General features: G+C 40.5%; 3 protein-coding genes across 5 annotated transcripts in view; 2 read left to right on the top strand and 1 right to left on the bottom strand.

Annotated features, from left to right (window-relative positions):
• Window positions 1-2,306: 2,306 nt before the first annotated feature.
• LOC310956585 (serine/threonine-protein kinase PAK 3) lies at window positions 2,307-26,670 on the bottom strand. 2 transcript variants are annotated; one of them, XM_083926865.1, is made up of 16 exons: window positions 26,537-26,670; window positions 13,774-13,967; window positions 13,553-13,653; window positions 12,352-12,505; window positions 12,174-12,211; window positions 8,770-8,832; window positions 7,318-7,473; window positions 7,050-7,221; window positions 6,590-6,653; window positions 5,176-5,224; window positions 4,942-5,054; window positions 4,005-4,122; window positions 3,700-3,799; window positions 3,328-3,524; window positions 3,074-3,211; window positions 2,307-2,440 (listed from the first exon to the last, which is right to left on the bottom strand). In XM_083926865.1, exons 2-16 carry the CDS (start codon window positions 13,943-13,945, stop codon window positions 2,351-2,353), a joined length of 1,725 nt encoding a protein of 574 aa, XP_083782991.1. In that variant the 5' UTR covers window positions 13,946-13,967; window positions 26,537-26,670; the 3' UTR covers window positions 2,307-2,350. The 2 variants fall into 2 exon arrangements, with proteins under 2 accessions (XP_083782991.1, XP_083782992.1); XM_083926866.1 differs by lacking the exon at window positions 8,770-8,832.
• A 12,838-nt stretch (window positions 26,671-39,508) lies between these two features.
• Window positions 39,509-47,230, top strand: mepcea (methylphosphate capping enzyme a). Of its 2 annotated transcripts, none has more exons than XM_083926526.1 (5): window positions 39,509-39,771; window positions 40,714-42,572; window positions 44,109-44,327; window positions 44,480-44,603; window positions 44,701-47,230. In XM_083926526.1, the coding sequence occupies exons 2-5, from the start codon at window positions 40,761-40,763 to the stop codon at window positions 44,733-44,735; spliced, it is 2,190 nt and encodes a 729-aa protein (XP_083782652.1). In that variant the 5' UTR covers window positions 39,509-39,771; window positions 40,714-40,760; the 3' UTR covers window positions 44,736-47,230. The 2 variants fall into 2 exon arrangements, with proteins under 2 accessions (XP_083782652.1, XP_083782653.1); XM_083926527.1 differs by lacking the exon at window positions 39,509-39,771 and adding an exon at window positions 39,822-39,890.
• A 10,717-nt stretch (window positions 47,231-57,947) lies between these two features.
• spag7 (sperm associated antigen 7) overlaps window positions 57,948-60,948 on the top strand; it is a 6,859-nt gene continuing 3,858 nt past the window's right edge. The window contains exons 1-2 of the mRNA XM_083926815.1: window positions 57,948-58,051; window positions 59,844-59,911. Of these exons, the coding sequence (XP_083782941.1) occupies window positions 57,967-58,051; window positions 59,844-59,911 (153 nt within the window). The 5' untranslated portion in view covers window positions 57,948-57,966. The remainder of the gene's footprint in view (window positions 58,052-59,843; window positions 59,912-60,948) is intronic.

Below are 60,948 nucleotides of genomic sequence, written 5' to 3'. Positions count from 1 at the left end.
AGATAACTTCTGTACAGGATTGAGTTTAGACGCAAACCAGCTATGGAAGGAATGTTAGCAAACCAGATGAACCTCTACAATGTTTTCTGTTTTCAGTGCTCATTAGGACAAGGTACAATCGTAGCATGGCACCCACTCCACTACTTCGCTCAGTGGATAACATTCCCCCTCTCCGATCTTCCGCGCGTTCCAACAACTCAATACGAGACGTACAGATCATATAAAAAAAGGACACATAAGACACCAATAAAAAGACAAAAGGACACAGATGCATTAATGAAATGAGTAGCAGTTTAAATACCAGAAGGAGAAGATGGGGGAGAGGCAGGTGGGCGACGATCGCCCAGTGTCTCATTAGATTCACCTGAACAGTTGAGTCAGGTTTCTGTTTGTATTCAATCCAAACATTTATAGTCACAGTCACATAGTTTTTCTGCAATATACCGTAAGATAGTAAGACCCCAAGAGTTATTAATGTTCATCTCTCTGGGAAAAAAGAGGAATCATTTTCCAGATTGGAGAATATCCGCATTTTACATTTGTCAACACAAATTATGGATTAAACTAGAAGTGCACTTAGAGAGCGCATACATCTGTATTTTATCTTTTCTTTTTTATGGGTCAAGGATCATCATTCCTGCTTTTTAAGGTTTAAGGTCACAGGGATGCTTTGGGGCACAATGGGAAACTGTGACAGTGTGCGGCACTAGACCTTCAAGTCACAGTAGGTAATAAACACGACCTTCTGTTTGCCACTGTTGTAGAATAAAAACGTATTTGAAAGGATGAAATGTTGATCCACTGTGTGCTAGCACCTGAAAAAAAGGAAAATCCATCACTAAATATAGACTTTTCAGTGAAAGCATTTATATTCCTGTTCAGTCTATCCTTGGTTTTCATCTGTAATTGTCAGATAATCAAAATGATTGAGAGGGATATTGAATTCTCTTAGTGAATATCTATGAAGAACCCTATTTGAGATGCTTGTACACAATGAATGCTACAGGTCATGTGCAGTACGCATGCGTTCCAATTATCTGTGGAATTTGCAGATACATTGCTTGCAATAATAAAGAAGCTCACATTATTTTATGGATCATTTTTGCCACGAGGAATACGGAGTGTTCAGAACCAAATGTTGATTTAAATGTGCGACACATCATCCAGCTGTGCAATAAAGTGTCTCTAACACTTTCCTCTTGAAAGTGATAAGAAAGTACGTATAATATTTATTTCAAATGAAATATTTGCACGTGTGATGTACAGTTGAGTCACACATGTTCCGGTTACATTTTTTTTCCTGGATAAAGTTTTACGGGGGCAAACTGCGCACCAGCAGTGTTTCAATATTTTTGAAGTATCCGAACATTAAATCTGATAATATGCCATCAGTTTTAAAGAGAAAATAGGCAAGTTGACTGCAGGTAACCTGAACTCAAGTGACTCGATGACGGAGGTTTGTCTGAAAGAAGTTGGCTTGAAATGAAATACGGGATCCGTATCTCTGCACAGATATGTGGCGGATTGATGACAGATGTTTAAGGCTGGCATGATGTTTTAAAGCCAGCAGGTCATGTTAAATTATTCCTGGCTGTAGCTGCACCCCTACACGCATTAACACACACGCACACACGCACACACACACACAAATATGCCACCTTCACCAACCACAGAGGAGTAGCAATGTTTCTCTACAGAGCCATAGTCATGCAGGCAAAGGTTGGTTCCAGAGTTCCAGAGTCACTCTTTCACATCAGCTTGTCACTACAGGTGCAGGTGCAGCCTGATTGTGCTCCGTGGAGGGACGAGAGGGAAGAAAAACCCGAAAGCTGTGTAGGGAAGGAATCACAGGCTCTTTAGTTTTGTCAGTTTCTCCTCTTTACTCCTGATGTTTCTTCACAGAGATGAGCACATGTTCTTTTGGATTTTTTTCACCGTATTTTCTTGCTTTGGGGAGCGACTGCTGCCAAACAAGACATATGACACAAAGAGATGTGCACAGTTGGCACACACACACACACACACACACGCACACACGCGCCCCTTATACACACGCACACACACTTGTGATGGACTGCTCTACATGTACAGAGTGCTGGAGAAGTAAACAAGGAGGCATGGTCTTTTCAGCAGCGTTGGCCGAGAGGCTGCAAGGCCAGATGTCCGTCCTACATGTGAGGCCTGGGGGTCTTTTGTCCTTGTGCTGTCACGGTAAGTCACAAAAACCCCCCTCCCCTCCTTGTGCTGTCATTGTTACATCACCCACCACCCTACACCCAAGCCCCTGCCCCCATGAACGCACAAATCCACCGGCAGGGCTCCAGCCTCGGATGGGGACAGAGGGCAGACCCTAGCGACTGCTGTTCTTTATGGCTTCCTTCGCAGCTACAATCAGAGGCGTCAGGCTGGATAGAGGCTTCGCCAGCTTGAGGAAGGAATGCTGCAGAGGACAGAAAGAAAAATGGAGATACAGATCACATCTAGAATGATTTGTTGGCATGTAATGATGATTTGGTGACCCCTGCAGGACATGAAAGTAGGGCTGGGTGATTAGTGCTGTCCTTGATTAAAGCAATTCTTAGTCGACTAACACTCATATGATTTTGTTGACCAATCGTTTAGTTGATTTAATCAACAGATCTGTAAAACTGATTTGCTCCACTAAGAATCATTCAAAAGCACCATTTTAAATCTTGTGTTTAACAGAGATGTGCTCTTAAGTTTCTTGAAAACAAGTAATTCTGCATGAAGAAAGCATTAAAAATGACTAATCACCTAAAGAAATCTTGGTCCACTAAAACCAAAACAACAGATTAGGTTAGGTAATTGACTAGGGGCAGCTCTATGGGAGGTATGACAATATATACTATCAAAACGATTTAATAATGTCTCTGGTATACATTTTTCTATTGTTTTTATTTATTAAATTGACATAAAACATGCTACAAATATAATTATCAAGATGTGAAATGACATATAAATGGATTAAAGATTGGGGCCATATCACCCAGCCCTAAATGAAAGTGTGTGCATATGTATGTACGTTTATACACAATCTAGTCCTTGGTTTTACCTGGAGCAGCTCCTTGGCAGAGCCTCTGCGGTCCACATCCATCTCCAGGCATCGGTTGAGGAAGTCTCTGAACACAGATGACAGCCTCTCTGGGTTCTGCAGCTCTGGGGTCCCATTGGTAGCTATCAGGTACAGCGCCTGGAAAGATGGATGAGGTCGAACAGACCATCAAATGAAGACAGCGTAAAAAAAAATCTGAATATTTCATCTCCATGCATACTGTATGACCACTAAGGCTGCATTTTGTGCCTTACCCTGAGTGGATTCTCATTCAGGTAGGGTGGTTCTCCCTCCACCATCTCTATCGCCATGATCCCCAGGGACCAGATATCCACCTTTGGGCCATAAGCCTTCCGAGTCACCACCTCTGGTGCCATCCAGTAGGGCGTTCCCACCATCGTGCTGCGCTTGTTCTGCTCTGGAGTGATCTGGGCGCAGAAGCCAAAGTCCGCTGCAGAGAGAGGCGCGGTGGTTTGTTATAGTCTTTGTTTGCATTCTCCTTTAAACATCCAGTTTTACTTTGCACTTATCAATATTTAATTTAAGTGGTCTTTCATTTAACACACTACCAACTCTCTTAACATAAAACTCAAGCACTTTTATATGTTTCAACAAACAAGACTTACTGAGCTTGACGGATCCGTCCATACCCAAGAGGATGTTGTCACTTTTTATATCTCTATGAATCACCTGGTTGGAGTGTAGGAAGTCAAGGGCTTGAAGACACTGAAGAGAGAGAAAAGAAGCTTTAAACTATATCTAATTGACACCCACACATACAAAGGTATGTGTACTGCACGCGCATTTTTATCTCCTGGCTGGGTAAAGTGTTCAGATGTTTGCATGTTACTATTTTTAAATGTAAGGGCCTGCACGTTATAGACACATAAGCAGTGGGTGGTATTGCTAATGTCTGAACTTAGCTTCTTACCTCTCTGCAGACTGCAGCAATCTGACCCTCGTCCATGCAGGTCTCAGTCACTACATCTGTTAGCGAGCCACCGGCCAAATACTCCATCACCACCCATAGCTCGTCTCCTACCAAGTAACTGAAATGAGCCAGAAAATACAGTTTCACCGTGACGTACATGTCATAATGGGGTTTTCAGCTCAGTCGTTGACAAATGAATAATCTAGGCACACTGGTTGGCACATATGCAGAAAATGACAGCAAAACGTCTTGAGAAAGAGAGCACAGAGCAACATTTCTTCAACGTAACATGTATTGTGAGTTAATTACAACAAACGGTAGGTGCTCAAGCATGTTACTGACAGCTGTGAACAGCAGTGGAAGGACCAATGTAATGAATCAGAGCAGAGAGAAACAGATGCTAACAAATTTTAATAGAGAGTGAATGATTGTGTTGTGAAATTCTTGTCTATGTTTTAAAACAGTAGGTGGCAGTCATGTACTGGGTGATGAATGCTGACCACCATTAAACGGCAAAAGTAGGAAGTAGGAGGAGATGAGGAAGAAGAAAAGGGATCCGAAGGCTCAGAGGATTCTTCAATGTCATTATGGTAACAACATGCACTGACCTTGTCCAAGTTCAGATCAGTTGCTGTATGCAAATTAACAATTTTTTATTTATACTGCTGCATGAGATCAAAAACAAGGAATGCAAAAATGATTTACATGTGCTACGGCAGCTATATTAACTAAATAATAAATTAAAATGTATACATGTCAATTAACTATCCTTTTAACAGGCAAAGAAGACAAAGCTGTTTTTCTCTCTGTTATATAATATAAAATTGAATAGCTTCAGTGTGTGGACTTTTGGTTGAACAAAACAAGCCATTTGAAGATGTTGCCTTGGACTCTGTGTGATGGTGTGATGGCAAAATAGGCAAAAAAATAAACTTACCTGTCCAGGTAATTCACTATATTGGAGTTTTTGTTTTCCCTCATCACCAAGATCTCATTGATGATCAGCTCCTTCTTGGGCTGCTGCTGCAGGTTCATCTGCTTGATGGCCACCTGATAAGACAGACAGGGAATATGTGGCTCAGAAGAAGAGAAAACTTTATGGTGCAGTAAGGAGAAAGAAATCATATACAGTGTGTGAATGTTGTATGATCAACATTAGAATCTGACTTACCTCTTGGCCAGTTGCTATGTCGATGGCGGTGTACACAGTGCCTGACGCTCTGTTGAAACAAGATCAAAAACAAACGAATGATACGCCATTTTAGTGTTTTAAAATCACTCATCGACACTGACAAACATAAAAAAAAGTATTTTATTTTGCCTGAAGTCTAAAAGATTCACAATTCAACAACTCTGTTTTTAACGAAAACTAAGTAAGGGGTCATGTAGAGTCTGCAGGTCGTTCTTGCGAATTAAAATCCTGAAGGGGTTGAATTCGCAACCATGACCCGTTGCTCTACTACCTGCTTATTACACGGCTACTTGTTAAAAATAAAGATAAAAATGATTTTGTTGACTTAAAAATGGTCCTCCAGGGTCTATAATTAGAACTGTGGTCATAGCAGACCACAGAATGCCATTACTGACCAAAACGGAGTATTCAACAAAGCCGTTTAATAAATGGTGTTACTATTTTATAAGGTAGCTCTGGAAATTAAGTAATTTATTGAAAAGATTTAAGAGATTTAAAGCACGCACTTCAACAAAGACCAATTCTAAATGACATGCATTAGCACCACAGGCTGCTGGCCTAACTTGATTTAGCTTAAAACCGAACTGCTGGTATTACATTATAGTTAGATTCAGGGGACAATTTAGCATGCTGGCACAGCAACAGCTTTAATCCTTTGATATTAACATACCACTAGCTGAAATTAGGTTGGTAATGATGTCATAAAATAATAAACTACACTTGATGCCAGAGGCCTGGAAAGTATTTTTTTTATTTGGATCTACATTAACAAATTGTATGTGCTCATTTTTACCACAGAAAGTGAACTGCTATTAAATGACCTTGCGATGAGCACAAAGATCCAATAGCTGGTCAAAGGAATGGTATGCAGCCATTCTGTCCTTATTTGGAAGTGTAACTCGTGTTACTAAAAACCTTCAGCTGTGAATTTAGCCTTCTGGTCTTTCCTCTTTCTCTTGCTGCCGGCTACACCTGTGTACTGTCAGACGCTATGAATAATGACGCACAGTTCCTGGTACTAATAAGTTAAAGATAACCCGGCACGAGTAAATAGAAGGTTATCTAGTGTTTGAGATGGGAGCTTCCTGATCAAATATGGAAATAGTGAGCATGTCAGAGCAGATAACAACCACATAGCTTTTATCTGTGGAGATGCGTAAAACACAGAAGAAGAGAGAGAGAGACAGAGAGAGAGAGATAATCTGGCCCTTGGCCATTTCAGGATACAGTTCTCATTTCCTCTCTTCTTATTTTTTTCCCAGTCATTCAACCTAACCCTCCCTCTGTCTCAGAGGCCACCACAGCTCCATCTCTCCTGGTGAGACTGACTGCTGCTGAAATCGCTCTATTTTAATAAATGTGACCACTAGTTTAAGATTGCAGATTTACTCACCCTTGTCCTATTTTCTCGAAGCGAGTGTACTTCTTTTTGGGATCCCCCACGCTCACAATACTCCCTGAGTCAGAGAGAAAGCAGATATGTAAAGATTGAGCGTGTGTGAGCGTACACAGACATGGTGGCTTTCACACAAACAAACAGAAAACATCAATTAGAACTTTTCTGCCCTTCTACTTTGAAGTTACATTGCAGAGAGAGGAGAGGTCAAGGGAAGGCCACAATTCAAATGTTATTACATTAGTGCTCCCTCTTCTTTTGCATAATGCTTCTAAATACACAGGGTTGGTGCAGTAGAAGTAAGTAGAAAACAGCCACTGGAAACCAAATTTCCAGCATGTCTTTTGACATTTTTGCAAATAAAGATATCTTTTATAGATCCGTAAAAAAGATCAATGAACTTTTAAGATTTCATAAACAGTTTTGGTTGCTGATAAAAAATGTTTTAGACACGTACTGAGTCTCTCCAGAATCTCCTCATCCGTCATTTTGGACTTCTTTCTCTGGCGGTCAGTGTGGCGGTACATTGTGTTGGACGTGTTATCCGGCTGGACCTGCGACTCCGGTGGAGTCACCACTTCTTTCACAGGGGTTGGGGGCTTTGGCTCCATGACAGAGCGTGTGTAGATCTGCAAGGAGAAAGAAAAAAGTTAAAGAAATGCATTTGGGGGGAGTTTGCATTTCGCGGCAACAATAAATTCACCCACTGCGCTGTATGAACTCACAGATTTGGTGTGCTCGGGCCGAGGTGCGATGACCGGGGGAAGTTCGTCGTCATCGTCCTCTTCCTCCTCCTCCTCCTCTTCTTCTTCTTCTTCCTCATCCTCCTCTTCTGACACCGGCGGAGCGATTGGGGGCTCTGACGATGATGTTTTGGCAGCCTGGAGGGTAGAGATGTCAGTGAGTCTGGATGCATGTGCCATGAAGCAGCATGGAATTAAAGGTGCAGATCTCCACTTCCTCAGATTAAACACACAAACAGTTTACCAAAGTAAACAGCCTGCAAACCCCAAAATCAGCCATGAAAATAGTTTGCATTTCAAACGAAACTTTGTCTATCATACAAGCTGCAGTGATGGGGAATCATATGAACCATATAACAGATCATATCACGTGTTCAAAAGTTGTGACATATATTAGCACATGTGAGCAACAGAAACAAAATAAAGTTGTGATACAGCTGACATTTTGTGTAAAAGAAATGGAGCAGCTGGGTTAATAGTGAAGGGAAGTATTATGAGTCCAGTGAGAGCTAAAGTGATAAGCAGGTGCCATTCAGTGCAGTTCGGTGCAGTTTTTACGTTGAGGGGTTGGGTCAGGTGTGCCATGAGCCAACGATAAGAATGGATTTTAAAGGAACAAACTATATTGAGCTGTGCTTTAGGGGAAAACATGCTGCCACATTGCAGTAATGCGCAATATGGTGACGATGAGCTTTAGACATCCTCTTGATATGGAAGATACCCTTTAACAAGTCTGATTAATACGCCTCAGGCATATTTATTATGCCTAATGCTCAGCCTTTATTTCCATCATCCAAAACTCTGCTAGCCTTGGATCATCTTCCTCTTATGGAGTGGAAACATTTCATCCATTTCCAGTCTTGTCATGCATAAATGAAGCAGTGCAGCTTAGTTGTAGTGATTAAAGGGAAAGGGTCTGGCTGAAGGAATGTCCCAGTCCTTCATTCAGGCATACTGGGCCTCTAACCAACTCCAAGGAGGGCTGGGCCAAGACTGCAGTGCAGAAGCTAACTGTAAGCAGTGCCATGTGTTTTTTTTGTTTGTTTTTTTGTTTCTTTAAAGAGCCATGCGGTTAGGTCTACAATGGTGATGAAGGCACATCATTGAGATCGAGAATATGAGCTCATACATGCAGTTTGACAGTCATCGCAACCCTCTGTGGCATGCGCCCCTGCCCTGCCATTTTAGAGACGGTCCATTTGAGAAAAGATAAGAGGTGCTATTGTGGAAGATAATAAATACATCAGTAACATCACAGACTACCAGATTAAATCAACCCCCCATTTCAATACAGAGAGTGATGATGCGTCTAAAAATCAGATATTTATATGCATTTTGCATCAGCCAGTTGGAATAATCAGAATGATGAGATCAAATTTGGCTTCAAAGCCAATGCAGAGATACATCATGTGGAAAGTAATATGGAGGAGTTACCTTGTCAAATAATGCGCTGCAGGTTCTAAGGCTGACAGGAGGCCCAGATGACAGCAGTCGGTTCTGAATGTGAAGGTTGAAAATGGGAGGATTTACTCAAAACAAACCCACACAATGTTTACGAGTAAGTTGACTTGAGGGGGGAGGGGGGAGGGCAGGGGTACGCTACTGAGGGATGGACATTAGATCCGTAAATTGTCCTCTTGATACCCAGCGTGAGGAGAGGACGTGATGGAGACAAATTATGTCACCTGACGACTGTCCTTTCCCAAGTTTAGCACATACTTTCATATTTTTTCTATAAATTATGTTACGTATGTTATGTATGTCATGTACATGTTATGTTATTTTAATCAGCTTTTGTATGAATGCTACTTTATTAATGATAACTTCCACTTCTGTTCATGCACCCATCATGTTCTTATATATAGATTTGAAATTTCCTGATAACGTGTTAAAGATGCAATCCATTATACACCTCAGTTATTGTCCAGTACTGTCGTGCAGACAGGATTAACTCTCCTTTTCACTTTATTTATTGTTCACTTTTCAGCACACGTTTAGTTAGAAACCTGACATACTGACAGCCTTCCATTTTTTCCCATACATTAGCTGGCAGGGGAGCATAGTAATTCAAACCAATGTTGTGGCATTGACTTTGACAACAAGATATAAAATATAAGTTTGCGTTTTATTACTGCAGCATTGCTTTGGATACTTGAGCATAATTGTTACTCAGACAGGAGAATGGTTTCACCGTAGATCAAAGAGACCTGTCTCTGTTACGCTATGGCAGAGATAATGTGGCTGCACTCATTGATCTGAGTGGACAAATGCTGTTTACAATTATACCATTAAACATTTATGATCATCATAATTATGACCATGTAGTGAATAAATGTCCTTGCAATTGTTGTCGACTTCTGAATATCAACTAATTTCCAATGATCTGTCTATGTGGGGATTAAACTGTTGCTTTTTGGAAGCTGTTGCACTTTGAAGCCTATAAATGACAGATTGTCTCAGGGCTCACAATGACAGAGCTATGAAGCTGACTGAACTAACAACTATTTAATCTGACAAATCATGCTTCGACAGCATAATACTGACTTGATCATTCCAATGCTATTGTTAAAGATACATATTATTATTCAGCTGCTCCTCTGTTTACTAAAGCACATAACATGACTGCATGTTTCTTAAAAACCCATCACAAGGAATTATAAATCTTCAAACGGTAAAATTATTGCCTCTGTGCACAACCATGCTGGATTCTAACATTCTTGTAAAGTTGAACAGTTAGGTCAACCCACAACAATGAAATGTCAAGTGCAATGTGAGGTGAAGCTCACACTCGCTGATAAACAAACTCTTAATGCTGTGAACATAGTTATGTGAACAATGGTTGTGCTGTCTGCGTCGGTTGACAGACGAGTCCTGCGGTCTGTCACTCAGGACTTCCTGTTTAGTCGGACGACTACGTAATGAAAGATATGACTTAACTGATGGCTTAAAAGGGAAAACTCCTTACATGGAACACAGGGACCAAGTTAAAGCAGCAACATAAGAGGCAACAAAAATGATCCTGAAACACTGACAATGTATTTTAAGTTTCATCTTCATTTCTGTGCATAATAAAAGCAAATGTGTTTTTTGCATTATAAGAAGCAAAATGTACACTAAGCTAAGGTCAAGGTGAGGCACTTGATTAACCTACAACTGGCTCAAACATATCCTGAAAGAAGTTAAATAAAACCCAGAGATCTTACAATATGATCAGTGGATAGTAGTCTCTTTTGTGACCGAAATAAGCTCTATTTCTTCGTTAATCCTGGGGCTGGGTATCAAAATAACTCAGTACCAAGTAGTATCGAAACTTCCCCTATCAAACGATACCTGCATTTGAACTTTCATCCCAACAATCGTTATTCGATTTAATTTGACGTATGATTGGTCCACTACCACAGCAGCTACAACCCATACATGGAAGTGGTATCATAAGTTTTTAAACGATACCCAACCCTAACGAGAAGATAAGAACACTGCAGAGTAGACATGGACTGTAGCAGGCGATAGGAAGAGAAAGCAGGTTGCTTGAGGAAAACAACACACCAGCTCTCAAATATTTACCTGCATTGCAGGTTTGTGTTCAGAAAAATCTGACAAAGAGCATCAAGTAGCTCATGACGTGTTACTGTTAGACGCAGTTTGCTCCTACAGATCAAATATTGGCATATCTCCTGTGGTTCTGCTTGCCTGAGAGAGTGCGGACGAAAACTAGGATGAAATCTGTGGCACTGCCAACAGCTGAGTCACCTCTGCAGGCCGAGGACCACGGTGACAGTCCAAGGCTGAGATGCTCTCAAATACCCTCACTGGGCTTGCACAACCTTTTAGACTCACTGCCACACCCACTTGCCCTTCACTGGCAAATAACTCTTTCAAGAAATAGCCCTGCATTAAGTGATCCTATTGTATTTTGCCTGGGGCAGCGAATCCTACTACACAGACTTGTATTCCACTTCTTCACCCGGCTAAGCGAGTACAGGCCAAGGCATTCAAAGCATAGATTACTCTGGTCAAAGCCAGGAATGAGGTCAGCACAGCGGGAGTCCTTCTAGATGCAGTTGAGCCTCCAGTGAAGCTTGTCTATGGGTATTTCAAAATCCGGTTGAGTAGATTGGAAAAATAAACAATGAGCAGCAGTGGCTCTCACAGCAGCCAGCATTTCCAGGAGCTGTAGACAGATCGGCATATATGTAAAAATCAGGACACTGTGCCCATACTGAGGGCAGTAAGCCTCTACAGGGAAGCCCACACATTTTGCCCATTAGAGACAGAGTTCTGTGCCGCGAATGCTAGAGAGTAACAGTCTATCCCAGAAGTCCCCAGACAGAGTCAGTAGGAGTAATGCAAGGAAGATTTACTGTAGTGTAGTCACAGAGGCATAATTGCTCTCAGGCAGGTTCAAGGCGATGAAATAAAGCCACATAATGTTGCAACTTACCTGTCACATTATTACACTGTTAGATGTACATTATATAAATCATGAAGTAATACATCTTTGAGTTGAGTAATTTTCCAATGAAATATGGCAGAGATCGTGCATGACTAAGATGTTGATGTGTACTAATATTTAGTGTAGCGAGGTCAAGATATGCAGTGCAGCAATAAAATCCCTCCATAAAACAGACAGGGGAGCAATCGCCGACAAAAAGGTTAATGTTTAATTAACAACATCACAATTCATTAAAAATTGAGCATTAAATAGCAATTAGGTGTTTTAAAATGACATATATTTTGTCAGCTTGATCACAATGATTGTGTTTGCCATATGCTTAATAACAAAATGTATTAATTAGGCTTATGACCAACAAAGTGAGCTTAGATATAAACAAACTCACCAGAGTGTTTGCTGCTATGTACCCATGTGCCGACTTGTCTGAAACAGAAACAAATATTTATTCATATTAGACATAAGAATAAATATAATACATATGAATAAAAAAAAAAAAATAAAAAAAAAAATATATATATATATATATTGATGATTGTTTTTATCATTGTTTTGGTGTTGCTTACCTCCCGAGGTAAAGCTCATGTATTTCTGGTTGTTGACAGTCTCTTTGGAGTCGTAGAACTTTAAGACGTCCAACACGGCCTGCGGGTTCTTCTTCTGCTCCAGCTTGGTGATGTTCGAGGTCTGTAGGAGCCGTGCCCATTGCTCCGGGATACCCTACACAAATAGACAGAGGTTAGATGTTAAGAATTCTAACATTTCAGCTACAGTATTCAAGCTTTGTCCTGAGGAAAGAGTGTGGGTTGTTAATAGTCTTAAATTGCAGCCAGAAATATAGATGTACAGTAGTTTTCCTGTTGTGATACACAGGCTTATAGGAGCCTGGATACTACGGACAGGAGGTCACTACAGCTGTCAATCAACCCAACATACCACCAAACCTACCTCTCTTTAACCCTTAAAAACTTACATAGAGAAATAATTCTTAATATTGCTACTCATTAGAAGATGTATTTGTCGCAGACATGTTCTGGAAAATATTATTTGTTATCTTTCTATAATTTTACATTTTTTTCTGTACTTTCTGTCTGAGTTTTATAGGAGTTACTATCTCAAAGCTATTAGCAGAACTTCATCATAATGGCATGCTCAGTCCTTTAGCTTAGCATAAAGATTTTAAGAGCAGTGAGAAACAGCTAGCCTAATCATGACTTATTGTTTTCAGATTCTGTATAGGTTTTAAACAAACGAGATATAACACACGTAGGGCAAACTCACACTTGCTACTCGTGCCCAAACCAAAGTCTAGTTTGTTGACCGGTGTGAGTACAGGAGCGTTCCTAACTGTTGAGGTTTGGTATATAAGTATAAAAATAAGGAAAGAAAAAAAAAAGATTCAATTCAGTGTAAAGAACATTAATCAAAGAAAAAGGAAATGCTGTGTAGTGGTATTATATATCTGGGCATGTGTAAGAATAAAACATCTTCTGCCAACAGAAACTGCAGCTAAAATGCCAAAAAACGCTGAAGGATTCCAGTGCAGGTTTCATCTGATAGTGGAGATGTGCTGTGATTGTCATTCATGTCTTTTTTTATTAGCAACTTTATGTGGAAGAAATCATATCATCGGTTGACTCTGTCACTTCAGGGAACTGTAATTTTAGAAATGTTTGCCTGGAACTCTGCCTTCAGATGGGAGGTGGATTTTAGGAGCACATTAGTCCTAGTTTATATGCCTGATTGTCAGGTGAAAGAGATACTCACTGTGAATTCTCCTGTTACAGCATCAAAGCCAACATGAATGGTGTGTTCAAAGTCTGAGGGTAGGGATATCTCAGGACGTTCCTTCTCCTTCTTCTTGTTTGCTACAGGAGATGAACAAAAAACGAATTACAGGCTGATCTGTAGTAGTTTTACACACCGATAAATTACGTGAATCAATGTGGGGCAGAGCGTGAGGGTGACCTGTGGGGGAGGATACTCACTCTTGTCTCCCCCGGGAAAGATGGAGCGCAGGCGGACTTTTTTGTTTTTCTCTTCAGGAGCCATTGGAAGTGGTTTAGAGGCGTGATTCAGTGATGAAGAGTCTCGGGAACTACTGTTCATTCTCAAGGGGGGGGCTGGTGGTTTCTCTTCAATATCAACACTATCAGACATCTTTAGTGGCACTCACAATGTCCTGTAAAAAGAGGGAAAGGCAGAATAAAAAAATCAATCAGTAGGGACTCATGAAGATCGTAAAAACTCTGGATTTTGTCAATGTCAAGGTTGGTGGCAAAAAATAGCGAGAAGACTTGTTGGATGCTGTTTGGCATTGGAGAGCACACATTAAACAGTCATCTTTCTTTGGTGAAATGCATATTCTATAAAAATAGCGTCAAATTGGCCACTGGAATTGGAGCCCAACGTAATGTTAGAAGCTTCTTTTGTTCAAAACCCAAAGATGTTGCAGGTTGAGGTGCTGCTGTGAAAGTATCACAACGCTCAATCAACGGAGAAACGCACGCAGCTTGTAATTAGAAACTGGGCCTTTAAACAAGCAACCGGGTCTTTTGTATACTTGTGATGTCTACCAGCTTAACTACACTATAAACTGGTAGAAAGTGCTGTTACAATGCACATCAAGAGTGCAGATGCGAAAGACCTAGAACTGCTGACCAATCAGAGCAGACTCGACTTTTTTGGTAGGGGGACTTAAAAAGACAGGCACAATGCCAGAGTTTCAGAAAAAAGCTGAATAGAGGTATATGCAGACAGACAGTATGAGAAAAACAATGTGTTATTAAAACATTAAAGCACATAAACATGTTCTATTAGAAACACAAAATAGAAGTATGAACCTGAAAATTAGCGTAATGTGGGACCTTTGAATCTATAATGATGTAATACAGAGAAAACACTCAATAAAAGCCTTCAATTTCATAAAAGTATGACATTGTTAGCTTTGTACACAGATTAGGCCTACTGATAAGTGTGGTCTAGGTAGATGTCTTATCTCACTGGTTGCTGAAGCAGCAGAACTTGGGTAATATGAATGTGACAAAGCCACATCAAGACTTGTTAGCTACTTTCAGACAGATTTAACGCTTACAGAAGACGCCTAGTTACAGTTTCAATGTATTGTAGTTTTAGAGCTTTGGCCTATTTAACATTGTAACATGATGAATCTGTTACAGCAACATTGACTGCTCTACAGATTTAGATATTTTTTTAGATTTAGAAGACACACAAACGACTCCTGAAACTGTTATTTGGATGCAGTATATAACACCATATATATGCCATACATGCCACCATATATATATCAGCTGGGTCTACTCAGCTGTGAAAACAGGAGTTGATTCCAAGAGAAACTGGCAAGAGTGAACGTTCCTATCATTCATCCTCTCATCCTCCATCTACCCATCCCACTACCATCTTAAACTCCTTGACTGCCTCACCCGAGGCCAAGCCCATCATGTGATGTGCAGCACAACCGTCCCAGAAAGCGTGCCATCCATCCAGGCCGCCCCCTTAGTGGAGACCTACATTAGCAAACAAAGACCACTCCTCGGCTCTTACACAGTGCTCTCTTCCTCTGACAAATTACACATGTGCCTTCAAAGTGGCATTTACCATTTTATGTAACCATCTTTCTACGCAGGGCAAAATCTGGTTGTTTACACCTTAATCTTAACTTCCCTAACTGGTTATGGATGAAGGAATTAGAATCTCAGAAAAAACAGTAAATAAACAGATAAGTCTACAGTAACAGCATTATTACATTAGATTCTTGTCACCTCGTGAAACATATTTGTCAGTAATGTGTCATTTCCTATCCAAACAGGAAATGATACTACTGACTATAAAATATATAAGATAAAAGAATCAAAAGAATAAAAATAAAATCTAAGTCATTTGGCTTGATACAAGTTTATAAACTGATAACATTTTTTCTGGTCAAGTTTTTAACCTAGCTCCCTTCATTTCCTTATTACCTACTATATAACCAATGGTTTATGTACACGCTGAACTTGATTAAGTCAGTGTATTCCAATCTCCTTTCCTTGAAAACAGAACAGTCTCTCATCTAGTGCTTTATTCATGTAAACTAGACAAAGTATCCTCCAATACTTACCGATACTTATTAGCGAAAAGGATCAAACGCTAAGGATCCAACTACACAGTAAACTGGCAAGAGGATCTTACACAGAAACTGCATTGTGATCACTTTCATTGGTTAAGATATATTGAGATAGACGGAATGGGAAAAATAATGTGTTTTTTTTCAACATTCATCATCAGTATGAAACTAAAAATGAGCATAAAATGGGACCTTTAAGATTATTTTCCTGATGGATTTCCAGGATCTTGTGAGATACACTGGTGGCGGGGTTGACTCTGCTGGCAGTTTCTACCGTGTTGGGTGAGTTTCCAGGCGAGAGTCCAGACAACAGCAGCAAACAGGTTCTCTTAGAATGAAGGTTAGGCGTGTCAGTAAAAACAAAACCCTGTTAAACTCTGCTGTTTACAAAGTAATGTCACAATGTTGACAGGGAGCAACAGCAGTTGGTGACAACGTGGTTATCATGACAAAAAAAAGCTACAGGAAGTTGCCAAGAATAAGGACATAATTAAGAAGAAATTCCGGTATGTGCCACATGACACATGAGCCTAAATTTAGAAATAAACTGTCGTAGGGACAAGGCAAAATACTACATATATATTATTATATATGCATTTACCACCAGAGTAATGTGAGGAAATACTGTATACAACTGTCCAAAACTGTTTGAGCGAAATCAGCATAATCCCTTACACATATTCACCTTGTCTAGAGTTGTTTTCCATTACAATAAGTGTTTCCCGCCTGAATGCAGCTATGACTGATGCTCCTGTTAATCCACCAACATAATCTTTTGAACAAAGTTTGGTCAGTTATATCACAGCACCTGCAGTATATCGTAGTACCGGACCTGACAACAGCAACTGTGATCTAATCAATCAGGTCATTATGTGGTCAGCATACACAGAGGAAAAAATCAATGGCTGCGACATCAAATAATGACGAGGTTAGGGGAGGTTCTGATACGATTGTATGTTTTCTTGAGGTTAACTGGGTGAATCATACTGTGCACCTTTGCTTCATCAATACCCAGGTTCTCCTTGGGAATATGCAATGCAGAATACACTTACATAAAACAGTGAAGGTAAAGCGCATACTCATAAATATGATAATTTCAGTAAATGTTGGAGAGCAGGGTGGATGAATTATGTAGCTGAAAAACTCTTTAGTGTCTGACTGCGGACATTTCCAGGAGGAAAACACAGGACATCGAATGATTGTATATGCTTCAAACTGTGGTTGTCACTGCTGTGTGGCTATTTGGCTAATCGCCTGCAGCAGCAGCTCTGCGGAGCAGTCAGACGGCTAAAGATGGCAGATTCATGGAGGCCCAGACATTACTTGATTCTTCACTCACATAAAACACTGACCTATTTACTGTGCAGACTGACAGGCAGGCAAGCAGTCAGTCAGTGAGTGAGTGCATAGTCCCTGAAACAAGCATCTCCTATTTCTTAAACACACATAGGCTAGTCTCTCAACATTATAAATCAACTCTACAACATCTGAGGCTGAACTATTTCAGCAGACAAAAGAGATCATAAAGAGAACAATTTCTGCCAAAAACACATCTGTTAACACTGATCCACAATCAGAAATTATAACTCCTGAACCTTATTCTGCTTGCTTTGCTTTGGCTTTGACAATTTGACAGGGATATACGGTATGAATGCACGAGTGTCTAAAACAGACACCCACACACACACACACACACACACACACACACACACACACACACACACACACACACACACACACACACACACACACACACACACACACACACACACACACACACACACACACACACACACACACACACACACACACACACACACACACACACACACCAGCTCAAATATTACTGAAGATTTTTTCACATTTCTCTTCCATAAAATATTAATCTACCCTTGAAGAGCAGGCATTTTCTCTGCTCTTTCAAACATTAATGCAGAATTTGAATGGCTAACACACAGGAAGAGGCTCTAATCTTGAGTCCATGGCGGCCCAGTAATGGCTCCGCAGTGGGGGGAGGGCACCATAAGCCCGGCTCTCCATGCCCCTGATTAGGACACGCTCCCTGTTTGACTTGGCTTTAGATCTGCTGTGCTTCTTTGAAGGATGCTGCCGATTACTTGGATGGGATGGACAGCTAGAGGACAATCAAAGGATAAGGAGGAAAGAGGGGGATGCAGTTTACCATTGTTATCTCCTTTATCTGGGTGCTTACCATACAGTACTTTTATTGGTCACTGAGTTGCAAAGTCAGAAAAGTCTGAACACTCTACTGTCAGTAAGAGCAAAGAAAGACGAGGCAGTTTCACTTGACAACCTTCATATAGAACACACACTTCACACAGACATTAGAGCACTGGAGGTCGACAACACACATATGTCAACATGTTGCCGCACAAATGCTCCTCTCTCACATGGATGGCCTTTCAAGGTCAGAATAAAACACACAGAGTCGCAGTGCAGATGCCATCCCTCTTAAATTTCAACTGAAGGTTGGGGGAGGAGGAGGAGTTTGGTGTTACAGTTCAATCCTGTTAAAAAGGGACGCCCTTTTGAAAGTGACATGCGTAGAATTTATGGTCACAAGATCAAAACCTCATGTGATGAAACACGCCACGGCATCTTCAAGGAGATTCATGTAATCTCATTTTAGTTTTTTATTTATTTATGAGTTTTTTGAGTTTATAGAAAGATCTTTGAAACCATAGGAACAGAATAGTGTTGACAAATGGTGACACAAAGACATCAAAATACAGCTGGCTACTGTTGCATACAAGTGATGTGTGTGTGACTTGGTTAGCGTGAAATAAAAATGTTTGACATATCAGCTTTTGTCTGAGGAGACCCCCCCTCTCTGGTTTAGTCCCCCTCCTGCAAAACTTTGCATACAGCTGCCTGCGTTTGGTTCATGGAAGGGACAAGTCACAGCACTCGTCAGTTTGCTTACAACAGGTGGCAGGTGAGACAGGGGTGTGTGTGTGTGTGTACCCTCAACTCGACAACTGAGCATGAATCTTGATGAGTTCACTGTAAGTACAGAAGTTCCTGTCTCATATTTCATGGGGAGGGTTCGATTGCGGAATGATTTTTGCAGCAAATTTCGAGCACCAGTAAACATCCACATACTGGGTAGCAATAAATATAAACTCAATGACATATTAATGACGCTTGATAAGTTTTATTGTATGTTCATATTAATACTGATTTAGTTGTTGTGACCTTCATAAAGCGTGTCAAATTGTTTCTTTCATCGTTTGTTCCATAGGAAGAAATAAATACATTTTCAACTTTTTCTTCCAACTGCTATTTCAGCTGATGCAGATGACTAACATGAGGAGAAAGCGGCGGGAAGTTGAACATGAACATCTTTTTAATGGTGTTGGTATAAAAGGTTTATACCCGTTAATAAAATGCTAACTAGAGCATGATTACACAATATCAAAAGAAAAGCTGAATGCGATATTTCCACTTTAAATGTCCATTCCCACTGACCTCCCACATTACATCCCTTGGTTTGGGGATCTGAAAAACTGCCGATTCACATACAATATATTACCCGATCAAAATGAATTGATCAGACCGAATCTGACAACAAACACTGTACAGCACAGTGCGTAAACATCTCTAATCAGTAACAAGTGATCTATTATTAGCCACCAGCCTGATGTCTGTGTCTGATCGTGTTTGTGTTGTCTAGAAAACTACATAATACAGTGTTATTATAGCTTATGAATACTGGTGACTTTTTACACCTCATGCATTATATATTACTGTCCTGTGTCTTTGCAAACATCATAAGAAATTTGCAGCTGAACAGCACAGAACTGGAGTTTGAGTTGAGATGTTGTTTTTCCAGTGACACATTATTTTCTGATTAAATCCTTATTTAATTTAAATTAGATTACTGCAATGTCCCTTGTTTGGGTGTTAAGATTCTACATTGATCTTGTCTTAATGCTAATCAGCAACAACACTAATGAGATTGAAAAAAAAAAGCACAATGATAAAATCCTCACACTAATTACTCTCAAAATAGTCAGTGATCTTACCACACAGTATGCGACTTAATCTAAAGTAACCCTCTGCTCGCAGGTTGTGAAATATTATTGCTTATATTCAAAACCAAGCAGAAAAAAAAGCAGGTTAGTCTACACTCATTTATTCACGACATCCTACAATCCACCATGACTCTCATTTTTACCAGGCCTCTTCCTTTCTCTAACCCCCCTGCTGCGGAGCCTTGAGAGCTCGCTGTGTCATTTAATATTTAGTTTGGCTGAACCCACCCCGGTGCTGCTCTTTCATAGCCACACACACACACACACACACACACACACGCACACGCACACGCACACGCACACGCACATGCACACGCACACGCACACGCACACACACTACATGTCTTCAACCTGTCAAGCTTCTCATTTTCAACTGTATCTACATCACAAAATAATCATTTTGGTAGGTGATTTCTGAGCTAATATATTCTTTTTGTCATACTGACATGTCAGCAGCAGATGTAAACAACATTAAACTAAAAGCATGAAATAAACCGATTCAACAGCCACAGCTGACAAAAGAGTGCACCGTGTTGGAGCTGCTCTCTCTGGATGAGTTACCGATAATAAAAGAGGCGGACGTCTATGAATATGAACTACCAGTAGTATAAATGTACTAAAGCATATTGACGCTCATTCTGTCAAGTGGACAAAAACTCTAAAAAAACACGATAAAATTAGCTACCTTAGTGACACTGCAGTCTGTTTTTGAGAGACTATTCCTTCATGACAGAAAGGCCTCACTTTATTCAAAGCACATTTCTATAACTGCTACTTTATTCTGATAGGCATTTCCTGCCTGACAGAGACAATTTATCATACTAGTACATTATGATAGTTTTTTCTATGCCTGACAGAATAAATGATACCTCACTTGACAGAATGCCTTATTTTCAATCACATCTGGTCTTGAAATATTGCATTAATGTTCTGCTCTTAACCTGGTATTCACGATTGCAGAAGTTGTAATTAAGAATTGATATGCATTCAGGTCCACGATAAAGACAAGAAATGGATGCAGACGTTTGTGGTTGCTGAAGGCTTCCAGTGGTTTATGTCACCAACTCAACAGCTTGATTACATTTGTAAGTTGGTCTATGAGACTTACAGGAAACAGGTAAGACATTGCAGTTGAAGTAAATCATGGAACCGCTAGGCCACAGGGATGCTCAAAACCAAAACCTCAAAACCTCGTCATACAATTTTGACACCCCTCACTGCTATGCACAATGTTGGTGGCTGCAGCCCATGAATGGAATTAATACACTGTAAATAACAAGCCATACCAGTTTTCAAGATGACAAACAAGAGACAGAAGAGGCTCCCTGTCCCACACACTGACAGTTTCAAATATTACACTGTAGAATTTGAATTTCATATCTTAACTTGAAAAAGCATGACATGGGGACACGTCAGCAAACAAGACAAGCCTTCTAGGTTTTGTTTCATGTGATTGAAAACTAAGCAAACCTACTACAACTCCCAGACTCCCAAGATGTGAGCACCAAGCACAGGTATGGCTGCTAATCTTGTGTTGTCCACTTTAAGGTACCAAAGTGTGTTTTGTTTTTTTGCATTAGTGTGGCATGGGCGGGCATGTCTGAGTGCCAGCTGGAGGCAGAGAGAGGGGAGTGGATTCCCTGCAATGCCAGCTGGTGCACCTGCTCTGAGCCATTTGAAAGGGTTAACAGGGAACATGGAACGAGAAAACAGATATGTACATGCTATCGCTCTATACAGTATTTTTCCAGCAATGGATAGAATGGTAATACAGTAATAGAGTTTAATATTCTGCAAGTCTCCAGGCGTCTCTAGACAGCCTGGCTCTGTATAATGCTCTAAAACTAAATACTGCACATAATGTATTAGTGGCTGTTGTGTCATTACTACAACGGGATATGCATTTAATTTTAAGGCCTCCCCTGCCAAATGCATATTGCTGCTCTATGATTTTGCAAAGACAAACAGTACCACAGGGTTGATATTTCTGTCAACAAGTGAATCAGCTGAGAGGCAGTGAGCTTCCACACACTGTAGTTGCACCTCCATGCAGCTGAGAAACAAAACGGAGTCTCTTGTAGTTTATTTGGAGGCAAAGAACCAGTGTGACAGCACTGCTCTGGATGATGCTCAGGTGTTATCTGTTTGTGACAGATGAGCAATTCTCTTCTACTTGGAGTTACAAATCTTCTGTCATGTTTGTCATGACTACAGCTTTCCTATCATTTTACTGTGCCTGGGTATTTATTCAGTAATTCAAATTAATTTTGTGAGCATTTTTTTAATGTCATTGACAAATCTTGCATGAGAAATTCCGCCTTTAAACCCAAGTTGAAATGCAAGTCTCCCCAGCTGTTTGATGTAGATATGAAAGCAGAAGCATATTTGAAGGTCTCACCTCAGGAGACACAAAACAGAATGAGGGCCAACATGAGAGTTTACAACAACTGTGTGGCCAATATAGCAGGCTCTATACAGACTTCAGGCATCCAAGCTGGCTAACTTCTTGTTCAGCCCTCCAATAATTTGAATAGGGATGAAATGATTTAATTATGCATTAGGTGTTGTCCAATGAATGGATCAAAGTTTGACAGTGAAACAAATCATTTCCTGGGGGTTGAAATACTAAAAAAAAAATGAATCCACTGATTTACATATGTCTCTTTCCCAATGTAAGTTTTATGGGGAAAGTATTTTTGGACCCAATGGCATCACAGGAAAGACCTTAAAGTTGTAATTCCACAGTTTGGCCACTATGTCAAATTGGATTCAACGTCTGGCGCACGTCCTGGGGGCTTGGTTCAGACACACCTCTGCAACTCTTTGCAAACTCTTGACCCAGCGAAACTTGTTAATCTCTTAAACCTCCTGAACCTGTTTCCTCTTTGCACCTTTTCATCCTTTTCTCCCCTAGGGTCTCTATCCGTCTGAAACGTCTGAAACGTCTGCAGCCATTGCATCGTCTCACTGTAAAAGGCTGTTACACCTCTTACTTTCTGGAATCTCCGATCCTCCCAGGACATTTCTCTGACTATCTTGAAGTCATATTTGTAATTTGTGGTTGATACATATCTTTGTCACGAAGTTCACAGAGGGACATCAAAGAACGCAAACGCACTTGCACACACATACATACACACACACACACACACACACACACACACACACACACACACACACGCACACAAACACAAACACACGCACATTATACTAAGTAGCAACAGACATCAAGTAGGGAGATTACGGAGGGAGCTGTGTCAATGTGTCAGTGTGTGAGTGCTTCCTCTGTCTCTCCTCTCCCTGTCTCCCTCCATCCATCTCTCTCACTTACTCCCCCCTCCCCTTTCTGAGACAAAATGGCCAGATGGCTTCCAATCCTACACGTTAATCCACAACACACAGACTGTAGCTCTGACACACCTACCACACAACTACTGCTCCGCTTTAGACAGCTATGCCCTTAAACACACACAAATAGTCCACATGAGGCCACTACACATTTAGAAACTGTCAACAAGAGTGCTAAACACTAACTGCACGGAACAATGGCGGCATAACTTATCCAGACTAAGTCCTCAACAGATGGAGGCCTACTTGTATGTGTTGTGGGTCCTACTATCATATTTCAGGCAGCCCAGTTAGCAGGCTACAAGCCAAGATGAGGTTCTGTGTCTACTGCTTTTGTTAGCTGAGGTGAGGTAAGAGAAGCTGTGTGTGTTGGGTTACAGAGGCCAGTGGAAAACAAGGGGAAGCCCAGAACAGCACACTTACCAGGAACCATGGAGACATACAGACAAATGCACTGAAACAAATGAAACCTTTCGCATCGTTTCGGTGTATAAATAAAGTTTTGCTTGTATAATTTGTTGTTTCTGATTATGTTTCATTTTGGTCAAACAGGTCTGGACATTAATAAAGCAAATAAAAATGAAACATCCACTAGTTCATTTACCCAAGTGGCGTTAATAGATAAGGAAGTACTGGTAGGTAGTACTGTACAGAATACCTGCCTGACAAAACCAAGATAGAGAAATGTCACATTTATTTTGTTAAGCAGCAAAGCCAGACCATTGTTTGTTACAGAGCATACAAAAATACTGTAGATAACAATCTAAATGTGGGTTTCGTATCTCTTTTCAGTGATGATTTGGTAAATGATCTTCTCTACAAGTTCCCCGCTCTTCAATCTTGATAGGTGATTGCATGTTCACAGAAATGAAATGAATAATAAAAACTAGATGGACATATAAAGTATCCCACAATGTTAATGCAGTGCAAATTTCCCAAGTCAGGAGCTGCTTTTTTCCAATTATTTCAGCATGAAACATGAATGCAGCACATATGCCCGAGCTTGCAATGTTAACAAAAGTATCAAATCATTTGTATATACACCCCGTGGTTCTGCTTGAATGGGTTCTTCCTTGGCCCGTGCTTCACTCTTCCACCAAGCTTCATGAAAAACAGGCCAGTAGTTTTTTGCATACTTCTGCTGACACACAAACCCGAGCCGAAAAGATAACCTCGTGGAGGTAATAATGATAGTTTTGGTTATGCAAGTTGATCCCAAGGGTCAGTTGTGAAAACATTTGCATAAATAGCCAAGCCATGATAAGTTTCCATTTTGCCTGCACAATTCTTGTTGACACTATAAACAGTATGCTACGGGTAGCAGCTTTACGTTTATTTTTAGAGCGCATATGCACACTATATCAGACCTGACACATTATCATCTTTTGAATGGCAACAGCCATGTCTGTGAGCTCTCTTTGCAAATGTGAAATTTGGTGCATGTTACCTATACAGACAAAGGCCTATGAGGATACTTTAAACTGAAAGTAAGCAGCTCTACCCAGTCTCACGTAGACATACAAACTACAGAGCTATTAACTGTCCATCTGCCTGTACTTGTGTAGATAAAGGTGTGATGAATGTATAATCATGCAGCACAGCGTCCACGACCCAGATCAGTTGAACAGCAGGATGTATAAATAACAAACACTCTAATGTTATATCCCAACATGTCTGTCTGATTGTCTCCGACACCGCATTAGATTACTACTGTAGGCCTGGTGTCTTCTGTCAGCACAGTGCTGTGTATAATGTGCTGTAGTGGTAAAAACTATTTTATGCACTGACAAAATTCCCAATTATTTTCGCATAGAATCATCAGTTTATATCATCGAATTACTGAACTGAAAATTTGACAAAGGAGTGGCCATGGTAGTGGTGGTTAGGGACACATAATATTTCCATTAAAAAAAAAAAATAGCAGTGGACACAATACAAACCCTTGGGTGAACATAGTGAAAGGAGTGCAGTCATGGTGTCTGGACAAATAGATTAGTAATGAATGGAAGGACGTGTATCATATCTATATCAATATACCAGGCCTATGTTCAAAGGGAGTAGCACCTCCAGCATCCCATCCCCCAATTCCCCTCTACGATCATCTCTCCCTCCCTCGATCACTGACATGACTCCCTAACATCCCTTTTACACACGACAGCCAGACAACAGGTCTCCCATCAGGCCCTGCTTCTCCCTAACCCGAGGATGACTGCGCTTCCCCTTGGAGATGAATCTCCCTCTCTATACGCTCTGACACCACAATCTAAATGAGCAGAGGTGATGGGGGAGACACACATTCTCTACCGTAGCCAATCCTTCCATCCTCCTCCTCCACTGATGGGCTGTGGAAGAATCCAAGGCAGAATAGCTCAGCTTTCACAGGACCGGCCCCCACCCCCACTCCGCTCCCCAATGAAGTCAGGTGACCAGATGTTGTATATCTCCCTGTCACTACAGCCGCTATGAAACTGCTACACACATCCATGATAAAGCCAGGAAACAGAGGCACGTCTCAGCTCCGTCTCTCTGTGTGCTCATTGAAAGACGTATAGGAAATAAAAGATGTTTCATCATGAAACCCTCCCTAGAAAGGCCAAAAGAGAGGCAGTGCAGAGATAACAAAAGAGCATCCATCAGCATATTAACCATCCATTACCCCCCATCTTTGAGTCTAGAGACCCAAAATAGCATTGCTTCTTTTTTGCTCCAGTGTTGCCACTGCAGCTGCTGCATTTCTCCAGGATTGACACACACACACACACACACACACACACACACACACACACACACACACACACACACACACACACACACACACACAAACACACACACACACACACACACACACACAGAGAGACAAGGCCCCGCACAAACGCCACCATTGATTCTAACACCTCCCCATCAATAAAGATGCTATTTGCCAGGCACAAGGGAGTGCATACAGACATGATGTGATGCAGAGGGGGGTGTATGATCATACAAATACATCCCCTGCCCATCTGATGCAAGCATCCATTTCCATCTCCCCCTCACAGGAGACACTGCTGATGAAACAGCTGCCTTCTTAGCAGGGCAGAATGCAGAGTGGAAGAAGGAAGGGAAAAAAGGCTACAAAGCACCCCTACATACACAGCTTCCCCCTCCTCCTCCTCTTCTCTCTTCTCCTCCCTCCTCTGCCTCCCCCTCCACATCCCCTATTGCCATACACAGAGAGGGAATTACCTGAAATATGTCTTCACATTCTCTTGCTCAGTGTTTCGCCTCTGGACCCGGAGCTCTGGTAGATTCATCGTCAACCGTACAGTCCTAATGACAGTTTAAAGGCAGGATTGCCATTCTCTTGTCAGACCAGTTCCTGACCCTAAAAGCAAGCTTGTTCGGCAGGCTGGATGCTTCACTGGCTGCTCACTGTTCCCTAGCCCATGATGTCATCCACCCTGCTTCACCCATTGGCTGAGAGGCTGAATATTAATGCAGGAAGCGGGTCTGGGGGAGGAGGCAGTCAACGGGCAGACAGAGTTGGTTTGCTGTTTAACAGAACCAACCTGCTGAGTGAGAAGGCCAGGAGGGAGGGACTACATGTCCAGCTGATGAGCTCTTCTTTTGACCTCTTAACACCACAGGGAGGTTGGTAAAACTTGAGACAAATACTGCAAATTTAACAACAACAGGCTTTGGAAAGTCATTTTTGCGTGTGCAAAATTTGAACAGGCAAAGCCTTTAACGGGCTGTGTTTGGTGTACTGGTGCCTCTAAAAATTAAAACAATATATATACAACACAAGCAAATTGTAGCTATTTAAATAAAATAAAATAAAACCTGCACTTTGGTAGCAGATTATGATATTTTAATATATATATATGATACAATATCATAATCTGCTACCAAAGTGCAGGTTTTATTTTATTTTATTTAAATTGGGAAATTAAAAATATAATGTTCAAATAGTTTTCCATAACAATAAGATTTATCACTAAACACCTACAGATTTTTTTTTTCCAGAGTATAAAAGTGTCTCCGGGTTCATGAGCGGGCGGAGACAACAACCAAAGTACTCACTGCATTTGCCCTAATTTGCCTATGATGTCATCTTTTTCCTCTATCTCACCTGTGATTGGCTGACTGGCACAGCATCTGCTCAGTCTCATGGCTAGTGCTTCAAGCCCAAGGTGGAGGCCTATCTGAGGCTCTGTGAATCATGGCTGGTTGTCCTGACAACCCCTGTAATGTCGATTCCTTGTCGGAGAGTAATATGGCTGTTCTGTGACAGTGTTCACTCAAATGGAGACTCTGATAACGACAAGACAATGTCACTTATAATGCTTCATTCACACCAGAAAGTTGTCTTGTTATTATTATTATTATTATTATTATTATTATATTATTTAAAAATAGATTGCAATCGTATTTTCTGAGAACCCTAGAAATAAAGGGAGCTTTGAAATCATGCGGTTTATAGAATACACTTAATGTTGCTAAATGTCTGAAATGTACTGGTCCTTTTTAGTAAGAATCATGAGACCTTCTGAAGTCTTGGGATTTTAAAATGTATTAATTAATATTCCTGTCATTTTTGGACGGTGCAAGTTTTTCTCCAGCTGCCAACATGGACACGAAAGAAAAATGAGACTGTGAATTCAGTCCAGCAGTGCCGAGCAAACATTTTAAAGCAGAGAGGAGGTTTTGCCGATAGCAGACACTAAAGATCATTGTACACTTACACAGAGGCACATTGAGGCACAGTTAATACAGAAAAGTGTCAAAATGCTCCCAAGTCTGAGTCAGCACAAATGGCATGTCAAAAAACAACATATGGAGACTATTGGACAATAAAATGTTATGGTTTCAGGACATCTATACTGTATTCAGATCTCTTTTTTGGTTACATTTCTCCAATCTAATCCCCCCATGAATTTAAGATGGCAGCAAACAGTAACTCATACATTTTTAATGACTAAAAGAAGCCTTATGACTTCCATACATGTGACTGTAATATGAATAGTCTGCATTAGAGTGGGGCTACACCAGCAGGCATTTGGCTGACAGAAAGGAAATACAGGGGACAGGTCAGCTGTCCATCATAGCTCCAACAAATGGACACTATCAAACATTAGAGCATTTCAGGGTCACCATTAAGCAAATTGTTTCTTGGACAAAAGCAACCACAGATTTGTGCTTTTGTTTAACTATGTTCATGCCACTACAGAGTGAATGCCATAATCAGTTATAAAGGGCTGTTAGTTCACTAACTGTAACCCATCTGTTGCTGTGTGCACTCAGCCTCCTTTAGCAATTCAACAGGGTCAGTCCCAACATTTATGGGGCCGAACCTGGCCCACCACCCAACAAAGAAGCAATACACGCACACAACCACTTCCTTACGTGAATGCACAGAAGTAGCCTCCAAATGATGCTTTAGTTCTTCTCCAACCTTTCGTTTTGCCTTAATTCTGTAGATTCAAGTAGATTTAACAGGTGAAATGAACAGAGGATCTGAATTAATGTGCTTGATCCGCTCCAGGTGAAGAGCATGTGTTTTGTACTCTGAAAGAGACAAACTGGGATGCAACAATGATTAGAAAGGTCACAGACTTTCTACCACAGCCAGTATGTGTCCTTTCACAGCCATGTGTGTTGTTGTGTCCTCCAGAAGCAATGAACCCATCCCTGCTCCTTCATTGCAAGTCACCATAGATAAGAGTGTATAAAATGTTTTAATTAACACAACAGAGAGTCATATTTACACACAGCTTCGCCCTCTGCTTTCATCTGGTCTTGAGTCTCAAACATGAGATGCATGAACACTGGTGCAACATTTTCTTCATTCCACATTCTGCTAAATATGACATTTACCCATAAACTTAGCCAAGTAATACTCAAGGCAGATCATTTCCTAAAGCTTGGCGCTGAAAGCTCGGATCAGGAGCCGACAGCACAACCTGCAGCTGCAGTGTGAGGAGGAGCGTGATTTACTAGTATCCATAGGCCGCTGTCAGTGATCAGGTTTATATAATGAACCCTATAAATATCCTCGGAGGCAGAGCACATCTCTGTGGTGACATTTTGTAATAAGCCCCATCTGGAATTTACTAGTGTTGTGGGCAGAGTCAGGAAAATTGCTTTAGAAATGAAATCGGTATAACCTACATACAGTATGTATAACCTCCATCCTGACTAATAATCTAATCACTAACATAATCAGATATGTTCCTAAAAAATAGTATCTGAGTTTACCGTTACGTGCCTGTAGATTTAAAGTGTGCTTCAGACTTGTTATTTCCCTGTAAGTCTATAATTCACTTGATTGATTCAACACTGAAAATGTTTTTGTGCAACTTATTTTCATCACTCTGGCCTCTAGAGGTTTGCAGGAAATTACAAACAAATGTGTATTGCATTATTGTAAGATGAAAATGATGTGGAGGGAATGTAGAGAAAATACTTATCGAGTCAAGTCTAGTCTCAGTGTGTGGCTTCAACCACTTTGGTCCAGACTGAAATATCAGAATGGTTTGAGTGGTTTGTCATTAAATCCTGTACAGCCAGAAGTCATGGTCCCCTGAGGGTGAATCCTACTGACTTTGGTGATCCCTTGACTTCCTCTTGAGGCTACCACAAGGTTGACATTTTTTCTTTGAGTGAAATGTCCCAACAACTATTTGATGGATTACTATGAAATTTGGTACACATATTAATGGTGTCCAGAAGATTAATCCTGAAAAAAGTCTTTCTGAATCCCGACCTTTTCTCTAGCACCACCAGCAGGTCATTGCTTTGACTTATAGCGAAATGTGGCACAAATATACTATATTTATGATTTCTGGATGATTAATGGTTTTTAGTGAAACAAAAATATGGTATGTATATTCATGTCCCCTATTTGCCCAATACTTTGTTTTATGACCCAATACCTCCAAAGAAAGTGTGTTTCGTGCTAATCTGCAAATGTTACATTCTAACATGCTAACTTAGATCATGAACACAGTAAACACTACACCTGCTAACATCAAAATGTTTTCATTGTGCTCATGTTAGCCTATAGCACAAAGCCCCACAGAGCCGCTTGCAGGAGTGTAATAAGTCCTCCCACCCATACGACCACACGGGTCGTTTGTTCCTACCCTCTTATACGACCCTCAGGAGTGTTTCCTAAACTAGCACGTTTGGTTAGGTTTAGGTTTGAGTTGAGCTCAAAAATGAAGGCTGAGTTAAAAAATGCGTGTGGTCCGAGCATGGGCGCTGGAAGTAGGGGTCTAGGAATTAGGGAAGGGGCCGTTGCCCCACCACTTTACGCCCCTGGCAGAATTTGGTGTCGCAGCTGGTTTAATCCCATCACACGATGGTCTCTAGGTTGTATCTACTTAGGTACATGGATTTAAATATTCGTGCACCCTTTCATTTGTTCTTTGGATGTTTGCCCTATGTGGAAAAGGAAATATGCGTTGTTGCAGTTTGATCAACATGTTTTCTCATTTTATAGCAGTGACGTTTTGCAATCCAGTTCAATCTATATTATCTGCCAGAGAACATTGGTTTATCAACTCACCCATAAATTTAATAAGCAGAACTGCTCATGTGTGTAGCAGTATTTCCTGATTATCTTTCGTCATCAGTCCAAAAAAAATGTATCATTGTGCAAATGGAAGGAAATTTGAGATGATACGTTCTTTGGTCTAGAATCAAATAATCACAGCGCTGGTCAATCACTATAAACCATATCAAATTATGGTTTAGATTATCATATTATGGCAGAGCTCACTGTGCCTTGGGAGCAGAGGTAGAGGGAAGCTTCAGAGAGACTGCCTCGCAGGAAATGATGATGTATGAGAGGAGATGAGGCGTGTGGGTGAATGCCACTGAACTAAGCTTTGCTTTCTGCTATGGCGATCAATAAAATCTCTCAACTCTCACCTGTGCCTGCAATATATCTTGTGATTATAACTGTGCAATTTTATCTTAGTCAATGCTGACATCAGTTAGTGCAATTCAGGAAAGCACACTATCATCTTTTTTTCTACTGGTTAAGCGCACAAGCCGCAAGTACTGCTGTTTGTTTGTCAGAATTCAAGAATGAAATTCCATTCAAACTTTGGTCTACTATGAGTAGTAGGTCTATAATTTGCACGTGTGCAGGTTGTACAACCTTACTTAACTTAAGTGTGGATTTTTGCAATTGAATGAGTGAATATTCTCAATATCAAGGATATTTAAATCTAGTTCTTGTTCAGCATAAACAAAAACCTAAAGTGAAGGATTTTAGGTTTTGTCTGCATTTCTTCCAATCAAAATGTATTTAAAAGACAATATATTGCACAATGACTCCACAAACAAAAGCTACTGTGTATGCAGACATCAGTGGATAAAATAGAAGAGTGATGGCTGCTATTGGCAGTGTATTAAATGCTCTTCATTTTAACACATCAGATTAACTTCTGTAAGCCCTCCACTGGTAACTTGGCATGTAAAAGATAATGGGTCACGCTCATCCATGCTACAGCTACATTCACAAACAGGAAAACTCCTTTTTGTGTGGGCTGGCACAGCAGAGATTACCCCCCAAAGTAATATAATTGAGGTTAGTAGGCCTCTATCCTGCTGATTATGGGTAACCTATTGATAGGTTAGCCATAGTACAAGAGCTCATTAAGGCTATTCACCATTTTTCAGAGTGAAAAATGTGCAACAGTAATGTAAGCGCTGGCAGCCTTTTGGGCGCTGTAATTACAGATTACAGCGCGGTTTAATGTTGTGCACTTAACACCTTGGCTGTTTTGCAAATGTACTGTTGGCTATGTTGCATATTTCACCCTGCTTAATCAAAGAGGATACGTTAACAGGGAGCATTTGATCTAACTCATGCTAGCGTATGTTTTGGATCATGACAGATATTTGTGCCATCATACACCTTCCTCACACTGTTAATCTGTGGTTAGCTACATTGGATGGTGTGTGGGTCAGTGTGGAGGGGGGTTTTATTGACATATTGCAGTATCAGTCTGCTGTTTCTAAAGGTTATGAGGCTGGTGTGATGCGTTTGTGAACTGAGTATGGTTGCTGTAAATCTAATACATGATGGTAAACCAATTTTAGAGCTTTGTGTTGATAAAATATGATGATATAAAAACTATTTTATTTGCACACAGAGTACTAGCAAATCCTGAATGGCAAGTCAGTCGTTTCCAAGTGAAATATTTCTATCCACGCAGCTGTCAGGGGAAATGATTCAGTCTAAACTGCGTGTGTATAAAACCCGGACACAGCGTGCTGCACTACAACTACATTTCAAAACGACTCCTTTGTTTTCATTCTTCTTAAGTGATGTTAAATCTCATCCAGCTGTTAAACTTTCCCCATTTAACATGGATTGTAACACAGTCTGATAAATCTGTTCTTAAGAGGGATTAGGGGATTTTTAGTATGACATTTGTTGACAGTGAAATCTACAATATGTAAATCCATCTTACACTAAAATGATCTCGGACTTTAAAATGAGGCTGCTCCACACTGTTTGATGTTATTATAGTGTGTAGCATCAAAGTTGATGATGATTGGCAATATACATTTCAGAGAAATAAGTAACAATCAGGGAGGTTAACAAAATTGCGTAACTAATTTCAAAATAAAAATGAATTAAAAATGACCAACCCTAAAGGCCACCATAGCATCTATTACAAAATCGAAAACCTGTGGTGGGACGGCAGCAGCCGTAACGGCAAATCAAGTTTGGGCCTTCATCTGATTTCAGCTTTACACCTGCAAAATTGTGATTGCATCTTGAACTGTTTGGGACGCTACTGCTGTGACAAAATCTGACATAAATAGACACAAACACCCGGTAATTTAGCCAACATTGCCTCTGTGGTAGTTCCTGATACAGTAGGTGTCTCCAGAACCACATTTTTCCATGATGACACACACAATAAAACAATTCCAGCGTTGCTTTCGCGGCTGGTAACAACTTTGGTTCTATATTATGTCTGTGCAGCATAACAACACATTTATATCAGTCAGTGTAGCATGATTAAAACACACAATTCAGTCTTTTGAAACAACATGCAAGGACATCAGCTCCGATGCTGCTGAGAAGATGCTCTAAGACACACCTTTGAATGTAAAACAGGGGTGGGGGTGGCAAACGCGTGGCCTCTGGGGGTTAGAGAGAGAGGGGTTTGTGTGTATGCTTATAAGGGTCAGCTAATCAGATGTTACACAACTATTATAAAAAGAATAGGCCAGTGATCAGTGGTAATGGCAGCAGTAGCACAATCCAACATCTTCCAACACAATTTGTATGTCTCAAACAATCATGTGCACACACTTTGCTTACTTATAAACCACCAAGTATCCATAATCTTGCTGACATGTCTGTGTTCCGCTTTAACCCTGTCCTCAATCAAGCCTTGTGTCAATATTAATCAGTGCATGACATGAGCACCTATCTACTCTCAGAGGGCAACATAACATTAAAGTCCTATCCATGACAACAGTGGTCTGAACAAGCCCCTCCCACTGACAGCTGGCTTATTGTGTGCTGTGCCTCTGAAGCGAGCTTGTTCCCCTTTGCTTGGACAGTTCAATAACTAATCCCAATGCAGCCAGCAGCATGTAGCTTTGAAAATGAGGAGGGCAGGCCCGATGGAAAGTCATAATCTGCTTGTCGGTGTGCGTGTCGGGTAACTGGGAGGTTATCTTGTCAGTTCACACAAGGATTCATACTGTAGAGGAGTCAGAAATGGCACATACACCTTGTCTGCACAATATGATGGAGCTACAGTAGACTCATATTTTCAAATCTGCTTTGTAGTTGGTCAGCATGTTTTTTCTTGGGTATCCGTGTTCTGAGTTTCCATGTTTTTTTAACGAAGGGTGACTTTCACCAAAATGTCCTGGTGGACTTTTGTTTTAGTTATTAAAGCGTTTTATTCAGTCAATAGCTCAGAACAGGTCTTAGGGAGCACATTATTGACCTATTTTTGTCTGATTTAACTTTGAATATTAACCACATTGATTTCGTTTTTTTCTGTTTGTGCCGAATAATTTGCTTTCTAATCAAAGGTCATCGCTGCACATTTGCAATTATTCATCCCAAGATTGCAAATGGCATTTTGATCTGTCATTTTATCGTCCCCCCACAGTAATGAAATTGAGAAAGGGCAGCCACAGTTTGGTCTCCATCCTTTAGTTCATTCATCCATCTGTCACATCTCAGACACCCACTTTTTGTCTGAGCTCACTGGGGATGATGTGTGCTCAGTGTGAAGGATATTCTGTAGGATATGTGACCCCAAAAAAATCTAGTGGGAAGTGAGTGTCATAACTTCTCTGTCTTATTCCACTAACGGAAACCTTGTTTTTTGTGTGTGTGCTTTTATGATTTTATTTTTCAATTCAATTCAATTCAGTTTTATCTCTAGTTCCAAATCATATTTCATATTTCAAGACACTTTACATATAGTGTGGTTTTTGGTGTGCTACTTAATTCAACTTTAGTATATAAAGTAATGGTATTTATTCATCACTGTCTAATTCATTTGTCCACCTGTCCACCGAACATTGTCATTATATTTTGACAAAACTTGATTGAATCATGCCTTACGTTCAGAGCACAACAGATCAGTTAAAAGATCATCTGAAATTAGTGGCAACATCTCTGATATAATGCGTTACTTTAAAGGGCATGTTGACCTGTCTGGCCGTCCCTCAGCCAACCGTTTTTTTAACGATGACATCTCACACAGAAACTGAACAAGACTCAACAGAACAAACGGTGGCTCCCCCTGATGTTACTGCACACAGGGCACGCGAGCAGCTCCCTCCCTCTGTCACATGTAGGCTAATGAACAGGAGGCTCGTGCTCTTGATGGAGCAGCCTTTTGGGCCACAAAATCCATGTGTACTCACCACTTTCTGCTTGGACACACACACACAATAGGACACGTCTGGAGTGCTTGGGGCCCGAACCCTGAGGAAGGGCAGATGGTGCCTGGGATAGAAGGCCGCACCCCCATTAACATGAGAAAAGAGAGGGACAGAGGCGGGGGAACAGGTACCCTCTCTCCTATTTCCCCCTTCTGAAGATTAGAAAGGGGGTAACTGATTTACCCAACGGAGTCTGTGGTGCTGATTTGGAACCCAATTAGGAGCAAGCTGTCAACTCAACAGCAGAGAATATCATATGTGAGGATCCTGTTTGAAAAAAAAAGTCCCATCTACGGTTGCATTAAAAATGCAGTTTCCTATTCATATTTAAGAGTTCCAGTTCATCAGTTATTTAAGGAATTTCATTCTAGATGTGCCATATTAGTTTCCAAAGAGTAACTGACTCAAGGTTATCTTTTTATTACAACATTATGGGTAAAATAAACATATTTGAGTTTTTATCATAAATGAGTGTGTGTGTGTGTGTGTGTGTGTGTGTGTGTGTGTGTGTGTGTGTGTGTGTGTGTGTGTGTGTGGCAGTTCATTCCGGCCTGTAGTATCAATAGAGATTCTGCCTGGTAGTGTTTTCCTTTCTCCCCACTGGAGGCATCTTTCACCTAAAAACATAAACACTCCAGTTGCTACAGCTGCAGTTTATAGTGCTGGGGCCTTTCTCTGCGTGGAATTAAAACTGCTCTGTTGCTTCGACTCATTAGTCATACTAACCATTCTCACGGCTGCAAAATGTACTTTCTGAAAAGATATACATGCCCTTTTTTAAATTTGCTTCCAAAATAAACTTGCTTATTGGAAAAACTGAACAGCAACATTTTTATTTGCAGCAATTAAATAATGAATTCATTGTGATTAAAAGTGCACAGTATGATTAGAAAGAAGGAGAAAGAGGGGGGAGAGTATTATAATACCCTACTGCTAATGTGCATTTCTGGAGGTGCACATATACTCTGTATGGTGTGCAGCATATTTAAAATCATAATTTGTCTCCACCTAGTGGCTACATGGAGGACAGCTAGCATTCCCAGCAAATTCAGCACTTTTGTAGTACTTTAGTACAGTACTTTTGTGAAATAAATGCTTTTAACCTTGCATTCATCACAATCATACTTTATAACCAAATTGCCAAAAACATAGCCTATAAAGTAAAGATGTTACGAAACCATTTTCACCTTCCCGATACCAATTCAGATACATGAACAGCACCAATCCGATAATAGTGTGTAAAAAAATACAAATTTCTAATATTTTCAACAGCTGTGTATACTAATAACCCTGAATAGGTGTGATACAATTGCTTTCATTGTTGTATGGTCTGGCTCAGGTTATACACAGAAAGAATGAATGTCACAGGACTTTCTTTTGTTCAATAGTTTCTGTAGTTGTAAATAGTTGTTAAATGTCGTCATTACCTGCATGAAACAGTTAACTTGTGCATACAATGATTTTTACCATTAAGGTATAAAAGGAGATTAAGATTCAGATCACAAAGACGATTTAGACAACCAGTGGGTAAAATAAAAGCCCTTGGTCATCTACATAGATCATTTCTTTGGCTACAGCAGCGTTTACTGCTCCCAACCAGGACACTCTTTATCTTGGGTTTATCAAACCCTGCCAACGGATGCAATGTTGTGGCGGACGATCACGATTATGTGGTGATTGGAAGTGACAAGAAGCCAACGTGCTACCTCAGCAAAATTGCCTCTTAGTTCACATCCAGAGCTCTAATACTCTACACTGGTCAGGGGAGCAATGATAGGGTGAACAAGCCTACCTTGTAGCCTGTGGCCTTGAAGTTGAATGTGATGATGTTATCAAAACCCAAGCACCAACAACTAGTTTGTGAATTGTCGCCATGACTGTGTTGCTGTGGTAAACAGAATAACCAAGTAGTCTTTGAGTTTAAAACCGCAAAAGTTTGAAATTTGGTAGTGAGCTTGTGTGCAACCTTACCATGGGCTTGAATCTGCATTAACAGTCACGCCCCCATCTGTTCAAAGAGAAGACAAGGGTGTGAATAAGATGAAGATGAGTTTGGGGATTTAGCCTAATCTAACCGCAAGAGGGTGTGATGCTTCTATTTCTCAAAATGCACTCTAAGCATCAAATGCTCATCCTTAAATCATGCATGTTGAAATTATTAACATACACTAAAAAGTGTTAGAACATCTCAGTACAATCTTCCTGTATGTTGAATAATCTGTTTATTTTTAATATATAATATCATTAAAATGAAACATCATATAAAGTCTGAGGAGGACTTGGCTACATACATGTCAGCCTTGCATTATGGCAATTATAAAAAAATTAAGAATATTCAGAAAGTTATCCTACCTGAGATGCCATAATAAAACAGAGAGAAAAGCAATCCAATCAGAATCACAGAGTGCACAATATCTACAGTAAATATAAAAAGTATAAACATGTTAAAAAGTACATTAGAGAACATATGTTTAAGGGACATAATGCACTGAGGGAATAATTGCACCATTCAGACACTTAATGAGAGCATGGTCTAGGGTAATACTGCTGTAAAGAATACTACAGCAAAATATATATGTATTATACATAATAATAATATATATTATTATATATTATTGGCAATTATATATTGCCAATAATATATATACATATATGTATATATATATATATATATATATATATATATATACGTGTGTGTGTGTGTGTGTGTGTGTGTGTGTGTGTGTGTGTGTGTGTGTCAAAACAAAAATAGCAGTTATTAAATAGAGTCACATTGCGGATATTCTTATAGCACTGGATATTGTATTGGATATTCTTAAGACTGCACATGCCCCCATAAAAAAATAAGTTCAACATATATGTGTAAGTAAATAGGCAATTTTGATTTGATTTTGATGTTATTAAACCAACAGTTAGGGTGTTTTGTATATGGATACTATAACACCACAATGTAATGTGATGTTAGGACTGGAAGGATTAAACCGATTAGATTAAAATTGAGTGTCATAAATAAATAAGTTTTTATAGTAATGTGTCAAGGGAAAAACAGCTAAACATTCAAAGTTTCACAGGATTTGCATATTCCCTGTTTTGTATCACATACAGTTTTAACAGTTATTGATTGAGGCCTATAAATCAGATGTTGCAGCCATGCAGTTTACTAGCATGAGGATCAGTGAGGCTCATTATCAGAGGCGGATTCATGCACAGGATAGCCTACGCTGCAGGGCCCCCGGATTGGCCAGAAATTTTTTTTTTAACCTCCATCCATCCATCATCTTCAACCGCTTGCCCCTATCAGGGTTGCGGGGGGCTGGAGCTGATCCCAGCTGACAATGGGGCGTGAGGCTGGGTACATCCTGGACAGGGAACATAGAGACAAACAGAGACAAACAGAGACAGACAACCATTCACACCTACGGGCAATTTAGAGTCCTAAATTAACACATGCATGTCTTCAGACTGTGGGAGGAAGCTGGAGAACCCGGAGAAAACCCACGCAGACACGGGGAGAACATGCACCAATCAGTGATGAAGTCACTGGATAGTTATGGGACACATTTACCCAAACAGCTGCCACTTATTTGTGTGTAAAATTTCTATGTTTCCTTTTCTCTCTCTCCCTCTTTTGCCATGGTGTGTTGTCTGTATGTTTTTATAATACGAAATATGATAATATGAAACTTAGCAATTATGCTAACTCTGGCACATTTACATTGATACCCTTTGATATGTTAATTCAGATCAGAAATACTTTAATAATCCCAGGGGGAAATTAATGTGCATTATCCCAATCAAATAAATAAACAAATAAATAAATCATGTGGCCGGGTTCAAAAGGTCAGCTTTGTTGTCAAATCATACGTCACTCGCTGTTACTAGACAGTATAGTGGAAAAATGTCAGAGGAAATGTGATTGCGGACCATGAAAAAGAAAAGCACAACTGAAAGAACAACGGGACCAGGATCTACTAAAGGAAATCCCTAAATTGACTTAAAAGGACTTTTCTTCAGTTCTAGTGTGTGTGTGTGTGTGTGTGTGTGTGGGGGGGGGGGGTCTGATAATGCATAATTAATAATGTGGGGGGCCCAAACAAACAGTAGCCTAGGGGCCAATGACCACCTTACTCCGCCACTGCTCATTATAATATCCTAGTAGAGACGGAGCTCTCCTCCCAGTCACAGAGATCTCCGCCCCAGTCATCTTGGACTACAGCTCGGAGCCCGGATGCGCCGCCATGCTGACTCTATCAGCGAATGGAATAATTTATTCACCAACCTGCCTGCCTGACACTGGGCGACGAGGAGTTCACTGAACAAGTCCACAAGACAGTTTGAAGGGCAGAGGAGCCTTTCGCCGCCGACAGACTCGCACGGTACACCCGCGCTCTGTTTACTCGCGTGTTTTACTTCCCACCGTTGTATTGATGTAGGGACACTTGAGTGCTAGCTACGCTAACGTTAGCTCGGATCTCGAGCTCGAGAGAGAGAGTGCGCGCGGTAGTGACAGTCCGGCCGGAGGCGGGGAGAACCGAGAGGTGAGACTGTTACTTTGATGGTGACTACACTGTTGACTGTACGTGTTATAGGTGTCCGTCTGCTAGATAGTATCACTTTCGTGTGTGGCTTAGAGGGGGCCAGGCAGCAGCATATCGAGGTGGGTACTTCACTGTTTGTCTAATAATAACGGCTTTTTTGGCCGAAGTTGAGCTGAACGTTAGTCGACGTTTCAGTCTTCTGGCCCGCGAGAGAGAAGCTAGGAGCTAGCGTGCTAACTAGATGACTGTCCAGCACAGGACAGGACCCTAAACTTTTCAGGTCATTAACCCCTGAGTAGACGCGCTTCAGATGGCAGATACACCCACTGATATCCGATAACAGCTATAGCCCGAGACTCTGCATCTAAAACGGAGACTTTTGCTATTATTATTATTCTTATTATTATTATTATTATTAAGAACAGTATAGGAGATGATAGTGGAAAGTAAAGGCTAATCTGGTACATCCACTTTTCCTTGCCACTGTGCACTATATATATTTATATAAATATGTTTATATATATATATATATATATATATATATATAGAGAGAGAGAGAGAGAGAGAGAGAAAGAGAGAAAGATTGCAACTAGTTGCTGCTCATGGTGGAATTGTTGGGTCTCTGTAGATCATAAATGAGTTATAGAATGTGGCCTAGACCTACTCTACATGTTAAGTGTCTTGAGATAACTTTTGATATGATTTGGCACTACAAATAAAATTGAATTGACCATGACGTGCCTGTCAACTGACCCTCATTTTTTAGGTATCTTTAAGTTTGAGAGTCTCAGAAGCATAAATCTATTATTTGTGTTGGTATGAGGGACTTTACATTGCAGTTAGGAGCGCGTTATTGCAGAAATATGCACTTCATTCACTGTACTTCAAAGGATTTATACAATTCAAGTTTTTCATTTAAAAGATATTTTCTGTGACTTTCAGATCCTGAAACATTTCCATGTCTGCATCAGCCCTGAAAACCAAAAGAGATGTCCGTTGATGAGGATACGGTAAAAACTGGCAGTCCACAGGCCAGCTCAACTACATCTCTACAGCTCTCAGAATGTACCGGAGGTTACAGTAACATATCTGTGATGGTGGAGGGTACCGCGGCCACCCCTGATTTTGCAGCTGCTTGTCCTGTCTCAGGCACCGATGCCTCACCAAAACACGCCAGCGCGACTGCAGTGCTTACCCACTCAGACGATCCTGGACAGGAAGCCAGAGGGAACGAGAATAACATCAATCGCAGGAACAGCTTTCATCATTCCAAACACCCGCAGCAAACGAAAATAATGAAGCGCCGCAACACAGCAAACTTTAGTTTCAAGCATCCATCATCTGGCAAAAGGAGACGAAGGGCCAACTCTGAGAGTGACTCTGTCCTGCCTACCAACTTCCTCCTGGGTGGGAACATTTTCGACCCACTGAATCTTAACAGCCTGCTGGATGAGGAGGTCAACAAGGCACTGAATGCAGAGACACCCAAATCCTCCCCGCTGCCAGCAAAGAGTCGAGATCCCGTGGAGATCCTCATCCCCAGAGACATCACAGATCCTCTGAACCTGAACAGCGGATTAGCAGGCAGTTTGGTTTCCCCCTTCAAGAGTAGTGGCAGGAAGAGACACCGCAACAGACACCATGGAGGAGGTGGAGTTGGGGGTGGTGGTGGTAGTAGTAGTGGGATTTCAACCGCACAAATCAACCTGTCAGAATCAGGAAAAGGCCAGATTGAAACAAGCACCTCCACAACAACGATATTGGGTATGTTAGCCTCATGTTCTGCACTAGATGTCTCCAAAGAGTCCAACAGTTTTTCCAGTGTCACAGGGGATTCCCATGATCACTCAACTGACAACTCATCCAGCTGCAAGGAGGAGAGGACATCTGTGTCTATAGAGGATTCCACTTCCTCTATATCAGGGGCACCAAACCAGCCCACAAGCAGGCGCAAGCGTAGGCGCAACTCTGGCAAAATGGAGCCCCCTGTGACCCATTCTACGCCACTTGGAAAATCGGGATCTGGAGACAGGAGCTGTGGTACATGGGGGTCGAGAAATTCCCAGTCCTTCCACACGCCAAGGAGTGGTCCCAAAACAGGGCCCGGAGGTCGCCATCAACAGCAGCCCCACAACCAGGCAAAGGAGCAACAGAAGAAGAAGTTCCAGTATGGGAACTACAACAAGTATTATGGTTACCGCAATCCAGGTGCTAGTGAAGACGCACGGGTGCGTGTGCTCCGTCCAGAATGGTTTGAAGGTAAAGACGTTCTGGATTTGGGATGCAACTCAGGCCACCTAACACTCTATATTGCCAAAATGCTAAGACCGGCCCGCATATTGGGCCTGGATATTGACAGTGGTCTGGTACATGCAGCCCGTAAGAACATCAGACATTATCTGTCTGAACTGCAGACCCAAGAGGCCAGGCATGCAATGCAGGAGAAAAAGAACATGAAGCAGGAGGAGAGGAATGGAAATGAGAGTCGCACAGATAAGAACGGCGATGAATCTGAGCACATGAGTGAAAACGGTAAACCAGTGAAAGGAGAAAGTGGCCCTGCAGTCGCTGTAAATGACAATGAGTCCTGTCACACAGATGAGGCACGGACCCAGAGGCAAGATGGCAAAACAGAGGAAATGGAGCAGGAAGACTGTGATTCACCACCCACTGATCACTCTGTGAGTTGCTCTTTTCCTGTGTCCCTACGGATCTCCAGAGGGCCCATTGCTGCACCTCCACTTACAGAAACATCAACCACACGTCCCGGAGAATTCCCCTCAAATGTGTCCTTCGTCAAGGTAAGACGACATTAACTGTGTAAACATGAATGAGGTTCCCATGATACGGCATCTTAGGAGCCTAGATGAAGGTCAAAATAAAGTCAGTGTTTCATTAGGCACTGCCTGCATTATGTCAGCATCTTATATATTCATTAAGACTAAGACAACATCATTATGTAAAGAAACATGGCCTTGTCTCTTGTCAAACATGTAAAAAAAACCGCACCCAAAACCATTTATTAGGATGTCTGACTGACTTCACAAGAGGCCATAAATTGTGTGCCCACTTACTCTCCCTGGAACCTGATGATAATGATAATTGTCTTGTCTCGAGAGAAGGGAAAGTCAGTTTCATCATCTGAATCACTTCTATTAGACTGAATTTATCTGCACCTGCTCAGTCTGTAATTATGGAGGGAATTGCCGCTACCTTTTATGTTTTTGTGTGTGTTGCACACCTCATTGTGCGTGTTGCACACCTCATTGTGTGTGTTACCAGTCCGAGACTCCTCTATTCCCTGAAGTTGCCAGTGATTTTGAGAACTGAAAGATGGAAGCAGAAAAGAGGAACCAGCCTGTCCTTTTCAGCAGGTTGATGTTGCTGGAAGCATTTCTAATGACATCGGCCTTTCAGTGCCACCCATTGAGTATTTGACAAATGTTACGGCAGCTTTTCTAATATAAATGTTTCTCATTAAAATTTTATTGTTCTAATTTCTATCGAAGTTCCTTCACTCCACTGGCCTTGTGCCTTACTGGCTTTGTGTAGGCAGCTACATGAATTGGTTAGATGCAGAGACCTTAGTGTTTCTGAATGCAATCAATAACGGCCTCTTCCCTGCTATGAGTATTAGAGATAATGGCAGTGCAGCACAGAGCTTATCCCGTAAATGAGTGGAAAGCCTCAAGAGGACCACCTGAGCCTGCACAATACAAGATGGATTTGAGGGAGAAATGTCAGGCTACCTTCAGGAGTAGTATTTGTTAGACAGATCTACCCAGGTATCAGGTTAAAGTGTGGAAAGCTGTATGGAAGCATATTTGATTTAATACAAAAGGTGTTTTTTCTTTTTCTTTTACTCCTTGTCATTAAATTCTCCCTTTTGCTGGTCCCCAACAATAGGTTTTCTCAATCTGACCTGAAACTTGCCTGATAAGCGAGTGATGATTTGTAGACGAGTGGGTCGACCTGCACATCACTGCACTCTGCTGTACAGTAGACCCAAAACCAAATTTAAGACACTTTCATAAACGTTATTCAAACAAGATTATCAGTTTTATCCATGCTGTCAAGGCTGGTAATAAATCTTGTGAGGTGAAGGGTTATTTTCTTCTTCTTGTATTTCTCAATGACTTCTATAAAATCAAAGTTCTTTTTGGAGTCAGCAGACTGTCATTAGAGAGAGTGCAGGTTTATGGCACTTCTGCATTGGTTTCACTTTGCAGGCCCAGAAATCTGTGGTCTACACTTTGTTAGTCATAGTGCTGGGTAGCACAAAAAAGTTTGTCCTGTCAAGGCCATGTTTTTCTTACCACATCTTTTCTCTCCTTTAGGCCAATTATGTACTGGAAAACGATAATCTTCTTTTGACTCAGCGGCCAGAGTACGACGTGATCATGTGCCTGAGTGTTACTAAATGGGTTCACCTCAACTGGGGAGACAGTGGCCTCAAGCGGCTATTCAAGAGAGTCTACAGACATCTCCGTCCTGGAGGCATGTTCATCCTGGAGCCACAGCCCTGGGAGTCGTATGTGAGGAGGAAGAAGTTGACGGTAAGACACTAAGATGGCAAGTTGTGATGTAAACCGTGACTTTTGTAACAAACCAAAAACAACTGTGGTTATGCCAGGGGCTTTCAGTGATTTTAAAGCTCAGTTTGATTGCCTGAAGTATAAGAATTATTTGTGTTTTACTCTCTTGACAGGATAATATTGGCAGGAATTTTCATAGCATCCGCCTCAAACCTGACCAGTTTTCATCATACCTTACAACAGAGGTGGGCTTCACCAGTTATGAGTATCTTGGAGCCCCCAAGTGTTCAATGAGAGGTAATTCACTAATTTGTCCAAACAAATTCATGCATTACACGTCATCCACCACTGTAGGTTGATGTCATTTTTAACTTTTTTTTCCCGACTACAACAGGTTTTCAGAGGCCAATCTACTTATTTCGCAAATGACCGCTCCTGCCTTGAAGATCACTGAATGTGAGTAGCCTCTGTCACCACCATAAATACAAACCAGCCAGCTGCTCTGGACTGCAAGGAATCATCGGAGTCCTTAATAGTTACTCTAGATTTTCAGACTCTGAAGATGAAATTGTGAAAGGAAAATGGGACCAAAAGAAGAAGAAGCACCTATCAGAATCCTCTGTGACTACAAATTCTAAATTATGGAGTGAACTCAGATAGGACTCCATAATACAGAACCTGGAGCGAAACATCATAGCTCGGCCGGACTGTGGAAGAGGTGCTCATCTGATCATCTCCTTGGACTTATCTAGTGCTAACAATGCTCCAGTTAGATACACAGCCATAACATGGGTTTGAAAATCTTTGGCCATATATCTTTACTTTCATAACTTTGTTCTGTGCCACCACATCACCATACATCATACATATTAGGGTTGGGCATTAGGGCAGACTTTACCAATTGGCCACCATCACCACTTTTACTGGTGACTGATGGTGCATTCCCTACATTAGCTCCAGGTGACCAACAATGTGGTGCACTTGCAAAACTGCATTACATCACTTGATTACAAAGCCATTAAACAGATGCACATACTGACATGATGTCTCTTCAAAAGCCACACTGGAGTGCAGGTAATGTGTTTTATGCTGTGTAGGATACAGTGCAGGCTAGTAGTGAATGATTGCCGGCTCCATTGCAACTATTGATGGCATCGAAAGTGTGCTCTTAATGGTTAAATATCTGCATCACGTTAGAAGCCTTGAATCCCATTGTGGTGGACATATAAATGCAAATAGCTTGGTAAATTTAAAACAGCCAAACAATTTCCATCAGCCATATAGATTCAGTCTATAGCTGATGAATTTGTCCTATCTTCCAGCCCTAATATACATAGATTTTTTTGTTTTGTCATTATTTTGCAAAATAGGCCTTAGAGCGGAATGAACTTCAATCTGTTACAGAGCTGTGAAAATGTCCACATTTTGAAATGGCCCATATGAAAAGCTCATGAATTGCACAAACCCAAGACGCTATGAATTCAAAAATAGCTTGTCTAAGTGGTGAAGACAATGAAGCACGGTGAGAAAGGTGCACTCAGAACAGCCAAAACAACTAGCATCCATTAAAGTAGAGAATGTTTACCTAGTGCACAGCCAAGATGTTTTCAAGGTATTGTCCCATTTTTTTTTTTTTAGTAACACTTCTTTAAAAAGTGTTGTGTCATCAAATATAAGATTCTGTCATTAGAACATGGAGACGGTATGCAGTTGTAGCAGACCTACTATGACTGGGAAGAGTACTTGGTACGGTAACTTCAAACCTGACATTAGCGTAAGTGAATGCATCCTCGAGTGCAAGTTGAAAAATCAGAAAGTTTTGGCTGTTTTGAATGTAAAATTTTTACAAATGTGTGAAATTTACTACAGAGCTTCTACCTTTTAGGAAGCAACAAATCACTTCATGGTGCTCCATCCTAATGGTAGGGAACACATTTGAGCTGTGCTGACACCCAGGTGTCGGCTCAGCTCAAGATAATTCAACACAGAGACCACAAGGACTATTTTGCAAGGTAGATCTAAAGCATGCAGTGATTTATTTTTCATGACAGTTAAGCCATAGCTCTACCTTTTTATATGTTGTTTACAATGTCTACAATGACTTGAGAGCATAATTAGGTGTTTAAGTGATTTAAGGGAGAGGCCTGTCATTAGAGAGTTGCTACAGCGTCTTCAGTGCTGTATGTCATGTGGTCGATCATCACTCCTGGAGACGCATCAGTTCAAACAGCAGCAGAGTCACTTTCTAGCTCCTGAGCTGGACTAAACTAAACATTTGTACTACAAAATTGTTAGTAAAAGGACTGAAATATATCAAAACGACTTTTTACCAAATTTAAATATTAATATGCTGTTTGTATTGAAGCGCTGCCAAAATATTTGATGTGTCTTTTGCTCTTGAATTTGAAAATATGTCATCATCATTTTAGTCTTTGGCCTATTGAGGACAGGTATAAGTAACAGGCAGTCAGTCTTTGTGATTGTATCTACTGGTGTGCACTAAGCACCGCTCATCTACAGCCTTTTTATTCTCGGTGGCTGGGACTGAAAATCCTCCTTTTTTGTGACTGGTTCAGTGACAACATTTGGCATTCTAGCAAAGGAGATGATGGAGAAGATGGATGATATGTTTCTATTTCAGTATGTGATCAATGTAAATAAGTTAGCAAATTTTGTTTTACTGTTGTCAAAATTAAGTTCATAACTGCTTTTGTCATTTTCCGGTGGATTTTTTTGTGTGTTTTTCAAATGTTTGCTGCCAATTTGTGGGTGAGTCAGAGTTTCTGTCTTAAAACTGGACTGTTAATCCAGCTCTGTAACAACAAATGAATATGTACATTGCAAAGTTCTGATGTATTTGCTTCATTCTGTCCTGGCAGGCACATGGATTGTTAGATTGGCTCTTTATTTTTTTATAAACAGTTTGAAAGGAGTGTTGTTGTCAATGCACTCTCATTTCACTTCATTTGACATGTTTTGGAGGCATCGGAGAAGACCCAGTACTAGGTGAAGAGATTATATCTCCACACTGGCCTGGGAACGCCTCGGGATCCCCCAGTTAGAGCTGGTTAATGTGGCCCGGGAAAGGGAAGTTTGGGGTCCCCTGCTAGAGCTGCTGCCCCCGCGACCCGTCCCCGGATAAGCAGTTGAAGATGAGATGAGATAAGAAAAAAATTGAATACTTTTTCCATCAAACCTTTTTATGACACGTCATGTGATTAACCTATAAGAAGGAAGCTTTGGATTACATATCAAAGTGAAAGGGAATTGGCTTCAACCTCAATCAGCTCATAACACGGGGCACCAAATCACACCTTTGTCTTAAACTAAAACAATCAGATTCTCAGGCTTAGATTAGCACACTGCTGTCATTTCAAGGGCATTTTGATTTTTGCATTAACAAGAGTTTGCCTTCTTGAGTATTTTTTGAGGGAATAAATAGTTTAAAGCTAGTTTGTGCTTCGCCGCCAGAATGAAAAACTGTACCTTACTGTCTCAGCAGCGGTGTCTTACAGATTTTAACTCAACAAGCGTCACTCTTAAGTCCAGGTATCCAAGCTGGCTTTGCTGGAGATGTGAAATTGCATGTTGCCATATAGTGCTGTATGAACTTTTTCACCCCTCTTGAGGATTTGCTCAAAGTTGTGTGAGGAGGATTTATATGAAATTTAAATAACACACAAAATAGGATGTAAGAGATACAAGACTACCTTTTTTCAACAGGGTTTAATGTTACTAAGAAATATTGCTATTTCAAATGTATGACGCTCAGATCTGATATTCATGTTAAAGCCAGAAAAAACCTCCCATATCACAAGAATGGATTTTAAAGTGCAGGGTGGATTAAAAATGAAGAAAACCTTAGTGCACAGTTGAATGCGAAACCCTGAGTTCCAAATTTTCATGTAGCAAAGAAAACCAAAATGGAACTATGACGAGATAAACTGCAGTGAAAGCACATCCTTTGGTACTTTTTAAAAAACAAAACATTTATTTATTGTTATGTATTTACAAGTTGAAGATTGAGGACCCGATCCAGGAAATGGTTTCGCTGAATTACAGCATATGTTTATCTGGCCTTTAGCTGAAAAGGCGCTGTTGTGGGTTTTATTGAACAACATTGTGCTGATAATTTAGTAATTCTGGTGCTTCAGGGTAGCTGATCTAATCTTTTAAAACTGTTTCTACAACTCCATTATAAGATTTGAGTAGTAACAGCAATTAAATATTGAAAAAGTATTTTGCCAGAAATACACCAAGGTCCCTGGCAAAACAATGGTCGTACATTTTGTTACACCCACTTCTCATTTATTAGAAGTGGTACATTAGGTTTTTTTTGTTTACAACTGTAGTGAAATAGCAAAAACTGGATGTCTTAAACGGATGACTGCAAAATATGTTTTCTTGTGCAAAAATGCATAAACTCAAAGGGCGTATGGCACAAAAATTCCCCTCTTCATGTTGAATTTGCACTGATGCGACTCGAGGAAATTAAACTAGTTAAGTACATTTTTGCAATTCAAGTTGATTTTTTACATGTACATTAATTTTCCTGGGATCATTTTCCTTGAAAAGAAAAGCCGGTTGGAATAACAAAAGTGTCAGGGAAGTTTCCATGCCTCTGAACAAGATATAACTGAATGTTTCCCTGTGTTCATTTGAATTGATTAAAAGTGGTTCCAGATTTGGTGGTTCAGTATTTGCTTTTACAGCACCTTTTATAACTGAAATGTAATTTTTGGTTGGAGCAACGTACAGACATTAAGGTATGTATTCATAGTAAAGTAATTATACAGATCTACTGTATAATGTTCTGTTATGCTGCCATTGTATTGCCATGCCAGTTTTCCTTATGTTGCTTCCCTTCACATGTTCTGTCTTCAAAGGGTGCTGATAGGCAACCAGCAGTGATAGCTGGTTGGGGTCTGCCCAGAGGTGTTCTTATTGAGATGATAATCGCGGCAGCTGTAAAGAGTAATTACTTTGAATGAAGCATTGAGTTGAAAGTAAATCATCCCATTCATCTGGAACCAGGTCAGGTTTAGTGATGTCACCAGGGGAGTATTTTATGTAGTTTGTCTCCCTATAAAAGTCTACATGATCATCAAATATAAAGACCTACAGTCCAAAGTTTGGTTGGAACAGGGCGTGGACGAAAACAAGATAGCAGCCCAATGATGGCGTTTATTACATGGCTGTTGGGTTGTTGATTGCATAATGTTGTATGGGTGTTAAGTCTGCTGTGCGGTACAATGGCATCAGTTAAATATTCATTCATCTTAACTTTTTATTTTCGTATTAATTCGCCTGCACGCAATGTTTAACCTTTACAGACATTACCTTATGTACCTGAGGCATACTGTGCATCTTTAACATGAAACACAAAGCAAGCCATGAAGACTGAAGAAAACAAGCTCAACAAGTGCATTGAGAAAGAGACTGGGGGAAGGGTGTAAAAACATTTGTTATTCATTAACTAACAGAGCTTCAGAGATCCTCACAGTGAACTCGCCAGAACAACTTGTCTGCAGCGCTCCATCAGTCATGTCTTTATGGTGATAAAAGTACAAGACATTCTACGTTGCAGCTTGGATAATGGTATTCAAAGCCTGGGTAATCGTTTTTTGTTTGTTTGTTTGTTTGTTTGTTTGTTTGTTTGCATCGTAGTTTGCACCAATCTCGCCTGTGACAGGAGACTCTGGTTATTCACTGGTTATTTCAGAGAGAGAGGGCATTTATATTGGCTGTTCTACAAATGCAGATGCACGAGTAGTCGGTGAGAGCCTGATTCAATGGCGGAAAAAATCAGGCAGAAAAAGTTGCTATTCCAGAATTGGCAACACCTGCCTACACCGCAAAGCATCCCAAAAAACAAAGACAGACTTATCAAAAGGAGTCTAAAGAGAGTCTGACAATAAATGCAAAAAAACCCCCAAAACTTGTCAGTATCGGCGAAAGAGCTTAGCCTTCACCTAAGTCTCATGACTGCAGCTAGGTTCATGTTTATGTAGCGAGCTGGAACCTTGAATCACAGTAAGTCGACTCAAAGTACACGTTTGACAGTTATTGTTTTATAGATGCCGCCGTATAAGGGCTTCAGGTTCGCAATCACAATTGGAATGAAGCGCATGCACACCTGTGCTCACCTGGTGGGAGGGGCTTAGGACAGAAAGGGCAGGGCTGTATTTTCAGATGGGTTTTTTTTGGGCTTTTCCATAAGACTGCCTACCCCAGCTTTAAGGGATCCTAATTCTCTGGCTCTTACAGTTAAAGCCAGAAGGCCAAGCATTACTTCAAATGAATGTATGTATTTCACATCACTTGCATAATGCCATCGCTCTGGTGGAATATAGTGGTTGCAGCACCATGAGAGATGTCTCTCAAATGAAAAAAAATATTATTATCTAGAGTCCTTTAGCATAACAGCGGCCAGAATCACAGCCGAGAACAACGCTGCGGTGGCTCAGTGACAGTCATGGTCTGAATTTTTTTCTAGTTGAGGTCCTGGAAGTTGTAACGGGTAATTTGTTCAGGCAGCCTAACTCACGCTTCTCCCCCTACTAAGGTGAAGGCCATTTTATTTTATTCACTTACAATAAAAAGGAATGGCTAAACACCAAAGCAGAGGAAAACACTTCGAGTCACTAAAAAAAACAACAACGATAGGTTTTTATGGATGAATTCTTTAAATGGTAACTACAGTATATTCTACATGTAAGGATCAGGGATCAAAACTTCCTTTGAAGTTTTTATGCATTTCTTGATGATGCCTATGATATGTAAGGGATAATGTAAAGTGAGGCGGTCATTGCTGCGAACGCACTCCAAAAGTGTCATGCAGGAAGGGGTTTATTTGCAATAATGACCGACTTGCTCTACATTATACCGCTTATCGCACAGCAACTTACTACGGAAATCAATCATTTGATACAAAATGTAGATTTTACCACAAAGCTAATTTTATAATTTGCTCTTAAATTTTTCTCTGTGGATTTAAAAACGTTATTTCAAAATATCAATAATAATAGATAACATTCAGTTTGCCATTGTTGGAGTCAAGTGCCACTCTGGGGATTCCTCTGTAATGAATAATTTCTCTATAAAGGTACCATTTTATCTTGAAAAGACACAACACAAACGTATAAACATGGATAAGCCAAGACAATATAATACTCATAAAACTAATAGTAAAATAAGAAATGAATGATGACATAAACAGGGAAAGACAAGTTAAATGGATGCTAGATGGAAAACAGACTAAAAAGATGTGTTTTACATTTACTTTTAAAGCTATCCACACTCTTTGCTCCCCTCCCGCCCTCCAGCAGGTCGTTCCACAGCCGGGGGTCATAGGAGCTAAAAGCGGCCTCACTGTAGGTCTCTGACCAAACCCTAGGAACAACTAAGAGACCACTACCAGAGAACCTGAGGAATCTAGTGGGTACATACCTTACAACCAGTTCTAATCTGTTACAGTTAAAAACACCCATCCTGTAATCATTTTCTGTTTTAAGCGGTCAGACAGACATGTAAACAGGTTCGTGGGGGGTTACCCCTTTGTAGTTTGGTCACGCTGCTGCTGTCTGAATAGCACAAAGATTCAACTCAGATGACAATGCAGAGCACAATACAGCGGCTCATGTTTACAAATAGCATCCATGCCTTTAACACCTACTAGCCTGGACCAGTCATCAACCATCTCCAGAACCTGTCTCTGGTACAACATTCGGTAACCAGATGGATAATAAAAAAATGTTCAAATCATATAGTGAGTTGGTTACTAGATGTCAGTATTTCATCATTTATCACAACTTTTTGTTCTTCCGGAACGGTGTCGCCTGAAGCTGAGGTGAGTATATTTGCTTTCAGCTGACAGTCATGTCGCTTCCTAAATCAATAAAACAAGGCCAAAGTTCACCAACAAAGACGTTTGACCTTTCAATCGGAGATAGGCAGACAATATGACAATGAATTTGCTTTGCAATCGTGAATGGTGGATTGTGACGTTGTCCGTCCATTCCAGACAGTATTGTCTGGACAGACAGAATGGTGAGATAACATAAACACAGACAAGAGACATAACACTTCATTCACAAAAGCTCTATTTCATCACAGCTATTTGGCTCAGTCACTTGACCATTATTGTGTCCTGTCGGTACAGCGCTGAGCAAAAGCATGCCAGACTCAACTCAGACTGCTTTCCATGCTGTTATTTCCCGAGGGTCAAGCCAATTGGGCAATGGGCTGCAGAGTTAGCGTTAACACTATATTTTAGACGTTTTTTTTTCAGATACAAAGTAAACAAATTACTTTGCATCATATTTGGACAGAAAAAATAAAGTTGATGGTGATTATTATCCAAACTAAACAGCAACAAACCAATACATCAGTCAGTTTATTTTCATGCATTTATTAACACACTGCATTTCAGAGTTCACAAAGGATTGACTATAAACCTCCTGACATGTGAGATTCAGGATCAGCCACACACAGTTTCAGGCAACAATAGCATTGTTCCAGCTACACACGTAATAGCTGTAAATGAGACTATGTATTAAGTCTACTTCAAAGGCACTCATTGTCAGATCACACAGAGGGTTAAAAGTCCAGGAGGAGATGATTGAGAGTAACGTCAAAATGGTTTATCCAGAAGATATGCTGCCAGTTACCAGGATCCAGGCTACCTGTACCGAAGATGTCATCTTGCAGGCATCATCGAATGGCAGGTGCTAAGACCGCATAGCGCAGCACCTGAAAATTAGCACAATACAGTTGAAGTTAGTGTCCTATTTTGCAATCATCTCTACAGTGCTGCCTTTGCAAATAAATATTACAAAGTTATGCACAGTTCTACTTTCTGATCCTGGCAGACCTACCTGTATCTCCGAGGGCAACCGTGATGACCAACGATATACTCCTGGGCATAGCAGAACCGTCTGCAGAGTCCTCTATACCCACATGTCCAGTACTGCATTTCTGGATCATTGCCTGTAGATGATTAGAAAATAATCACTAATAATGTCCCCATATTCATGATGAATATTGACTTAACTTGTCATAAACTGTAATAAAAAAAAAATCCATTCATCTTAAAAAAGAAGTTAACAAATTGTAATTACTTGATAGCTAAGAAAACTGTCAAGTTGTGATTTCATTCATTTGTTTTACTTCTTAGAGCCACACGAAGAAGCCCAGTAATGAGCCCAGTGTAGTTTGAGCATTTGCCAAATCCTGATTTGCTTGATTTGATGTCACACAGTAAGAAAATGGGTGTATCCATTGCTTACCCTCCCCGACTGCGAGCATCAGGAGAAGCACAAGAAGAACCAAGCTCAGTCCCTTCATGTTTAGGTACCAATAAGCTTTCAGACAGGGTTGTTGACAGGCTGATGCTGCATTTATACAGCATTTCAACCGGCGGGGGAGGAGTCCGTTGTGCTCTGTCCAAATCACAATAACAAAGTATCGCTGAATGATGGCAGTCTGAGGTCTGTAGGTCAGGACTATCAGCTTACTCAGCTTAGTCAACAGCTGCAGCTTCTTGAGAATTTAAGGTTGCTTTTAGGCATTTTACAAAGAACCGTACTGTAAATTCCCACGCTATGTTTACTTCATCATCCAACCTGCTCTGTAAATAGAGATGCTGTAAAATACCTGTGCTGTTCATCATCATAGAAATCTAAATGGGGCAAAAAAAGGGCTCCGTCTTTGGTGTTGTACTTACATACGACCCTATGGCTTTACCACAAAGAACTCCTTCAAAAGAACAAGCCCTCCAAAAGTGATAATTATAGGTGAAATACTAACTAATCTGTTTGTTTTAGACAAAGTAAGCAGTACAATTCTGTCTGTCCTGCTGTGTTTTCAGGGCTGCCCTCATTTTAACCACTGCTCTGTCCACATCTGAATATGGCAGTAGTTCATGTGTTATTGCTGATGCTGTGAAACTACAATCAAACAGCACAAAACACGCTGCTCCAGTGACACATGGGATGATTGTTAACAAAACAATTACAACACAAGGCATAGACACATAGACATGTACGTGTACTGCTGTACGTTGCCCCCTAGTGCTTATACAAAGATGTCTGCTTTATTCTCTCTCTCACATACACGTATAGATAAACCACCTTAAAGGGCCCTGTCACGATCCAGTCTGTGAATAATTAGTCTGAAGAATGTTATTACAACCAAATCTCTTTGCCTCCATTGGCTTGCAGGAATTTTTGAAACCATTATGTAAACGCAGAGCACAGAGCAGTTAGAAACCTGCCACATTTAGAAGAGCAAACACTTATTATCCAGCTCTCCCATTTCAGATCTCATGGCCACAGTACACTCAAAATTGAATTTTCTTGCCAATGAATGACCAATTTAAGTTTGAATTGTTGTTGTAAAGGTTGAGCTTATTTTAACAACTATGTCGCATCGTTTCCTCTAAAACAATGCATATTTAATGATCTGAAAAATGTCCCTCTGTATTAAAGTGGAGGATAAATGTAAAGTAGCATGAAAAAGATGTGAGGGCTCCTAATCTTTTGGCTCAGTGAGAGTGGTGAGTGAATCAACTCACTGCACTCAGGTGTGTGTGGCGCGGATTGGCTTTGATTATAGAATAGAAATACTTTATTGATCCAAAGCTGGGAAATCACAGGTTTTTTTGTTTGTTTGTGTTTTTAGAAAAGAAGCTGTGTAGGGAGTTTTCATATACCCTGAGTCTCCAGTGCTCTGTGCTGACTCATTATCTCAGCATCAGAGTGAGAGGTTCCCCCTGTTGTCACTAATTCAGTACGTTGTGTGTATTTATTTTCAACTGGTTCCTAGTGTATACTAGGGTGTCTGGAGAGTTTGTTGTGACTCCAGCCTTTTGGTTTATCAAAGGTCTCCATGGCAGCCTTTTCCTTTAGTTTTGTGTTTTCTGGGTCTCCAGGACAATTTGGGTTTTGAGTCAGCTGCTTGGCAGCGGTGGTTTAGTTTATCATCTTAGTGCTTTCTTTCATTAAGAAAGCCTGTAGTTGCTCTATACACTATTGTGATTTTGTGGTTATCCCTTCACCCGCGCCTCTCAGACTAGACCTCAGTGAAAAACTACTGTAGCTGCACAGGGGCATGCTATCACAGCACAAGGAGCTCTTTCAGGCTCTCATGGGCAAATGCTGCGTGCATTTGTTGAGCAACAGGTCTCTCATGACAGTATGGTTAAGGAGATACTTGCACGTTTACAGACACCTGGGCCAGCCCCAGCCCAAATGCAAGCACCAAATCTCACAAAACCTCATTCCCCAAGCACCGCTATCTGCGATGACAGGCATCACGGGAGGTGTAAGGGATTTATCACCCAATGCAGTCTATTGTTTGAGTAACAACCCTATATGTTTAGCACAGACCGAGCCTGGGTAGCATATATAATATCCTTTCTTTTAGATAAGGGCCTTTCACTTTAGCTACAGAGTCAGGTTGGGTCAGGGAAGCTCTGGTAACCATTTTTTGTGGTGCCTTGTCCGAGAAGGTAAAGGATGAGCTTGCTTCCCCTGAGGTTCTGGATTCACTTGAGGACTTAATCTCTTTGGCAATTAGAACTGACAACAGAATCCATGAGCGCAACAGAGATAGAAAACAGGCGTACATCTGCCCAATGTCAGTGGAGTTTAACATTCTTTGTGAAAGACCTAACCTGCCTAAGGGAATCCTTGACAATGACGATCAGGAACCCATGACATAGGACACACGCGGCTTACTTCAGCGGAAAGACAGAGGCGTATGAGCAGTGCAGCTTGTTTATATTTTGGGAGGGTGGGTCACTTTATCCGCCAGTGCCCTTCACTGCAGAAATACGACACGCAGGGAAACGAGTAGACTCGTCAGACCAGGGGAAGGTCTTACCAAGTCTTAATAATTCCCCACCTGTGGCCAATAATCACACTTTTTTGTCCTTTGAGTTATTTTGAGATGCTCACTAGCGCACCTTCTCGGCATTTGTTGATTCAGGGGCAGAAGGAAGTAGTTTTATGGACTCAGCCCTGGCCCGAAATCTCAAATAACCCATTTTTGATCTTCCTTGTCCACTCGCAATCACCGCAGTGGATGGGTAACCTTTGGGTATGAGTAGGGTTGAGAGGGTCATCTGCCGGATTTCATTCGCATTAGTAATCACACGTAAGAGACTACGTTTTTTCTTATAGATGCACCTCAGTTACCCCTCATTCTTGGACACCCACCCGCAAGGCAATGTGAAACAAAAAAATGCTCAAGTACCTCAATTATGTACTTTAGTATTTGATGTTTTTTTAAATAATAATAATAATAAACAAGTCTGAACTCAATGATGCCAGTTGAGTTTAGCAATTTTGTTGCCAGATTTAGCAAATTTTCAGATTACCCAGGCTTAGCTTTAGTTACTTTTAAACATGTAGTTGGAAACTAATGATGATGACAAACACTTTTCTCACACTCAGTCACAACATATGGTCCGTCTGCCTGACTGCAGCAGCAGTAGCATGGTTTCCACAAGACAAACTTAAACATTCAGTTCGGAGTACGATTGTTCGGTTATTAGTTTTACAAGGTAGCAAGATAATAAACAAATTCCTAATTGTTAAATAATCATAGGCTACATCTTGTTGGTTGGATACCTTGTTGTTATTATTAGTGCTATCATGTTACCTAGCTAGCAAAAAAGTCACATAGGCTATGCCTTGTAATACATGCATGGTTTGTTATGTTATGTAACAACAAAAATATGACAAACCTATGATGTGTTGTGTTTAAAAGTAAAAAATATACTATATATTATACAAATATGTGTTAAACAAATAAATTAACAGATCTGTATAAAATGAAAATTCACAACTTTATTTTCCAATTCTCACAAATACCTCAAAACACCTCAGCTGTGCTTGTTTCTACTATTCTGCTGTATTAACTGCCATAACATATGTCATATTCACATTACTATAGATATTATTATAGTTACTGGAAGTGTGTCTCTCTCTGTCTTTGTGTCTGTCTTTGTCTCTCTCTGTCCATCTGTCGGTCTTTTCTCTCTTTCTCTCTCCTTTTCTTCCTCCCCAACCGGTGCAGACAGATGTCCGTCCTCCATAGAGCTGGGTCTGTCTGACGTCCCTGTCTGTTATAGGGAAGGTTTTCTTTTCCACCGTACTCTACGGGGGAATTGTTGGGTCTATGTAAATCATAAATAAGTCATAGAGTGTGGTCTTTACCTAGTTTGAAAAGTGTCCTGAGATAACTTTTGTTATGATTTGGCACTATAAATAAAATTGAATTGAATTAAAATATCATGTGACACAAACAATAATAGAACATATCAGCATCATACTTTTTAAAATGATATATATGTAAGGCAGTCCAATGAACATTACAATCTTATATTATGACAACACAGAATAAGTAAACTTAAGAGAAACTACTTAAATACACAATGAAAAAACTATCAATATCAGATTTGAAATCATTTTGTTTCCTGCCGAGACGCGGCTTTACGTCATTACGCGGTGACGCAATCACGCACAGACGTCACAATGCGATTTAGCAACTTTTAGCAACAAATCGACCTGGATGCCTTTAGGAACTTACCCTGAAAGTTAGTTTGCAACACTCGGACGGTGTGTGTGTGTGTGAGTGTGTTTTCTATCATTCCAAGATGGCGGACCTCCTAGGCTCAATTTTAAACTCGATGGAGAAGCCTCCAACAGTCGGCGACCAGGAAAGCCGACGAAAGGCTCGAGGTACATCGTGTTTTGTCTAAATAACGAATATTTTTTCGCGTTAGTTTGACGAATAACACGGATGTGATAAGAGACAACGTTAGACGTTTGTGTATGAAAATGAGAAGGACAAGAGAGCCTTCCTGGCGCTGCCATTGGCCAGCTGAGTTTTCAAGTAAGCACCGATGGCTCGGGTTAAACTCACGTTAGCACCGCCTCGACGGAACATGCACCCTCCCCGCATGTGTCCTGCAGTCTGCCGCAGACCTGAGGTCAGAGTCTGGGCTTGTGATGTGGGGAACAAAGCCCTCTGGAGTTCTTGATCCTGGAGCACTCATGGTTCACTGTTTCCAAGCTCTCGGGGCTGTAAAAATGGCGATATCTGCCGCCCTTGATGTTTATTCTGACCATTAAGGTCAGCCCGAATACAAAACAACAATAATACATAAATATAAAATATAAAAGTGGCACTGATGTTAATGTAATGCAAACCTGCTTAAAGTACTCTAAAGACAACCAGATGTTTTTATCTGCTGGGTGTTACCTTTGAGCATTTACAGTGCTCTTCCTTTACTGATCAATTTCTTCTTTTGCTTTTTTTTATTTTATTATAATTATATATTATCAGAAGAAATCACATAAAGTGTATATACAAAAGACATACACACAACACAAATTGTAAAAGGATGCACAGTAAATCACACCACAAAAGGGGTAAATTCATTATACAATAAGAACAAAAAGAGGATAATTAACCGATATGACCTCAAGGAAGTTCATCAAATACTTTCTTGTAACAGTCTATAAATCTGTTGCTATTTTTATTATCAGGGACGAGGATTTGAGACGTGACCTCAATTCCACAAAAAAAGGAAATAAGGATTGAGATCATAATCTTGAATTAAACAAGAAAGAAAAGTGAACCATGTGAATTAGAGACTTCTCCTTACCATTGTCATAGCAACATATTACATTCGTAAGAGAAAAAATATGAGTGACCTCAGGGGGATGGAAAATGAAACTATTTATTTGTAAGTTATCGATTTCTTGTAAGCCCCTTATTATTCATGATCACTTTTAGCGGCCCTATCTCTGAATTATTGAATGAACAGCTTTCAGAAACCATCATCTTTGCCATTAGCTCAGGTTTTGGACATTTTTTAAGTTGACAAGACTAGATAGAGGTTTATCATATAAATTAAAGGTGAACATAATTCCTATATTTGTTTATTTTTAGTGATAAACACAGATGATATTTGTATTTTAAAATGAATGAAACCTCCCTTTGAGACTTTCAGAGTTATGAACAGCAGCCACTTTACTGTTAGGCTCCATTTATATCTATTTTTGATTTGTAATTTTCTATAATAATAATAATTCTATTTCTATATATCTATTAGCAGTTTGCAGATCTCATGTGAAAAAGGTACTTCATCAAAGCCCAGCATGACACTGTGGCAATGCCGAGTGAAGTGTTGTTGCTACAAATAAACAAACGTCATCCAATATTCAGTTGTTGACATAACCACAAAACGGTGGTGATAAAAAGTGACCAAATCCTTTTTTATTAGATGCTAATGAGTATGCTTACCAATAAAACATCAGAGGCGGTTTCTTTGTAGACACATGCAACAAATACCAGATTTGAGTCTCTGAATGATCTGATAATGTGGTTTTGGCATTACAGGAAATCTGTCTCTCGATTAGACTTTTTTAAATAAAAGAAGCAGGCCGGTTGTGGTTGACTAGAAGACTGCGTGTTCTGTGTTCATTGGACACAAAAGAAACTTTAATTTCTGTCATTTTTTTCAAGAACAAGCAGCCAGACTCAAGAAGATGGAGGAAAATGAGAAAAGAAAGAAAGCCGAGTTCAGGAAAAAGGTGAGTGTCACATCTAATACACATTGATTATACGCTCAGTGGCCACTTTATTAGGTACGCCATTACAATCTAGTCCAAGCCAATACAACTGTTCTGCCATAAATTCAACTTTTTCTAATGGAGTTTATAATGTTCCCTTATTGTTGACGTTGTCGAAAAATGTGTTCATTTAGTTATTACAATACGTGACATTTATTTGGCTGATGATTTTAAACAAAACCACTTACAATAAGTGCATCCAACCATGAAGATGTCACTAGAAATTGTGCTACATTTTAGAAATAAGATAGAGAAAGATTTTCAGTAATTCATTTTATTATTATTTTTTCCATCTTTTCATTGGCCAAGATGCCGTCTGAACAGATGAGTTTTCAGTCTGGGACACAAGATGTGTCAGGTTTCTGATGTCAGTGCGGAGCTCGTTCCACTGTAGTGGAGCCAGGACTGCAAACAGTCTGGATTTGGTTGAGGGCAGCTGGGCCTCCCATGTAGTGTCAGTTTGTCAGTAGCAGAGCGTAATAGACAGACTGCGGTGTAGGATGGGCCTAAACCATCCAAAGCACAGTACGCAACTACCGGTCAGTGCATTTATATGCAGTTTAAAAATATTTAAATATCAAATATATTTTAATAATTTATGAACGTAGGTTATATTTGGTTTAAGGCAATATTCCGGTTTCCTAAACACCATGTAAACACCGGGCCCGGGGACAAATCTGATTGAACCTGATTAACAGACCTAGATAAATCCTTCAGTACCCCGAGTATTTGTGCATTTAAACAGCGTTCTCAGATGATAATCTTGTTACACGTCTCTGCATGCTCGATGGGTTATAACTGCCGCTCCCCACTCCGTGGCAGTGGTTTCTGAACCGGAAATAGGAATCAGGAAGCAACGGTGCCATAACAATGTGAAAAAACGAAACAAGCTTTACATTTAAAGCGAGGAAGGACTTTCCCATGGCAAGTAATTCTATCCTAAAACTTTAGTAATTTCCCCCCGCTTTCCAAGTTGTTGTGATTTTGACAAAGATGAA

The sequence above is a fragment of the Echiichthys vipera genome (genome assembly GCF_963691815.1).
Source record: "Echiichthys vipera genome assembly, chromosome: 14".
In the NCBI taxonomy this organism is placed as follows: Eukaryota; Metazoa; Chordata; class Actinopteri; order Perciformes; family Trachinidae; genus Echiichthys; species Echiichthys vipera.
This window is presented reverse-complemented; position numbering and strand designations above follow the sequence as displayed.

What these genes read in the sequence shown, in the direction of transcription:
- LOC310956585 (XM_083926865.1), bottom strand. Translation starts at nt 13,945, where the DNA reads ATGTCTGATAGTGTTGATATTGAAGAGAAACCACCAGCCCCCCCCTTG. An exon ending in GCAGCGCATTATTTGACAAG is followed by an intron (nt 7,474 to 8,769) that starts GTAACTCCTCCA and finishes TCTACCCTCCAG; the next exon opens with GCTGCCAAAACATCATCGTC. An exon ending in GGAGATTCTGGAGAGACTCA is followed by an intron (nt 6,654 to 7,049) that starts GTACGTGTCTAA and finishes TCTCTGACTCAG; the next exon opens with GGAGTATTGTGAGCGTGGGG.
- mepcea (XM_083926526.1), top strand. Translation starts at nt 40,761, where the DNA reads ATGTCCGTTGATGAGGATACGGTAAAAACTGGCAGTCCACAGGCCAGC. An exon ending in CAAATGTGTCCTTCGTCAAG is followed by an intron (nt 42,573 to 44,108) that starts GTAAGACGACAT and finishes TCTCTCCTTTAG; the next exon opens with GCCAATTATGTACTGGAAAA. An exon ending in CCCCAAGTGTTCAATGAGAG is followed by an intron (nt 44,604 to 44,700) that starts GTAATTCACTAA and finishes CGACTACAACAG; the next exon opens with GTTTTCAGAGGCCAATCTAC.